This window comes from Aulonocara sp. 'chitande type north' Nkhata Bay, linkage group LG3 (assembly GCF_057382095.1).
Source record: "Aulonocara sp. 'chitande type north' Nkhata Bay isolate Kocher_YH1m ecotype deep benthic linkage group LG3, A_spYH_male_GT1.1, whole genome shotgun sequence".
NCBI lineage: Eukaryota > Metazoa > Chordata > Actinopteri > Cichliformes > Cichlidae > Aulonocara > Aulonocara sp. 'chitande type north' Nkhata Bay.
In genome coordinates, this window is record NC_141346.1 from 11,870,210 (window position 1) to 11,926,434 (window position 56,225).

General features: G+C 40.2%; 2 protein-coding genes across 2 annotated transcripts; both read right to left on the bottom strand.

The window, feature by feature from the left end:
- Positions 1–16,009: 16,009 nt before the first annotated feature.
- On the bottom strand, positions 16,010–17,432 carry LOC147333974 (uncharacterized). The gene is made up of 4 exons (XM_086286800.1): positions 17,377–17,432; positions 17,155–17,298; positions 16,810–16,920; positions 16,010–16,700 (listed from the first exon to the last, which is right to left on the bottom strand). Exons 1-4 carry the CDS (start codon positions 17,378–17,380, stop codon positions 16,498–16,500), a joined length of 462 nt encoding a protein of 153 aa, XP_086142926.1. The 5' UTR covers positions 17,381–17,432; the 3' UTR covers positions 16,010–16,497.
- A 9,804-nt stretch (positions 17,433–27,236) lies between these two features.
- LOC147333975 (junctional adhesion molecule-like) lies at positions 27,237–50,031 on the bottom strand. Its single transcript, XM_086286738.1, has 4 exons — positions 49,893–50,031; positions 47,894–48,229; positions 28,001–28,014; positions 27,237–27,425 (listed from the first exon to the last, which is right to left on the bottom strand). Exons 1-4 carry the CDS (start codon positions 50,029–50,031, stop codon positions 27,237–27,239), a joined length of 678 nt encoding a protein of 225 aa, XP_086142864.1.
- Between the last annotated feature and the right edge of the window lie 6,194 nt (positions 50,032–56,225).

Sequence of the window (56,225 nt, forward strand, 5' to 3'; positions counted from 1 at the left end):
TGAGACGTGCAGATAAACAGTCGGAGCTTTGTGTCGGCCCCTAAGGGCTCAAGGCCGACCTGTAGTCATGCTATCAAGTGCATGACGGCTCTCTGCAGACACTTTGATCCCTTATTCACATTTTCTATAAGTCTGCATAGAGACGATGTAGATTTGGATTTCTTCCCCTTAATAACAAACACCTCTATTGAGAAACTGCATTTGGGGTTTTTCCTTGTTTAACATTTAAATGTGTTTGATCTGAAACATTTAAGTGTGACAACATTAAAAAAATAGGAAACCAGGAAGGGGACAAACATTGTTTCACACCTCTGTATGTTTTTGTTTCCTTTCCATCTTATGTCCTTATATGTTGTTTGTTTGAAACTTATGATTTGTACTTTAAAGTTCTTAGACTGAGCTCAAACACATAAACTACTAACTGTTCAGACATTAGAAATGAATTGTTCCTCTGAGTATTTTAAGCTGCTGTTGTGTTGCTTTAGTGTGCTGGTGTCACTGATGGCTGCTGCTGTGACAAAAAAGACACAAACAATTTGATTTAATCAAAAATCACTCTGGAAATGCTCAGAAAAAAGACAGTTCATGGTTTAAAGTAGATTTACTTTAATACTCCAACACTGTTATTAAGTTGTACAGCATGGCTATTCAACTACGAAGTTAGTTGGGCCAGATTTTCAATCCGAGGAATTTATCTGGGCCAGATATTTGTTTTGAAGCCAGTAAGCAGCAGATCATGATCAATTTCAAACCCACACAACTGTATTGAAAAACAAGTAATTTTTTTATTCCTATTCCCCTGTAAATCTGGTGACCTCACAAATGCACACCAAAAGGTCCATTTAAAAAAAAAGGGAGCTATAACTAAACTATTTTTTGCACATTTGAAATAATAATAATATTAACAAAAAAACATTTTGATAATTCCCTTTCAAATTAAAATAAATATTTCGCTGACCACTCACTTTTCCTGCCATGGATGGAGCCCCATCCGTCACAAGTATACAGACACGCTTCATATCCAGACCATTTTCCTCAAAAAGAGTTGAAATCTTCTCAAACATCATTTCGCCAGCTGTGTGTCCCTCTAACGGTAGTAAGCCGAGCAATTTCCCATCCAAGAAACGGACATATACGCACAACTGTGCATTATCAGTTCTGTCAGTGATCTCCTGCTATAGACATTACATCAGTTTTCTTCAGGTCATCTAACAGCATTTCAAACTCATCTGACGCCAGAACTTCAACTCTACGAATATTTGAACTGTCTGACAGGGGTACGTTTTTAATAGCAGATGTCACACTTACTTTAATTTTTTCATCACTTTTCACCGCATCCACCACGGCCAGCATGCAGTATTTCGCTGTTTCAGAATCTGTGAAAGGCCTTTTCTTCTTCGCCAAGAAGCAAACACGAAGGGAAGCTGCTGCAGCTCTCTCTTGGGCTGTACAGGACCCTCACCATGGTAGTACAACTCCGGTTGTAAGATTATTAAACTCGGTAAAATGAATAAGTATTTGTCAGTCCAGGCAGGGTTAAACCGACAGTTTTCATTGTCAATTTTGCGCTTTAGGAGTGAGAAAGACATGCTGTTGTCGCATCATATATTACGATGATTGTTTAATATGTTTACATCACGGTGCATTGTGGGTTAAATATTGCTAGGCTACTAGGAGTGTTGCATTCACAGTCTACACTACGCTGTAGGAATTTTTAATTTTTTTAAAATTAATTAATGAATTAATTTTTTGCGTTTTCTCTGTGTTTCTGCCAGGACCACAGGCAGGGCCACTCGCAGGTTGCTTCTGGGCCGCATTTGGCCCGCGGGCCGCCATTTGAATAGGCTTGTTGTCCAGTCTGTGTATAACAGCACTGCCTGCATGAGGTCAAACTGGATCATTGAACATAATGTTTCTTGATGCGTGCCACTAAAAGAACAGTGCGCTGGTTTCAGTTATTGTGCAAATGTAAAGTCCAGATGAACAGAATCTACTTTTTTGGTATTGCACATAACAATTTTCATCCAGAAGACTTCATTAGACCTTCACACATGTCTGACCCTGATTTATTCCAAATTTTAGAAACTTCAGAGCGTTTCCAAAGTCTGCTTCCTGTTTAATGATTATTATTATTGTTATCACTATTATTTATTTATTTTATTTTGATGTTTCATTAAGTTTTATTTTTAGTTGTTCAAAGTGTTTTTTCTTTGTCTCTGTGCTTTATGAAGTTATCAGGGATGAAAAATGCTGTAGAAATGAATGAAAAGCCCAAACATGGACTCACCTCTCAGTACTAAAAACACTATGTACAGGACTTTGTTTGGATTTTGCATAGATGAAAAAGATGCAAACTGCTGACCTGTTGAACTGGCGACTCAGCCTTTTGTCTGAGCTGGAGTCAGTCACACAAACAGGTTGAACAGGGTGTGTTCTGTGCAGCACCTGCATGTAAAACAGAAGCAAAGCTGTTCCTGTGAAATGAAACTGAAAGCCTCTCTGAGCATCTCCCTGTAAAAAATGGAGGCTGAGGTCAGTCAGAGCTCACAGACAGCCATGAATGAAGGTGTTCTCTAACTATTTTTACCATTTCTTTTTGGAGCAACTGTAACGCACATAATTTCCTTAGGGATTAATAAAGTATTCTGATTCTGATCGTTTCAGGATGACCTGTTATTATCCAATCACACATCTGCTTACCTGCATCTTTTGCTCGTTTCTCCTCCTCTTCTTTTCAATTTTTTCTAAACTGAGCACCTGATGGCTTTGAACTTTTCTTGTCCATCTTCCATTGGTTTTAATTTTGCACTCCAGTATGAACATAAATCCCTCAACCCGAGGATCACCACAACATGATCTAATAGACCTACACCTTAGTTCAAAGATTTGCTTTGTCTAAGGTTTATTTCTGGGATTTCACACAACCCAGGATTCAAGTCATGAATAGATAATGGGCTCGTATTTACAACATTATAAATGAAATGTGCTCTATTTGGAAGCAGCTGCCCCCCTCCCCTTTTGACGGGTTGTGTGTGAGACTTTAAATCATCAAACTGTAAATTATAAATTTTAAATTGTTATTGATCCCTTTACCCCGAGTCCTAAAGTGTATATTTATTTCCGACTCTTCTTATATTTATTGTTTGGTTTTTTTGCACTGATGTAACTGGAGCCTCTTCGTCTCATCTCTCTGTACTGTGTATAGCAGAGATGACAATAAAGTTTACTTTGACTTGACTGCCACCATGTGGCGCAGGAATACTGTATATTAAACAAGTGTTTAAGGTGGAGTGATTATTTCCAGTTTTCTTGGTGATAGGCTCAGCTTAAACAGTTTTCTGAGTGAGGTGTGTCCTATTAGCTGTTTTATACTGTTTATACCTGTACTTTTATACTTGTAAGTTTGCATTATTTGTCATTTCGAACATATTGTTACAGATTTCTGTCCAGAAGTCAGAGATAGGGTACAGCCTTTTTCCCACTTTTCTATCTGTAGTTTTGTTATTATTATATTATTTAAATGAACTTATAAAGTTTAGAGGTTATTTTTCTGGCACGTGTGGTTTTCATTATTTCAGCTAATCTAGAGGAAGGCAGTGGACTGTTATTATGTTGATCTTTGATCTAATTATAGACTTTAATTATTGTTGCTGGAGGAACTGTTCTTCCCCAAACTCACACTGTCCTCCTGGACTACAGGACATAAATTCTCTTGATTCCTATCTGTTCCCACCAGTGGCGATTTTAGCCCATTTTTTGGGGGTGCTGAAGCACTCTGCTCTGGCTCTAGCGCCGTTGCTGCCAGAGCGATAGTGGCTGAGACGCAGCGGAGCGGCTTAAAACAGGACCTATTAGCTGCATTTAACCTTCAGTTACTCTTTCTATAGTTAGGTAGGACTCAGACCATGTTTCTTTTTAGATGAAAAACATTACACCAGGTAACCTGCAGTGTTGGAAACATGTTTTCCCACCATGTTTGCTACCCTACAATCCGTCCTGCTCTGTAGTAAATTCAGCGACATTTGGCCGTCCTGTTGCTCCCATTGAAATGTATACAGCCTATTTAAAATCTGTCTGTAGCCTGCTGTTGTTACCGCTGTCCTGTTTTTGTTTTGTCCTGTTTGAAATGTAATGAGAGAAGTTGGTTATTTTGTCATATGTGCATGTGCCAAGATTAAACCCAGGAACAACATTCAGGTAAAAGTGTAAGATCAACTGATCTGTCAATAAAGGATAATGTTGGATCAGTGTTTCAATATTTATAGCTTACATGTGGTTTGGTTATTTGCCTTTTGGTTGAAAGTACACTGAGAGAGGACTTTTTGTTAGTGATCTTAATAGCATTTGTTTTTTCATATTAATGTAATTTTTTCATCTAATTGAATCTATTTGTGTATGATTGTCAGTCCAAAGAGGGAGAGAGGAAAGGAACCTGAGGAGGAAGTACAAGGTCAGGAAGAACCAGATAAGAAAACAGACAGGTAATAGTGACAGGCACAACAGAAATCCACTCCACCTTGCCTGGATGGGCAGCTCTCTGAGTGCTCAGCGCCCCCAAAGCTCTGATCCTAGAATCGCCCCTGGTTCCCACTGAACCCACAGGCTTATTGTACATTTTGAATTCTGGGTTATGCAAAACTGGTCATCATCACCCTTTTCTTTACATGGTGATTTTTTTTTCTTTGCTTTCCACCACTGTCACACTGTCAGAGTTTTGCAATAGGAATGGTTTTATTTCCAAAGAAAAGAATGTCCACATTCTCACTGCTAACACAAATTCAAACACACCTGTTAAAATGAAGAAAAGGGATTGAAGCACAAATACAAACTGGAAGGTGGGACTAAGGTTTCAGCAGTTGTAATGAATAAGGTTTATTGACATTATTAACATATTAGGAGAAGATTTGATAAACTAAGAAAGAAAAATACCACTGTTGATCACAGGTGGATTTACTCTATTGTGTGTTTTGTCTGGGCTTTTTTTCGTGAATGAACTGAAAGAATTATGGAGGTGAAGAGGAAGCTCTCTGTACAAAAAGAACAATGACAGTTTTTACAGGATGTTGTGTTTGTTCTAAACATTTCATTTTGCTGTTTCATTGTGAAATAATTTAACTTTCATAGCAGCAGTAAATAGACGTCATTCATGACATTGAGATCTGTGAGCTCAGCAGAGTAAACTCAGATTTTCAAATTAAAATATTCTTTTAAAAATGAGCAAAAAAAAAAAAAACAGAGAGACTTGCTCTCAGTCCAGGATGTCCTTTATTGCGTCCATCCTTCTCTTGTCCTCCTGTCTGACCTGCAGGTGAGAAACAGGTGTGAGGTGTCAGGTAGGTGATGAGTGAAGAACAGAACAGAATCCATTTGCTCTTCAAACTGCTGTCAGACATTATCTACTGCACTCTGATCACATCACTCAGACCAGCTGCTTTTACAAAGTCTCATTGATGGGTCTGTCTAGCAGACCACACCAGATACAGAGTAGGTGTCCGCCACTCCCCTGCACCTGTGTCAGTTTCCCAGGTAAGGGGGGCTGGGGCCCAGTTGGTCCCTGCTTCAGTTTCCGGGGCCGGCTGGTCCCTGCACCCGTATCAGCTCCTCGGGTGTGGACAGCAGCTGTCCAGTCGCTGCCAAAATCTGCACCGACCCCCGAGGTGAGGTCCGCCAGGACAACGCTAACCTCCGCACCTGTACCCACTCCTCAGGTGGGAGTGGACCAACTTCACAATCTCTTTTGCAGCCCATAGCTCAGCCATTAGCCCCGCTACCTGTAGCAGTTGAGCCTGCTGTGCAGTCGCCCTCAGTTCAGCCCATTTACAACATGATCCAAAGATCCGTTGTATATGAGCAGGAATAGTTTAAAGTTATGGCTGAACTGTCCCAGGCATCTTCTGTTGCCCAACTACAAATGGGCAACGGAAAGCCACGTGACCGTGAGAGTTCCTTATATCACAGTGCAGTGGTAGATACAAAGCCCTGTACTGCCCTATATTGCACCTTAATTTGTTTTTATATAATTGCGTGGAATGAGTCTTGAGTTGAATTTTTTAATAGGCAAAAAATATTTAATATATTTAAATAAGTTAATAAGTAAATGTTAAAATTTTCTTTTTTTCTTTTTTCGCTGATCCGAAAATTGATCCGATCCGTGACTTAAAACCGTGATCCGATCTGAACCGTGAGATGTTTGATCCGTTGCACCACTACACACAAGTGTAATGTTTTTGACTCATCTAGCTGATTTTTGTCCACATTCAATCATGCCTCACCTCACAAAGGCCTATTCTGTGTTTTTGAGTTAATACACAAGTTCCTTAAGATTTAACTCGATATCACTGCAAAGTGTGTAATAGACAGTCCACCAGCATTCAGAAGTTGCAGGAAGCTGCAGTGACAGTAGAGAGATTTTCCTGTGTCCTGGGCCCCTTGGCTCATGCTGGACTGCCAGTTGCCTCTGTTTCTCTGGCACCCCTGCTCTTTTGCTGGGGTAGTTCCATCCATTGAATGTGTTTTGTTACAAATGTAGAACTTGGAGACCCAGCATCTCTGTTGGCTTCATCCCCTCTTTTTATGCTTTCTTTTTGTCTCACTTCTTTTTTAAATTTTCCTCCTGATTTTTGCAGGCCTGGTATTCATCCACATAGATGATAATATGATGAGTAATAAAATAAACTAAATAAAACAAAAAGAGACTGCTCCTTCTGGGAAACAAAATGTGTCAGCAGAATTCACACCATCTTCTTTCTGCCAGTTCTTTTACTTCCTCTAAAAGAACAAAACCTGTTTTGCCATTTCATTTCCTCTATGATTGTTTGTGTTTAAAAAAATTGAGGGTGAGATACAAGATACTGGCCATTTCCCAAAAAACTTACTTGTGTGTACTTGCATCACCGTGGACTTGGATTACGTCATCAGTCTCAAACCAAAAACTGTTCCAATGCAAAGTATGCATCAAGCCAAGTATTCTCAAAATTCCCAGATGTTTTCTTGATCATTCATTCATTCTTTCAAGCATGCATCAAATGATCCTCAGCACTGTGTTATTGCCCTTCCATATGGGCTCAAATTGTGGTCATGGATATTTTGTACTTGTAATCAGTTTTGTGCCTGTAAATCAGGATTTATATGCGTAAAAAGAATTTGTGTGTGGACTTAGCCAAAAAATACGTGTGAAACTCTGCACTCAAGCTTCAAGTTACAAGTACGAACTTTGACCCTATTTTTCTTCCTTTCATCTGATTGGCCAATCTCATGTCAATCACAAATTTAACTATCCAATCAGAGAACAGATGGGTTTGGCTATTGGCGGGGTGCTTTATGGAGCTTCAGGCCACGGGCAGCGTGGACAACTGAAGAACAAAGTAATGTAGGATTGTCAAATTCATCCCACAGGTGCAGCTACTAAAAAGATTTTTAATCTTGGTGACCTTGACCTCTCAAGGTGAAAATGATCTAAGATTTTCAAAATTGTGCCACAGGTGTATCTGGTGTATCTGGTGACTGGGGGAAACCACTGGCAGCCCCCAGTGTGTATGTTTTTTTTTATTCTAAAATGAATAGACATAACTGAAAATGATTAGACTATTTAGCTATGACATCCTATTTTATCTACATGCTGACATGCCACACTTTCACTTTTTAATGGACACATTTAATAAATATTGGGGCCACCTTATTTATTAGACAATATACTGTATGGCCTGGAAGAGTTTATAAAAAAATATTCATGAAATGCTTGGATCCAGCTAACGTCCTGGTTTTGGATCATAGTTTAGCACAGTTCAGATGCTAGTATGTCAACGGTTATTGCTTTTGACAAAATTAGCATAATAACCAAAAACCAGACTAAATCGACAAGCTTGTTTTGCGTCAGTCATTACTTTGTAAAAATGCTGCTTTATTCAGCGTCCTTTCTAAACCATGGCAAAATGTAGTTATCTACTAATAAATGGGTTGAACGTCACCTTAACCAAGGGAGAAAGAGATACAGAGACATGTCTATATGGGTTAGAGAAGATGTTATGTTTAGGTGTTTTACTTTTTTTTCCTTCTACATGCATTACGACCATGTGTTGAGGTCATAGTTGAACACCTCTTCATTCTCTGACAGTATTCTGCTTCTTTGCAATGACCAGTGTTCTGTTGAATTTCATTTTGGGAATGTGTATTTTCCAGGCCACAGATGAAGGAGTTATCCAACAATCTATTGAGGAAACAACCATGGGAATCTACATCATAAAGTCAAGAGATGCCAGTGACAGCCCTGAGGACATCGGGATAGTCCTTGAAGGCCAGAGAGTCTTGCAGGATTTAGATAACTGTGCCCTAGCAGCTGCTATGCTATTTGGATTAATGCACACTTTGAACCTGGCCTACCCATCAGAACTGAAGTATACCTTCGAGATATTACAGAAAGTGGTTATGGAGCTCGAAGGGAACAGCCTTTCAAAGAAGGTTCTCAAGAACAGACTGTACGAGTGAGCAGTTATGACATGGAAACAATATGTCTGCCTCTCTGAATATGTTGCATTGTTTCTATTACAGTATATAGTGAAACTGATTTTTCTCACAATTTTATAGGTTTTTACTGGTAGGAGCAACTTTCACTTTTAACTTTGGGGCCATCATTACTATAGCATTTAATGTTCATTTTAAAGCTTTGGCTCTTTTGAGGAATAGTTTGTACTGTAGTGTTTTTTTCTTGTATTTGTTTGTTTGTTTTTCTCGTCACATTGAGGCTGAGTGTGCCACACTTTCTGCTTCTGCACAAACATTTTCAATCAAGGTGTATTGCCACTGACATTGCATGTAATTGCCAACTCAGTCCCATTCAATTGTAAAATGGTCGTTGCATCATTGCCGTCACAAAAGTCATTTTGAAGCTGGTAACTGCTCTCAGGTCAAAAGGCTGAAGTAATTGAAGCAGCTGTTTAGAAGGCAGACAGTTTTTAAGTTCATTGGACATGGTTACAGTAATTTTGGTTACGTTGTGATGTCCAGCCACTGTTTTGTTTGTTAGTATAAGTTATTGTGATGTTTTAGTTATAGCAGCAAGTCAAAACTAATCACATGTTAGGGCTCTTGGTTTTGTGCTTGTGGGTGAAAATGTTATTTTCAAGCTTTTCTTCGTCACATTTTAATATTTGCATTCCTGTTGCCATAGTGCCTGAAGGCTCTTACAATTTAAAAAGAAAAAGAAAAGATTTTACCGGAGGAATTCTCACCTTTTACCTTTGGGCCAGTGTTCGTAGAACATTCAGTGTTAACCTGTTCATAGGCCCTAGAATGTTGAATTCAGGATCCAGCAGATGTTTGTGAGGTACATTTTGGAAGAGCTGGATAAACATCGTCTAACTTTTCTTTGCTCTCCAGTATCATTGCAGGAAAATGCAGGTTTTATTAAAACTGACAATTTAACACTCAATCCCAAAAACAGACTTGACATGTTTCCATGAAGACTGCTTCATAAATCAACAGCTCTGAAAATCCATTAAAAACAGTAATATAGAAAATGATCGCTCTCACTCTGTGTCTCTAAAAAACCCAGCAAACTGGTGATCACTTCAACAAAATGAGCATAGTTTATGGCTTTATCAGCTGCAACACCATGTGGCACCTGGATCCCCACCCTGCAGGCCCTATAGGTGTCTGACCTCCAAGCCTTGTTGCCATATGTCCCTCTGAGGTCCTTGTGCAGTAGCAGTAGCTGTACTAGTAGAACAAGAAGTAGTAGCAGTAAGAGTATTAGTATTGTGCAACAACCAGGCTTCAAGAGCAGTCACTCTTCTGGCTTACAAATGGTGAAAACATGTCATGTGCACATGCCACACTCTTAACTGTAAATCAGAAATTTTGAGAGGCGAATTGGAAAAGCAGTTTTAAATTCTGGTTTGGCATAGCCACAGACTTTAGTAATCCCACACTGGGGAAATTCACATGTTACAGCAGCACAAGGGTCAGCAAGAAAAGGTGAAACAGAGATTTATTAGAAAAATACACAAATAAATAAGTAGTGGAAAAATTTAAAACAAGGAAAAACCTACGCAAGAGTAATTACTACTGATCTGCAAACTGCTAACTGGTTGTTAGAGACAGCAAATACACTCAGAGAATATCAGCATGTCAGTATAAAGCTGACTGTAGTTCCTGGTCAGGCTGGCTGCACTTCAGTTAACTTCAGTTTTTTTTTATAATTTAAAATTTCATATCAGGTTTAAGTTTCAAGTTTTATTGTCATGTACAGATAAAAAGCGTAGTCACATTTACCCATTATGAAATTCTTTGGCTCGTGCTCCTAATAAATGTGTTTATTTATTAGATCTACTGATACAGCCAAAACATATAGTCACGTCTGATGAGGCAGACGGCACGGCGTGAGGAGATTCTGGACCCAAATGCAGGCACAGCAGCAAGGGCAGATGAATAACAAATGGGAAGCCTTTATTTTGAAGGCTTAACAAAACATAAATAGAAGGCAAGGAACAGGAAGGAACTAACAAAACATAAACTGGGAAAGCTAAACTAAAGAACATGAGGAATATGTAAAACAAATTCAAATTGAAATTCAGATTTTATTTGTCACATACACAGTCATACACAGTACGATATGCAGTGAAATGCTTACACGACTGCTCGTGACCTAAAGAAAAAAAAGGCTATGAATAAGATAGGAAATAAATATGAAAATTAAAAAGGGTCAAGATAAAAAATATAAATTAAAGTTGAAAATAAAATAACTGTACAACAAAATACACAATATAGAAATATATAAGAATGTATGAAGAAATATAAATATATATGTACAATAACAGCAGCTGTACAGTATTAAGTGGAAATGAAGAAATATAATGTCCAGTGTTGTGGGGTCATTACACACAGGCTAGAAGTGCAAGTCACTCTTTACTGACACATTGTAAATACGTTTAATGCTGGATTGTTGAAGTTTTTGTACAATGGTTTAGCCACAAGCATAATTTCCACTTCTGGATAAAGATCACTTGATCTTCATGCTTCTTAACAAATTAAGAGTGTAATATCTTTATTAAGTTGTTATTTATTAATGCATATGTAACACACGATACTTTACCACTACTGAATGTAGAGAAAGTTAGGATCTTAGGCTTATGGCCTCTAGGAATCGACTAAGGAGCGAATGACACACAGCTAAAAGAACAGTCAACATTTATTCAAAACAAAACCAAAAACAGTCATTCAACAGTTCACAACAGTTCCAATTGTCCATATTTGTCAGTCTGTGTATTCAGTTTTAGAGTTCAGAGTTCAGAGTTCTTTTCAGTCTTTTCAGTTCAGGTGTGTGAGTGTGTGTGTATAGTGTTAATGTTAGTAGTACTACCCGGGTAGTGTATTGTTCTGAGATCTCATAAGCTTATCTGTCAAGAAGTAACGCAGTTGTCACTTCTAAGTAGGCTGGAAATCTTTCCTGCATCGCAGCTGGGGATCCGGAATCCTGGCTCGCAACTTTAGACTCCAACAAAAAAACCAACCGGAAATGAACAAAAAACACAAAAACAGAGGTACATCAACATCAACAAAAAGTGTCCGCGTTTCCCAACAAGCGGAAAAGTAAAATCCAATTTGTGTCTTCACACACAATCCTTGTTCAAGAAAAAGGTTAAGGAAAAACTCTGTGAGTAGCTCCGACCAGCATACGTAGCCTTAGCGCTATTCTCCTTCTCTATAGTTCTCAACTCAAGTTCACAAGCACTAAACAATCTCATAGTGCCACCTACTGACATTCTTGGGGAACAGCAGTTCATTTTCATGAGGCAGATTTTAGGTGGGTTACACATACATAATAATGTGCTCAGTGACATCAAGGTCCCCTTTCAAGAGTTTGTGTGCTGCGTAGTTTTTTTCTTTGTTTTAGTTGTTTTGTTTTTCCATCTTCTATTCACAACCCAGTGTTTAAAATGTTTAAAAGGTTAAATAATATGCTTATTTAATAATGTTCTACAAAGAGGTCAATGTGTTTGGGATCTTATTAGATCTCTCAGAAAAGCTGTCAGAGCAAAACGTTTTTTCTTTCATAATAACATCTTAATGTTAAACCGCTGAGTCCATCTAAAACATGTTTGTGCATCAGGACCAACCTGATACATAGAGTTCTGCTGGAGGATGTTGCTTAGTGGCAAAACATTGGTCTGATTGAGCTTTTTGGTTGTTCAGAACTCACTCAGTCTTTGGAGTTAGTTTTTAGGACATCCTGATAATAATGAATTACATTAGTCCAGCCTAGAAGCAATAATAATATTACTTTAAGATAATAATAACAATAATATTTCAGGTGAATACCTCATGAAGTTCCTCAACAGAGTGCCAAGAGTGTGCAAAGCAGTAATCAAAGCAAAGGTCGACTATTTTAAAAAATATAACATAAACATAACAAACATATTTGAGTTATTTCATTCTTTTTTCTTTACTACAAAATTACACATGTGTTCATTTAGAGTTTTGGTGCCTTCAGTGACAATCTACAAAATAAAGAAGAACCATAAAATGAAAAGCTGTGTCCAAACTGTTTGTGTGTATTATGTAGAAACGTCTCCACTAGTTTCACATAAGCATGATCTCACAAAATTATTTTTAATCCAACAGACCTGACGTTATTTTGTCCCTCCAAAGCGTAAAACACAACAAAATCATCCTGATTCCTCACAGGATTGTGGCATAATATTACACAGAATCTGACACCTCAGCTCTATAGAAGATGGATGGACTAAGCAAATTTAGTCCATCCATCTTCCTCTGCTTATCCAGGGACTGTCACTAACCAAAGTTTTAAGCAGGAGAAAAAATACTTGTAAGGACATGAAAAGCTTTATTGACAAAAACAAGAAACGCTGCCCCTGTAATCTTTTATTTACAATATTGTATTTGGTTAAAATGTTCTGATGGTTCAAATATTTTCTTTTCTTTAGTTGTTGCAAAATAATGTGTGTGCCAGTCTCCAATGAGACATTTACAAGTGTGTAACAATATACTATGTCTATATATTTGCAGGTAAAGAGATAAAAACAGTAAATAGTTTGACCTTGGTCTAAAGATAAGTCCACACGGTTGCAGGGAATGTGTGAAAGTTGGCTGTTAATTCCCATTATGTGTGGTTACTGTATATTACTGGTAGTGATGTAGATTAGCCATGATGCTACCGATTAGCAGCTGGAGCTAATTTGCCCGTTCGTGTGGAAACCTCGTGGCGCTGTGGTGGATCTCCACCTGTACTGGGCTGTAATCACAGTGGATTCAGACCTGGGAATCACATCTTCTGTTTATGTTTATTTCATCTATGCTACTGTAAGAAGTATCGGTGTTTCGAGTTTGAAACAAGCCAGGCCACTCACCATAATGCAGTGCGCCTAAGAAACTGTGTACAAGTGTATAAAAGTGTTTTTATATATTGCAGAAGATACAGTAAAGGCAGACTCACAAAGCTGCCTAATTCTTTTTAATCAAAGTGTGTAACATATGACATTTTAAAGAATTCTTCATGTGGACATTATCCATGTTTTATTTGTGTAACACAAAGTCACTCATAATGTGACCTCTGTGTTAAATGTAGCAGTGTAGTTTTCATCTCAGAAATCTCCACAATTAAAGAAGAATAACAACCGTGTTGCATTATTCTTTTAATCCTGATCTTGCTGAGCGATTCTGTTAAAACTTCTTTAAAGAACTGAATTGTTGTCTTATTAATTGCGTTCATTTGATTGATATTTCAGCTTCATTAAAATTTCTCTCTTGGCAGAGGTGGAAACGTCTTTTTTCCCTCTCTCTCTATGTTTCCCTGCTTGGCTTGTACTGTACGTATAATTATGTACACATGTTGTGCAACTGGAACCAGATGATGTTTGAAGATTTGGAATTATCTCGCTGATATTTTGCAGAATTGAATGATTGTACAACATATATCTTTAGATTCTTTTTTTTTTTTTTTTTTTTTTTTTTTTTTCTCAAATGACATCAGAAACAGCAGTATGCGACATTACGTGATGGCAGAGCTTCAGTTCATCCTTTGTCATTTTTTTTTTTTTTTTTTTTTTTTTTTTTTTTTTTTTTAAATAAATAGGACAGGGGGAATGAATGAGAGAGAGAGGGGGAGAGAAAGAAAGAGAACCAAAGGGGAGAAGAGACGGTGAGAAGGGGGGGGAAGAGAGAGAAAAAAAAAAAAAAAAACTCCTGGGTCACCTGTATGGAGAAAAAACAAACAAACAAACAAACAAAAACAAACAGAGGAGACAGCAAACAACAAAGAGCAACATAATAATAGAGAAAACAAAGCACCATCACAATAAACTAGCTAGTCATAGATATCAGTATTTACTAAGTAATAAACGATATTGTGCAGCACGCAAGATAGACAGCGTACAGTGTGCTTTGAGGCAGCAGCCAAGAAAGCTTTAGTCCGCGTCTGTGAATACCCATGTGTGCATACCTGTGTGGATCAGCATGCTTGCATTCCAAAGGTTTCTCCATGTAATGATCTGCTAGGGAGTGTGGGGGGGCCACAGCCCCGTCCTCCAGGGTGTGAAGCGGGTATGGAGGAGATCAAAACTCCAGACATCCAGAGGCCCCCAGAACACAAGAGACCATGGAAGACCAACAGAGGGGCAGCCGCGCCACTGTCCCAGTAAGAGCTGAGGAGAGTCCCAGATGAGGGCTCGCCCAGCAGCCGCGGAGCAGAAGTCAGGGGGAGTTGCAGTGACGCGCCCGTGAGCTCCGCCGGCCCCCAGCTGCGCCTGAGTGACCGAGCCCTAGGCCGAGAGGCCGGGGGCACCCCACCTCCAAAGGGGCCCGAGCGAGCCCCAGGCCCCAGGCCCCGACAAGCGGCCGCCAAGGAGTGAGCCGGTGTGTACCCGGACGCCCACCCCCAGACACAAAGAACCACCAACACACCGACACCTGAGGGAGTCCGCCACCGGCAGGGGAAGTGGTGGTGGGTGGAGATAGGCCTCCAAACCTTGGAGGGCCTGAGGTGTCCCCAGAGAGGTGGCGTCTGATACCCAACCTGACATATAGACACAGACATACAGGCACACACAGACACAAACATCCATTCCCACCCTCATGCTCTCATATGCACTCACTCCACACTCAACCAACGTGGAGACAGACATAAAGAGACGTTGTACACACGATCACACTCCCCAAGCGTACTCTACAAACCGGGTCTAGGTACCCCTGCCCCTGGAGGGGGGAATTGCACCCAGACCCAGGTGGTGTTACCCTTTTCCCTGCGGTGGGGAGAGGCAGACCACCCCGACTCCGCAGCAGCAGGGAGGCCCCACACCCCAGACCGCAGTCGGACGGCCAACTCCTCCTACTAGCCCTCCCGCTCCAGCAGGCCGCAGAGAATGGGGGTGAGAGAAGACTCCAAACCTCCCTCCACCCGCTCATTGTAGTGTTGATGCATGTGTGTTCTAAGGTGCAATTAAAACCCAGGAGGGCATGGAGCTACCTGCCAAGGAGCAGCAGGTAAGCGCATAGTCCCTCCTGCTAACCCTCAATGACTAAGTGTATTTAAAATTGAGAGGTGGGCAACGACGTCAGGGGTGAGGTATACACCCTGATGGTGATTTGGACTCCGTGATTGTGCCCACCCCCAAGATCCTATATGTATGTGTAATGAGAGTGTGAGTAATGTGAATGTCTAAGTTGTGGGATAAAATTGAGGCAGAGGCAGCCAGAAGGGGACGGGGGGGGGGGGGGGGGGGGGGGGGGGTAGCCTCCTCTGCACCCTGGTGACATACCCCCACTCCAAGGCCCTGCATGTGTGGGTGGTTGTGGAGGAGCGGGAAGAGGGAGGCAGCTGGAGATGGGGAGGGAAGGAAGGGGGGGGGCAGGTAACCCCTCCCTGGGGCCAGCTCCCCCGCTGACCCCAGTAGGCACTCCCACCCTCCGCGACCCGCCAGGGAAGGGGGGCCAGAATTGAATGATTGTACAACATATATCTTTAGATTCTTAAAAGAACAAGACTTGGGTGCACAGGTATACATTTATTTGAGATTTTCTCTAATCCACAAGGCACAAAAATTCTTCAGGCTTAAATATCTACATAGACTCACTTAAATCTTTTAAGAAGTGGTGCTAAAGCTTCTACAGAGCCAAGATCAGCTAAAACAGTTGTGTGTCAGTACAGGTTAATCTGATGTGTCACCAAGACTGAAGCTGTCACATTCAAATGAACATTGACTCTACATCTACATCATCAGCGTGCGTGTCATTCATAGAAGCTGCTGGGAGAGTTCAAGTAACATAATAATGAGTATACACACTTTGTACGTCAAAATGTTTTAGAAATGTTAAAGAAAACAGTATAAATGTATAAAGGACTTAAAGAAATTAAAGGAGCAAATTTTAAAATATTTGAGGAAGGATAAAAAGTAAAGACTGTTATTCATGAAACTCTATTTTCATCCAACTCTTGGTAAATAAGTGGTTTAAAGAAAAGTGGACTGTGATCTTTTTCCCTGTCAGCTAAGAGAAAAAGACCAAAGAGATCAGCGGGGACACAAAAAGCAGGAGGTGGGCTGTTGTACTGCTGGCTCTGTTGCAGAGGTCACCCTGGCAGCAGCTGATTTTTCCTCCAATGTCTGCTGAGAGCTGTTCAGTTTGTGAATGTGAACAAATCGTCTTGGAGGCACAGCCCTTTACTTTAGTAGTTGTCACTCCTGCATTCACTGAGAAAACAAAAATTATTCAACTACAAGTTTGAAAAAAGAATCACTGAATGTTCCTCTAAGCAGAAAAGAAGAAACATGCAGAAACGTAATGCTGTAGGCCCATTACCTGCTGCTGAGATGCAGTAGTCCTCATTTTCATTGCAGCTGAGAGTTTTGGTGCAGTCCTTTTCATCACACTGGAAGCACTTTTTCCCATTTGGAGAGGAGATGCTCCAATCTATGAAGCACAAAAATATATGTCATATTTCTTTCATTGATTATTCCATCAAGTGCCAAAAAACTTCAGATACGCAAATACTGGATTCTTTCTCATCAAGTGAACTTGGTGAGTGAAAAAATAAACAGTCTTAAACCTCATTTTGTAACTTTTTTCACATAATTAATAAAATCTAGTTATTTATCACAACAGGAAATACTATTCCACAATACCAAGAAACATGGTGTGAATTACCAGGGACATCTTGAGAGTTGCAAAGATCAGAGGTGCAACACATGGTGTTAATTACAGCTTGGGAAAATCCGAGATTGAGTGAGCCATTGAAGCACTGATCAGGTGTAAAACAGGTTCTCAACACACGTTTAGTTTCCAAACCACCTGAAACCAAAGAGGAACCACTGTCAGCTCAGTAAGGTCAAAAAAGAATAGAAGAAGAACTATAAAATAAAATCTTACCCATTTTTGAATTAATTCTGGCTGAACCACAGCGAGTATAGGACGAAGGACAATCTATTTTTGTCTCAGTGCAGCCTCCAGATGTTCCAGGTATGCAATCATAGCATTTCAATGGGCAGGCTGAAAAACCACAAAATATTTTATAAAAAGAGAGTTAAATCATGTTTTCTTGCATTAACTGTGTGGATAAATTGTGAAACACTGACTAAAATAGATTCAAACAAAGAACAAAAAAAATCCTTTACAGGAAGTAGACACATTGCTGGGTTGTACATGTTGTAAAAGCAATTTAAAAAAGTTTCATTGAATATTAGAGTACACACTTCCTTTAAAAGAACAGATAACTGAACAAAAACTTGCCTTTAGGGAGCAGCACAATCCCAAGGATCAGCACAAGGATCTGCATCGTGAGATGATCAGACAGAAGTGAATTTTAGTTTAGTTTCTGTTCAGGTTATAAGTAATTCTTATTGGGGGAGTGGTCTCCTCTCTCTGACCACTCCTTAACTCTTCCTTTGACAGTGAAGGAGCCTGACTATCACAAATGTTTATTTGCACAGCAAATATCAGCCTTTCTTCAATTTGTAAATTAACAATCATACTGGCAAACACGTTATTTGAAAAGATCTTTGAACTTTTAGATGCTTCTGAGATCCTATGAAAGCTCGTAAATAATCAGTTCAAAGAAAAGGCTAGTTCAACATTAGCACCTTGAATAATTTGAAAATGATTTGGTTAACTTCAATCGGTGACTAGCTTTGGGAAAAGCCACTAATGAAATGTAATCACTTAAAATCCAGACAAATACAAAACTCTTGTGGAAAAATACTGTACAAATATTACTAGTTTACTAGTGGACTAGTTGCATCAAAGGTCGCACTTCCTGCTGTCGCTGCTGTATTGTCAGGGGTTGACATTTGTTCTATCACAAATAAGAGAAATAAGACACTGCAGACCAACTCAGAGAGTTTTTAAACGTGCGCACGGGTGGGTGCCTCTGAGAAGACACACACACCGATTGCAGGCTTGCTTGCTTTATTTATAGGGCAAAGCAGGTTACATAGTACTTCCTCTTCTGCGAGAAGTCGGGGAGAGTTTAGGCATTAGCTCAGCTTATCTGACCTTACACACACTGGAGTAAAGAATACAGAAGTATATCATGCTTTATCTGACATCACAGACACTGAAGTAAAGAATGCATCATGTTCTCTTTAACAATAGGCTCGGTTATGTGAAAATATATGAACACTTGAATATAAGGCACACTTGATTATATTGTATTTCATAAAAATCCTCTTACATGTATAAAAGTAAATGGGAGGAGAGAGACCACTTCCTCTACACTGAAAATGTTGCACTTGTTCCACAGTGTTACGACCGGGCTCAAAAGCCACAAAATAAACATGGAAACTAACACTGGAATTTGACAGGGAAGAGGGTGCAACACACGGGGATTAGCAATGGTTTATGTGGGAAGTCAGTGTTTAAAGACGTTCATGATGTCTTTGTAAGCAAACCTATTTAAAAGGTAAACATGAAAGAACGTCTTTCTACATTCATGTTGGTGGTCCTGTTTTTTTTAATTCATGGATTTTTAATGGTAGCAAATGAATAAAATGGCCTAATCAGTTATTCTAAATGTGAATAGAAGTTTATAATGTTTACCAGTTTTTCTCAGTGAGAATAGTGTGTGACAGCTGACAGCGGCATGGTCAGTATTCGGCTGGAGCTTTGAAACCATGGTGGAGGATGCAGGGTTTCCTCTATAGCCCGGGAGCAGAGAGAACAGTGGGTATGCTCCTGACCCAACATGCAAAAATAATTGCATGTTATTATTATTATGTTATACTTATTATTATTGCATGCAATAATAATAAGTTTCTGAGAAAAAAACACGTGTTATAGAATAAGAAAAGGTGTGGCCTGCACCTCAGACGTGCTGCTTTGTTTACAGCAGTGGTCTTCAAACTTTTCACAATAAGTACCACCTTATAAAATATATGGCTCTTAAAGTACCACCTTATGACCGACATTATAGTAGTATTTAACACCATATACAGTTTACATGAGAAATTTTATTTCTTATACTAATTATATTTTATTTAACTGTCATAAACAGGATGTGACACGTGATAATAATAACAACTGTACTGCATTAAAACATTCACAGCAGGTTGGAAATCCAGTCATTAAGTCATGAACCCTCCGTCCAGGTCCAAACTACTCTGTGTTTATCAAGGCTGTTGTGTTTTTAACATGTTTAAATTCTTTGTATCTTGCTCTTTTTAATCTGAACAGGCCCCTAAAACGAGGCAGTGATCACTGTCAGACTCTCTTGGTCTTTGTTTCCATCGTTCGTTTTAAAGCTCAGTTTTTAAAACCTTATGATGTAACTACAACCAACACATACAGCAGTAAATTAAAGACTAGACTCGTCGTATTGTGGCTGGATTATCTCAGTTGTTCTCGTGACTGAAGTTTGGTCCATTTACAGCACCTGCCATGTGATTGCATTTGTCCCTGACCATCGGGAACCCTCATGTTAACTTGCAAAGGAAGATGTTTGGAGGGGGTGAGTGCAGGTCTGTGTCAGTGTACATGCCTATGTTTGTGTGTGTGTGTGTGTGTGTGTGTGTGTGTGTGTGTGTGTGTGTGTGTGTGTGTGTGTTGTGTGCAGTGTTGGGACTAATGCGTTACAGTAACTACGTTATTATTGTGGTAACGAGCACGGTAACTAGTTATTATACCAAAATCAGGAACGCGTTAATCATTACTGGGATTTAGATAGGCTCGTTATTCGTTCGTACTTTTCTAAGTAGCTGACAGCTGGTAACTGTGCAGGGGCGGGTCTAGCAAAGTGTTGCCAGGGGGCCAGGTAGGGCATTAACAGGGAAAGGGGGGCACAAAGAAATACTTTTCTTTCTTATTCTCATTTAAAATATCTAGCATTAAAAAAAATAATTATCTGAATCTTACAACAAACGATTGATAGATTGATACATATATACCATCAGAACAGTGTACATCACTGTCACAACAGTGTTTGTTTTCATTCAAAGGCTTTATGATTTTTCCTATAATGGTGGGCCGGTCTCTAGTCTAAATGCCCGGGCTGATTTTTTTTGTCGCAGTCCAGCTCTGTATGCAGCTGATCTGCAGTCTGGTGTTACCTACATCTTCCTATTCAGAAGCAGAATTTCCGAGTTCTGAGTACAATCAAAGCACCACGACTGCAGTTTTTGTGTTGGTTGTAAAAAGCAGGCTAGAATCATGGCGGCGGTCAACAACGGTCCAGGCGTGGGATTTCTCTCGTGGAAATGTGCACATTATTTTTTCCTTTCTATTGGTAGGTGGCACAGTGCACTTGTGGCAAGTAAGCAAGTTAGAAGACTGGCAGTCTGGCTGGTATTCAGTTACGGAAGCAACACATTAACAAGAGAATTCTGAGTAAAACCAAAGTTACATTCCCTAGTAACTAGGTACTTTGAAAGTAATGAGTAACTTGAAGTAACTGAGTTACTTTTGATAGAAGTAACTAGTAATGTAACTAAGTTACTAATTTAAAGTAACTTACCAAACACTGGTTGTGTGTGTTCTGTGCACAATCACGAGAAAGTGTCCCTTCACCCAGTTAAGCAAAAGTCAACAATCTTTGATCAACGCGGCCTTGAATGAGGGGAAAGAGAGTCACAACAAACAGTCTTATTATCTAAAGCACGTGATAGCAGAGCTGTACTCAATCAGAGCATTGTATATTATTTAATCGAAAAGGTTAAAAACCCACATATATTTGCATATATTATAGAGGCCAACAATAGTACTGAACGATGACCGTAGAAAACATGGACGACCTAACAGATGTAGCAGCTGCAGTCACGGAGAAACTTTATCTCTAAAATGGCCACAACAGTTCCTATTTTCATGGCCTGACAGTGTGAAGCCTCCACCTACATCACTGAACTGCTCCACCCTGTTCGACTTCTGTACTCTTCACTCTGTGACCTTCTTTAAACAGCTTGGTTCATGTGTTGCCTTCATCAACACTGTGTTTGTATGTCTGTAAATAAGAGTTTTGGTTGTTGTTGTTTATTTAAATGAAAGAAACAATGATAATGAGTGAATTCCTTCTGTGAATGAATGAAACATGAGCAGTATGTAAGTTTTAATAAAGATTTGCATGTAAATGCTCTTTACTCTGAGGATCCTCAGCCATCACTGTGACACGTGCCTGTATGTGCACATCTTTACTTTTAATAAGATGTTTCAACATGCAGACGTTAATCTAACACAGTAACAGCTGCCTTTGTTTCAGATCCAGCTCATTCCAGTTCACTGACAGAGACAAAGTTTTGGTGCTGCGATAACGACTCTGAGCCGATGAAGCTCTGATAACTCTGATAACATCTCCCTCCCAGTAATAAACTCCCAGCAGCAACTGCCACAGGCAAATGGGCATGAGGCAGGGTAGTTTCACTTCCTGTGTGGTGGATCATAAATTTGATTAGTTTTGAAGTTGTACATCTCTGTTCCTTACATTTCATGTCATGCCTTTATTAATGTTTTATTTGTTGCTTTGACTGTTTTCGAATAGAATATGCAGTGGGAATATAGAGGGAGATAAGTAGTGAAAGTTTTGCCTGGGTTGATTGTGCGTCGATCCATTGTTAATGCCTCAGGGCTCCAGTAGGTGGGTTCGCGCGCTTCCTCCTTCACTCAATACAGACGAGTGAGAGTGAGAGCTGCGTGTCTGTGCCGCTCTTTCACCTCTCCTCACTATTTCCCCTGTTTAAGGTAACTGTCATGCACAAATCTGTATAAATGTGTGTTACTGTTGATTATTACATTGTTATCATTGTTCATTGTAGCGGAAGATGTGAATTGCGGACTATTTTGCTGAGAAGTTCCAGTTAATCTCTGTTGCTGCGTATGCTAGTTTTTGCTATTGCTCCGCCATATTGTGTGAAGATTTTTCTGTTACTATCTGTATAAGTTAACTACTGAAAGACATGCAGTACTTAAAGTATTATTTCATTGCTGTGGAAAGTTAGTGACTGTGTCAGCTAACATGTGCGAGTTAAAAAGATGTTTTTGTCTAATGCTACAGTTCATGTTATCTAAAGTATTCTCATCAGCTAATGCAGCGAACAATAGTGACTTAGTTTGGATACAGTTGTCCTGAGACTGAGTGCATCCATAAGAATATTGTTTTGGTTGTATTGCTTCTGAAACTCAATACAGACGAGTGAGAGTGAGAGCTGCGCGTCTGTGCCGCTCTTTCACCTCTCCTCACTATTTCCCCTGTTTAAGGGCACAACACCTGCAGTTACAGTAAAACAGTCTTTGTAATTCACATCTGTGTGACTCGTTTAAGTTTTTTGTCCTGACAGTGAAACTCTTACAGATACAGATGTGACGAGGCTGCTGCACATGTTAGTAAATCTGTCTCTAAATCTGCTTTATAATTTCAGCCTTTGTTGTGAACACGTATTTTTCAAACAGCAGGGTCAGACACACTGTGGAAAAGTAAGATGCACGTTTTGTAGTCCATCTTCTGGTAATTGTAGTTTTAACCCTGTGGACATCCAGCATCACGTTGTTAATGAAAGAGTGTGTAAGGTCATTCTCAGCACATGGCTCTGTTATTTCCTAACTCCTTATCAGTTCTCCTAGTGACCTTTCCTTGACCTCAGTGGAGTTTTCACTGAGGTCAAGCTTGAGCATGAAGGTGTGTGAAAATTTCAAAAAATTGTCGAAATTTCCTTCACCTCATTGGTGTTTTAGGACTTTCAGACTGTTTATTAAAAAAGGTTGATGGTTTGCTGTTCAAACTGATTTCCTGTTCCTTGTATATTTGTCACACTTACATGTTTCAGATCAGGAAGATGTAGCTTTGGATTTGTTCCCTTAATAACAAACGCCTCCATTTACAATCTTTATTTTGTATTTTCCTTGTTTAATATTTTAATGTGTTTGATCTGAAACATTTAAGTGTGACAAACATACAAAAACCGGGAAACCAGGAAGGAAACAAACACAGTTTCACTCTGTCTGTGTTTGTTTCCAACGTATGTTATGGTAAATGGCCTGTATTTATATAGCGCTTTTCTAGTCCCTAAGGACCCCAAAGCGCTTTACACAACCTGTCATCCACCCATTCACACACACATTCACACACTGGTGATGGCAGCTACATTGTAGCCACAGCCACCCTGGGGCGCACTGACAGAGGCGAGGCTGTCGGACACTGGCGCCACCGGGCCCTCTGACCACCACCAGTAGGCAACGGGTGAAGTGTCTTGCCCAAGGACACAACGACCAAGACTGCTTGAGCCGGCAACCTTCTGATTACAAGGCGAACTCCCAACTCTTGAGCCACGATCGCCCAGATGTTCTTATGTGTTGTTTGTTTGAAACTTGTGATCAGTATTTTAAAGTTTTTAAACTGAACTCAAACACAAACTACAAACTGGTCAGACATTGAAATGAATTGTTCCTCTGAGTATCTGAACCTGCTGTTGTGTTGCTTTTGTGTGCTGCTGTCACTGATGGCTGCTGCTGTGACAACAGACACACAAACAGTTTGATGTCATCAGAAATCCCTCTGCATACACTGAGAGAAAAGCTGCTTTACTTTCACACTCCAACACTGTTGTCATGTCCTGCAGTCTGAGTGTAAAACAACACTGCCCCCGTGAGGTCAAACTGGAGCATTGCACATGATAATTCGCATCCAGCAAACGTCTTGGACCTTCACACACATCTGACCCTGATTTAGTGGAGACTTTAGAAATTTCAGTGTTTCTAAAGTCTATTTCCTTTCTTATGATAATTTTAATTACTATTATTTGTTTTTGTTATTTTATGTGTCATAATCTTTTATTTTGTAGTTGTTTCAAAATGTTTTATTCTTTGTATCTGTACTTTATGAACTAATGAGGGATCAAAAATGCTGTAAAAATGAATTTTTTGTATGCTTGCTCTGCATATACTGCAGAAGCTGGGTCTTCCTTCTGAAAGGCACAAGTTGTTCATCCACTGTAACACAATCACTGAGAATCACTAACAATCACCCTCGACTCCCGTGACGTGTCCTCTTCTCTGCTCCTGTGCCTACACACACCCCGTGTGTCCTGCAGTCCTGTGTTCCGCTGTCCTCCTGAGGAAAAACAACAGACACAGCCGTCATGGCACCAACTCCAGGAGGTATACACTGAACAGCACTTTAAACACTGACATGGAGTCTAACTCAACGATCCTGCGCCGGAGGAAGCTCCATCACTCTGTGGAGACGAGCCTGATCAGACTCTGTGAACACTGAGTTTTCAAGCTTTTCTAATCCTGTGTGTGTAGCAGGAAAATACAGTCAGAGTTCAAAGGCCAAACATTCAAAACCAGCAGCTACACTTTTTAAACAAAACTCAGTCGAGGAAATAACTGATCACTGATGTGAAGTCAGGGAGTACCGAGGTAAACTTTTCTTATCTTTGAGAGCTATTAAAACAACTACCAATGACATTAAATCGTTCTGCTGAGTGACAAAAATACCAGTAGTTAATACATTAGATGGTTACCTAGGCAACTAGGAATCTGTCAGCTACAAATTGATGCATGAACGATGGGATCAGTTTATACTTGCATGTAATTTTACTGAAACAGCTGATTGAGGATTAGTGTTGTTGAAGTTTTTTGGTCCAAAGCTCAAACTCACATAATGAGGTCAAATTTGATCTTATAAACAAAAACACTGATCCCAGTAACAGTGTTCATGGATACTGAGGGTAAGCAAACCATACAGCTGACAAAGATAAAGAGAAAACTGAAATCAGATTTTGATAAATGAAACATTCAGGTGTGAAAATAATATAAATATGTAATCTGAGCTCAAAATGATGTAACTACAGTCAGTGGAAACAAAACCATCAAAGTGAAAAATGTTCAAGTGTTGCCTTCATTTGTTTAAAGACATAAAAGTTATTTTTGCTGACTGCAGTTGCAGAGAGCTGTCTCTGACTGCAGTTTCAGGTTTAGTTGAGCCAGCTAACTGTCACGGCTGGGGCGGCAGTCGTGTGGAGGGTGAGAAAGGAGGATCCAATAGCAGACAATGGCAGAGGTGCAAGTGGGTTTTATTTACAGTGCACAAAACCAAGGTGTGGGCAGAACCGAACATAAACCTAAACTGGGAAACCTAATGCAAAAATGGAGGACATGAAGCGAGGAGCAGAGAGACATGAAGAAACATGGAACAGTGCAGACTACACGGGAGGTTCACAGAGAAATACAGACGACGCCACGAGAAGCAGACACCAACTATAAATACACACACCAGGTAATCAGGCAATGGCACACAGGAGGGGACACAGCTGGAACTAATGGACATAACGAGACAGGGGAGAGGTAAAACTGAACACACTGACATGAGACATGAACTTTCAGAATAAAACAGGAAACAGACACAGAACCAGACAGGACACTGAACTTGACAGGCAGACTCATGAGCAGACACAATAACACCATGGACAGACAGAGGGAACACAGAGAAGGGGGAGCAGGCAGGCAAAGAACAGAAACCTAACAAATGGCAAAATCACAACAGAATACACACTCTGAATGAACAAAAGCATAAGGAAACAAAACACTGAGTCCTCAGACTCAGGACTAGGGATGGGTATCGTTTAGGTTTTATCCGATACCGGTGCCAAATCGGTACTTTTGAAACGGTGCCGGTGCTTAAACGGTGCTCAAACCGGTGCTTAAAGAATGGAGAACACAAAATTGGTCCAAAAACCTCTCATTTTCAGCTGGTTTTATGTAAAAAGATAACAATGTTAGCCTTTTCTGCAGCTATGGGGCATATATGGTATCACTCTTGGCTGGAAGCAGTGCTTAAACAATGGAAAAAAAACACAAACTTTGTCCAAAAACCTCTCATGTTTAACTGTTTTCCACTTTTTCTTTGGTCATTTTAGCCTTTTTGGCCAGGGTGAAGGGAGTATCTGCCATCAAACAAGAAGACAGCCGCATGTAGCTATGATGATGTTTGCTAGTTCACCTTACATGCATTAATGTAATAACGTGGTTAGCCTACTCAACGTAAATTACACATGAACAACATTAAGCTACTCACGCAGAGAAGAACGGCTGCTGCTGCTGCTGTCATCATCCTCATCATTTCTGCTACACTGGCAGGGCTAGGGGCCAGGACTCTCCTCTTCGTGTTTTTGGGGGATGTTGCTCCGGGTCCGATAACAGGCACCACTCCCGCAGTAGATGTGCTCGGTGTGAGGTCTCGCAGCAAGCTATCATACGGCGCATTTCTGGGCTTTAAAAAAAAAACGCTATGCGTTCGCCTTGGGCATTTTTAATCTGTAGCTCTGCTCTAAAAGAACGTACGTACCTGACCCCGCCTACTATCCTCGGAAACGTAAAATGATTGGCTAGAAGTGTATCACAGCTCAGGAAAAAAAAGCACCGAAATAAAGCACCGAAATGTGCACTGCTTTTCGGTCTGGTTACTACCGTTTATGTCAGAACTGGTGCCATCATGGCACCGGACACCAGTACCCATCCCTACTCAGGACCATGACACTAACACAAAGAAAGTCTGACTGTGTTGAACTTGATTTGTAGTCACAGCCCTCTGGATGTTCCAGTGAACTACAGAGCTGAAATGTAAAGACTTGTTTTAAAGATGAAGCTCGTCCACTGAGATGAGCTGTCAGCAAAAACAGAAGCAGCCATTAAAGATAGAAACTGCTGTCTGTGCTCAGTTCATCTGTTTCTGCAGGATTTTGAACACTGACAACACCCAGAACTCTGAACAGCAGCAGCAGACTCAATGCCGGAAAAACCTCTGAGACATTTTAAACCTGCTGCAGTTCAATAGGAGGCTGGTTTGTTTCCTCACTCTGCTTTTGTCTACATTTGTAGATCAAAAAAACAACAACAGCAACAACAACAAGCACAGCAGGAGCTGACAGACCAACTTTCAGTCCAACAGATCCATCTTCCTCCTCTTTGTCTTCCTTTCCTCCATCTTTGTTGTCTTCATCCTCTGTGTGTCCTCTGTTACGGATTCAAATATTGGGGATGGAGACAAGAGGAAAAACCACAATAACAACACTGGTCCGGCCGGGTTGAGTCAAACGATGATTTTAATGATCACACGCGTGGGAGATGGACACCGTACGCAGACAGCATCAGATCTCAAAATGGTGGAGCATTGATCAAACTCTTATAGCCTCTGGTGCCTCCACCTAATCATAAAAAGCCTAAACATTCACATGCTTTCTCTCACACGGCGCCTAAGCTACGACCTTGGCTCCCTGTTTATCTGCTCCTGCTGAGATGGGGCAGAAAACTCCAGCATGTTCTGTTCTCTTCTAATCAGACAAATAAGGCAATGACTTTCTGCAAACAGTATTTAACTCAGCAGTATAATGCATCATAAAACAATATCATTCATTCACAATAAATCAGCAGGCTAATGTAATGCAAATCAGTTTAACAAATGCAACAGTTATCAGCTTCTTCTAATTCAGGAGAATAATGCAAACTAAAACTACATAATAATTCACAGTCTTTAATTAGGGGTCTAACATGGCATAAAATAATATTATAATCCCACACCTCCTGTCTGACCTGCAGGTGAGAAACAGGTGTGAGGTGTCAGCTGTCAGGTAGGTGATGAGTGAAGAACAGAACAGAATCCATTTCCTCTTCAAACTTCTGTCAGACATTATCTACTGCACTCTGATCACATCACTCAGACCAGCTGCTTTCTACAAAGTCTCATCAGCAACATCTTTAGAAACAAACATCAACAACCAGGAAGCAGCTTCACCTCTGATCACACACACTCAACTCTACTCACTCACCTGGAGGATCAACATGAAGGTTGGTGGTGTTGATGACCTTCAAATACTTTGTTCCTATCAGGACGACACCACACCTGTAGGTTCCAGCATCATTAATCGTCACATCCTTCAGAATCAAAGACACGTCTCCATCCTTCATCTGTCTGTCCTGCAGATCCACCCGGTTCATAAAAGATGGATGCTGGTTTTCTAAAAGAAAGTGACCATCCCGGTACAAAAGCACACATAGACAACCGTAGCTTGCCTCCACCAGTGTGTGAATGCGAGAGTGAATGAATAGTGGTATTGTAAAGCGCTTTGGGCGCCTTGAAAAACGCTATATAAATCCAATCCATTATTATTATTATTATTATTATTATTATTATTATTATTATTATTATTATTATTAATAGACGTAGGCTGCCGGGGATTCCCATGATGCATTGAGTTTTTCCTTTCCAGTCACCTTTCTCACTCACTATGTGTTAATAGACCTCTCTGCATTGAATCATATCTGTTATTAATCTCTGTCTCTCTTCCACAGCATGTCTTTATCCTCTTTTCCTTCGCTCATTCCAACCGGTCGCAGCAGATGGCCGCTCCTCCCTGAGCCTGGTTCTGCCAGAGGTTTCTTCCTGTTAAAAGGGAGTTTTTCCTTCCCACTGTCGCCAAAGTGCTTGCTCACAGGGGGTCATTAGATTGTTGGGTTTTTCTCTGTAGGCTATCTATTACTGAACGATATACTGTACAATGTAAACCACCTTGAGGCGACTTGTTGTGATTTGGCGCTATGTAAACAAAATTGAAATGAAATGAATTGAGGGAGCAGGAACACAAGGAGGAACAGGAGGTTGCTCAGAAAAGAGTCATGATGTGTTTTCTTTCTTTCTTTCTTTGTGGTTTCTTTCGCATAGCTTAGCATGATGGCTGTAATCAGGGTGAGCAGCTAGCTTGTCTCTGTTCACAGTCAAAGAGAAAGAGCAGCTGCATTATGATGGTTGTTTGTCCATAACTGACGTCTTCAGTTCTCACTGCTGAGACCATCCACCTCAAATTCTTAAGAGAAGACTTTTTCCTCATATCTCTTAGTGTCTTAATTTAACAGTCTAAATCCAAAACTATTCTAGAAATGATTTCTAACAGTTGAACAGTTTCTGAAAGTTATAATAATGTAAAGAAAAGAAAGCAACCAAACTCCTGGGAAATCAGCAGATGAGCGATTACAGATATTCCTTGTTGTACTTTAGACTAAATAAAAATAGCTTAAGTTTGCTGCTTTAGGTCATGAGTGGAAGGGAGTGCAGTCCTATACCAGTCCTGTGCCTGGTATATTCAATTAAAAAAAGATCAGACCCAAACATGTCTCATCGCATGCATTTTCCACATTTTCCATTTTCCACATATTTCTACTAATATTGTAGTTTGATTCCAAAAATCAAAGAAAAGGCTGTAAAAGTTTTTTTTTTAACTGTTCACATTAATATATATTTTCTAAAATGCATTCATATACATTTTCATATGAAGGATATATTTGTGGGTCACATTTGGAGGACCCTTTGTTTCCTTGCGATGATAAAATTGGTCTCCAAATAAAATGCTTTTCAGTTTAATTAATATCGGGCCAAATGACAACAACATATTGTCTCAAAGCACTTTCTTATTGTAAGGTAAATACTCTACAATAACAAAAAGAAAACAAAGAAAACTCATCAATCATATGACTCCCTATGACCCTGTGGGGACTTTGGAGACAGTTGGGATGGAGAAACTCCATTTCAACAGGAAGAAAACTCCAACAGAACATGCTCAGGATGACCGAATAGAGAGAGGACAGTATTAGCTGGTACTCTCTCACACATGAGCACCTCCAGAGACCTAATCCAGGGCAGGTATGGAGTTATTGGAGAGACAAAGTGGCTGATGTAATCTGCAAAAGCCAGATCTGTTGCATTGGAGAGACCCTGGAGGGAGTCCTTATGGCGATGCTGAAGAGAGGGAGGCTTCACTGAAATCCCTTCCTGCTATTACGGGGCGATTGTGGCTCAAGAGTTGGCAGTTCATCTTGTAATCGGAAGGTTGCCGGTACGAGCCTCTGACGGTCTTGGTCGTTGTGTCCTTGGGCAAGACACTTCACCTGTTGCCTACTGGTGGTGGTCAGAGGGCCCGGTGGCGCCAGTGTCCAGCAGCCTCGTCTCTGTCAGTGCGCCCCAGGGCGGCTGTCGCTACAATGTAGCTGCCATCACCAGTGTGTGAATGTGTGGATGACTGAATGTAGTGTAAAGTGCTTTGGGGTCCTTAGGGACTAAGTAATGCGCTATAGAAATACAGGCCATTTAAGGAGAAACAATCTGCGACTTCTGATGCATGTGAGACTAAACAGTCTGCTGAAAAAGATGTAACAGCATTGAAATTTCCTGCTCTCACTGCTGCTGCTGAGTAAGAAAGCTTCTGTAAAAGGAAGAAACATCTGGCTGAAACAGGAAAAAACACCATTAAAATCCCCTTCTGCTAGGGCAACACCCAAGTAAAAAAAACACAATATGTGGGGCCCATCTGGCTTCCCTAAGAAGCCTAAGAAATAACAGTTTCAGAAGTGTGGTCATTATAAAAGTGTTTGTGGATATGAGAGCTTATCTACAGATTAAAAGGCTGGGCGTGATGAATAAGATCGTATGTGCCTGTGAGCCTGTGGATGTTATTATATTTACTCCTCACCCCAGGGCACTCTATGTGGTCCACATTATTGATGTCCAACCATGACCCAACTTTTACTTCACATGACGTTCAGCATTTGGATGGGGTAATTTATTGGACGCCATGTTGATGTCTATGACAGGTGATGGAAATTTACATGATTAATAAATGTCATAGCGTGTATCCACCAAGAAACGTCCCTCCGGGACAATCCGGCTCTCCTGATAAAAGGGTGTCAACTGCATTGAGGGACCGGTTGATCGAATCCATATCTGACTTGGGTTGTTTCCAGTGGGAAGATTACTTTTAAAATGTATTCCACTACAGATTACATGCCCCAAGATAAGTTACTCAATGAGAGTAACATATTCTGAATACTTTTGATTACTTAATATATTGTTATGGTTTTTACAACTACACGAATGTACTATTGCTGTGTGATTTACTATTTTACTATTACTGAAGGTTACTCCCCATACCAATGCCAACTACATCTTTACATTTTGATATAAAATGAGTAACAGTAGGGTGGGCATTATGTAAGGCTGCACTTTTTCTAGTGACCTCATATAGAAAACTATTTCTGCATCAGTAATGTGTTTTCTTCTTGTCTGTTAATAATCACAAGGAACTGCACATGCTTATTTGCAGCTAGCAGGTTGTTAATGCTATCCATCAAGTCTAAAATAAAAAGCATGTTAATACGTGGAGATCCTGAAGGCTGCTTCAAAAATGATCAGATTATATTTTAAATATTTGTTCAATTCTCTTCCAAACCCTAGGCTTCTGTTGTAAGTTTTGAGTGTCGACTAAAATAAAACTGTTCTAACATCTCACCTGTTTGGTTTTATTACAATTGGTTTTCATGTAGTGAACTTAACTTACTTAACTTAACTGTATAAGGCTGATTAGACATTATAAAACAGATGATATGTAAAACCTAATTTTGCCAAAGTGCTTAAGATACCTTTTTTAAATTATTTTTTTTTCTTAAAGAAATCATACATCATGTGCAATTTTATATGCCATGTGTAATTACCATTGCAAATATTCTAAAAAGCTTGGACAGAAAAGCATCGGGACTTCTTTAAGTTACTTGAAGACGCTTCACCTCTCGCCCGAGAAGCTTCTTCAGTTCTAGGATCAAATGGTGGAGAGTCCCAGGTTTAAGCCATGTGGGAGTGTCCCCCAAAAAGGGACAGTGGACCCCTTAATAATCTTTAAACCATCTGTCTTCTCTGTCCTTCTATCTCCATCCATGTCCACTGTGAACAACCATCTTTGAACAGAGCTGGTGGTTTACGACACCAACTGTCTGCCATCTATAATCCCGTTCTGAGATCCCTTCCCAAATAAATGTAAATAAATATAAATAAATGCAAATAAATGTAAATGAGACGTTGAGTCTCAATGGGAATACAGTTGTTCTTCGCTATAATGCAGTTCCCCTTTCGCTGCCTCGCTGTTTGGCTGATTTTTTTTTTTTTTTGTGTGTGTGTGCAACTTTGCATGCTTTTTTTTTTTACAGCACATTGTGTTCTGCATCCTGATTGGCTGTAGAGCATTGTCAATCAATCAAAAACCGTGTCTTCTGTTCAGTACAGAATGCTTTCAGCTTGTCAAATTTACATAAATCTTCGATCGCTAGCAGTGTGACTCTGAAGTTCTGTACTGTATGTTTGTAAGTTTTCTCCCCAACAAAAACAATGTCTCCTGATTACGGTAGCTTTAATGTTCTGACAATCCATCAAGTGTAGGGATGGGTATTGATATTTCGATACCCATCCCTAATCAAGTGTTGCGACTTCATAGCTTAATAAAGTCGTACTAAAACTTCTGACAGATTTTTGAGTGCTGTTTACTATATAAAATCAGTTTGAGGTCAGTAAGCACAACCAGAATTCATACCTTTAATTTGAGAAAAATTAAAAGGATTTTAAGTGCGTCTTATAGTCCAAAAACCATGTTACATGACTATAGGGCACCATTAATAGTAATTATTATTACTATTCAATTATAATAATTAATAATAAGAATTTGTTAGTTCGATCTTTATTATTTATAGGAAAACATTTATATTTTTATTTCTCTAACTAATATTTGGACTTGAAAACAGGGTTTGTTATTAATAATGGATTGCATTTATATAGTGCTTTTTGAGACCCTCAAAGCACTTTACAATTCCACTATTCATTCACACACTGGTGGAGGCAGCTACAGTTGTAGCCACAGCTGCCCTGGGGCAGACTGACAGATGCGAGGCTGCCATATCGCGCCATCGGCCCCTGTGGCCATCACCAGTAGGCAACGGGTGAAGTGTTTTGGATAAGGACACAACGACCGAGACTGTCCGAGCCGGGGCTCAAACCAGCAACCTTCCGATTACAAGACGAAGGGCCAACTCTTGAGCCACAATCGCTCCTAAAATTATATTTGGCTTCATTCTATAATACTGGACTTATTTTTCTTCAAAGGTTTGAACTTTGGGAGTGTTTAAACAAGAGAGAAAAGTGTGAAAAGGTTAATGCCTGTCTGAGAAAAGTGTATAAAGTGTGTAGTGATGGGTTTCACAGCCTTAAATCATCTATAATAATTGTAAAAAATAAAGCGGACTTTGCGGGGGTTTTTTGGAATGTAACTTCCGCGATAAACAAACAACAAACAACACTTTACCAGTATGGATAAAGGTTAAATTAAAAAGTACTTTTTGTGCTATTTTACCTTGAAGAGTATTTAACCTTTGGAATAATCTCTTACAGACATATGTTCATAAGATTTCTTTTTTTTAAAGAAATAATTGTCTGAATCTTACATACAGATATAACAGAATAGCTTTAGTGTTTTGAGTATGAGTACTTGAGTATGAACATATACAAAATGCAGCAAGATATTTGTAAAAGAAAAACCCAAAACAGTTTTATTGATTATAAAATGAGTTATATCGGATTCATATCAGCATTGGCAGATATCCAAAGTTTTGATATCAGTATCTGACATTAAAAAGTGGTGTTGTGCCATCTCTAAAACATAATATATGAGAGAAAGCATGTCACCGAATCTGGCAGACTGTGTGGAGTTTCATGAATGAACCCAAAGCAGAAGCTTGGAAATCAAAGCTTAATGTAATAAGTAATGTAGTAAGAGTGAGCCATTTATTTAGGCTGAAAGGGATACAAAGAAAAGGCCTGAGGAAACTAAGGCAAAACTGACTGGGAAAACTAAACTAACAGTAAACATATGTATACCTGAACATGATGCACGAAGAACAGAAACATGAAAAACTGAGCAGACGTCCTGACAATGAAACGATTAATACAAAAGAGAGTAATTAGGAAGAGTGAAAACATCTGGGAAAACAGCTTTGATGAACAGACATAAAGACCCAGAGAAAGAAACACTAAACACAGTACTCGACACTGTCAAAGTAGAAGAGGAAACAACTTGTCACAGAAGCTGGGAGGGAGGAATGCTCAGGGAAACTAGATGTACACAACAGCAGGAGACATAAATAGAAGAAACTTGGAAACAGTTACGGGAAAAACCAGAACTAACCCAAATAATAGAAAACTAAAACATTCCAACACAAAGAAATCAGAAAAACACCATGAACTCAAAATGCTGGATCAAATGACAAAGAACTACAAAATAGCAGGCCTCTCGTTATCAGACACTCAGTCTCTGCATGCTGCATTTGCTTTCACTTTTTATTGAGATTAAACAGATAACAGTCCAGACGGAAATCTAATTAGTCCACCCTTCATTTCCCAACATCTGTTCTCTAAATCTCACACGAGCATTGTTAAACAGAGAGCCAAACAGAGAGCCCTACTTGAAAACTGGTCCCAGAGTCTTTGACACAGGGTTTTCATTTTTTTGGTCTTTTTTTCTCTAGTTTTGTACTTTCGATCAACCTTTGAATATGGCTTTATATTTTGTTTTGATTTTCTATTTTCTGTTATTTCTTAACATTTTTGTGTCTTTCTCTCCACCGAAGGACCTCGGCTGGTCCCTCAACACCAGCTCCCTGCACAAGAAAGCCCAACAGCGTCTCTTCTTTCTGAGAAGACTGAGAAAGGCCCGGCTTCCACCACCGATCCTGACCACCTTCTATAGAGGAACTATCGAGAGCATCCTGAGCGGCTGCATCACTGTCTGGTTTGGGAACTGTGCCATATCGGACCGCAAGACCTTACAGCGGATAGTGGGAACAGCAGAGAAGATCATCGGGGTCTCTCTCCCCTCTATTGAGGACATCTACACCACACGATGCATTCGCAAAGCCACCAGCATTGTGACACCCCTCTCACACACTCTTCACACTCCTGCCATCTGGAAAAAGGTACCGAAGCATTTGGGCACACACATCCAGACTGTGCAACAGTTTTTTTCCACAAGCCATCCGTCTCCTCAGCAAAAAGGGACCGACTGATAAACACACACACACACACATTGTCACTCAGCTTAACTCAACTACCTCAAAACATTGAGACTGGACTGACTAATCAACACAAGCGCAAACACACTGACCTACACCACCAAACCATCGCACACACCAACCTGTAAATGCTCTTTGCACAATATTATTACTGGACTTTTTGCACTAAGTTCTGCACTTCCTAATTTTTGCTGCTACACTAAGGAATGTTTACTGTTCCTCCACTACCTCAACTCATCATCACAAAACCTTATTATTATGTTACGTTGTGTTTTTCTATCATTCTGTCACTTTGCTGCTCTTGTTTGCACATTTGCACGTGCACTTTGTTGTCTGCTGTCTGATAACAAAAAAAAAGTCTTCCTTAGATAGTTAGATAGTTTTTTTGTTAATTTATGTTGTAATTTATGTCAGTCTGTCAGTCTGTCTTGTCTCTGCAAACTAGCTAACTAGGCCTCTTAGTTAGCTAGTTTAGTGTTATCTGTTAATTTATGTTGTAAATTTATGTTAAATGTAGCACCTTGGTTCCTGGAGGAATGTTGTTTCGCCTCACTGTGTACTGTTTAACTGTATATGGTTGAAGTGACAATAAAGCCAACTTGACTTGACTTGACTTGACACTTTATTTTCTTTATTTTCTTATTCCTTATGCAAGTTCCTTTCATTGTTCCTTTAGCTCTGTGCTCTGTGCTCCTGTTTCAATGTTATTTAAGTTTATTCTGTTTTTGTTTGTTCATGACTTAATTTTAGTTTTAAAATGGGATTTATTGTCAAATCTAACTTTTTCCTTATTCCTTATTTACAGCCTGTAAGATTTTCTGTTATCTTTAACTAAAAAATACTGCTGTTGACCATTACTACCCATCTGCCTCCTGGTAAATAACTCAAAATGTTAGAAATATTCCAGTGTTAGAAAATCAGCACTGCTCAGTGTTAGCCATTGTTAATCTTCAAAACTGACTAGGTTACTTTTAAACATATAACACTGTCAAAAGTGTTAATTTAACACTGTCAGAAGCCATAAGAAGATCATTTGTAACCTTCACTAAAGCTGTTTCTGTGCTGTGATGAGCTCTGAAACCTGACTGAAACTCTTCAAATAAACCATTCCTCTGCAGATGATCTGTTAGCTGTTTGACAACTACTCTTTCAAGGATTTTTGATATGAAAGGAAGGTTGGAGATTGGCCTATAATTAGCTAAGACTGCTGGGTCTAGAGATGGCTTTTTGAGTAAAGCCAGTACAGTACAGCCAGCTTGAAGGCCTGTGGTACATAGCCGATTATTAGAGATAGGTTGATCATATTTAAGATCGAAGAATTAATTAATGGCAGGACTTCTTTGAGCAGTTTTGTAGGAATGGGGTCTAAAAGACACGTTGATGGTTTGGAGGAAGTAATTATTGACGTTAACTCAGAAAGATCAATTGGAGAAAAAGAGTCTAACTTAACATCAATGGTACTAAGAGTAACTGTAGATAATATTACATCTGTGGGATGATTATTGGTAATTTTTTCTCTAATGATAAAAATTTTATTTGTGAAGAAGTTCATGAAGTCATTACTAGTTAACGTTAAAGGGATGGTTGGCTCAACAGAGCTCTGACTTTTTGTCAGCCTGGCTACAGTGCTGAAGAGAAACCTGGGGTTGTTCTTATTTTCTTCAATCAGTGATGAATAGTAAGATGTTCTGGCTTTGCGGAGGGCTTTCTTATAAAGCAGCAAACTATTTCTCCAGGCTAAATGATGATCCTCTAGATTTGTGACACGCCATTTCCTCTCCAGATTACGAGTCATCTGCTTTAGGGTACGTGTTTGAGAATTATACCACGGAGTCAGGTACTTCTGATTTGAGGCCTTAGTTTTCACCGGAGCTACAGTATCCAGAGTCGTACGTAGTGAGGAGGTGAAATTATTAACAAGATAATCGACCTCTGTTGGAGTAGTATTCAGATAGCTGCTCTGCTCTATGTTGGTACAGGGCATTGGAGATGATAACAGTGGGTGGATTATATTCTTAAACTTTCAGAAAGACATCTACTGTGATAAAATCTACTCTCCTCTGCTGTATAATCAATTATTGTAAATGTTATCAGGAAATGATCAGACAGGAGAGGGTTTTCAGGAAACACTGTTAAATGTTCAGTTTCTATGCCATATGTTAAAACAAGATCTAGAGTGTGATTAAAGTGGTGGGTGGGTTCTTTTACATTTTGAGAGAAACAAATTGAGTCTAATAACAGACTAAATGCCATGTTGAGGCTGTCATTTTTAGCATCTACATGGATGTTAAAATCACCCACAATAATTATTTTATCTGAGCTCAGAACTAAATTAGATATAAAGTCTGAGAAATCAGACAGAAACTCTGTGTAAGGCCCAGGTGGACGATAGATGATAACAAGCAAGACTGGTTTCTGAGTTTCACAGCTGGGGTGGACAATGTTAAGCATCAGGCTATCAAATGAATTAAAAGTCTGTCTTGGTCTTTCATTAATTAATAGGCTGGTGTGAAAAATTGCTGCCACACCGCCCCCTCGGCCTGTGCTTCGAGATTTCTGGTAGTTAGAATGACTCGGGGGTGTTGATTCATTTAAACTAACATAATCATCCTGCTGCAACCAGGTTTCTGTAAGGCAGAGTAAATCAATTTGTTGATCAATTATTAAGTCATGTACTAACAGAGACTTGGAGGATAGAGACCTGATATTTAATAATCCAAATTTCACTGTTTTACTCTTTGGTTCAGATGTGGATACTGTATTGTTCTTTCTTTGTGATTGTTTATGTTTAAGTTGTTTGTTGCTGGTTTTTAGTTTGTTTTTTGTCTTTTTGGAAGCTGACACAGTCTCTATGGAGATGGGTTTTTGGGGGGGTAGCAGGAGGAGAGAAGCTGCAGAGGTGTGTAAGACTGCAACTCTGCTTCCTGGTCCCAACTCTGGATAGTCATATTTTGGGGGGTTTAATAAATTTGTCCATATTTCTAGAAATGAGAGCTGCTCCATCCAAAGTGGGATGGATGCCGTCTCTCCTAACAAGACCAGGTTTCCTCCAGAAGGTTTGCCAATTATCTATGAAGACCACATCGTTTCTGGGACACCACTCAGACAGGGACAAAAGGACCCCCTGATGATCCTCTAATCGCCTGAGCCAAGGTGTGAAACTGGGTGTGGGCCCCAATCAGCCAGAGTTTCGGGTGTGTTCATTGTGAAACCTGGCCCCACCTTATCATGCGAATTCCTGAGGTCAGATGGCCCAGGATGTGAGTGGGCGTTAAGGCGTCTGGGAAGGGATCTCAAAACTGGATTATAGATGGCAGAGAGTTGGTGTCGTAAACCCCCGCCTCTGTTCAAAGATGGTCGCTCACAGTGGACATAGATGCTTCTTTCACTCCTCTCTCAAACCATCTGTCCTCTCTGTCCAAAATGTGAACATTGGCATCCTCGAAAGAGTGTCCTTTATCCTTAAGATGCAGATGGACTGCTGAGTCTTGTCCTGTGGAGGTGGCTCTTCTGTGTTGTGCCATGCGCTTGTGAAGTGGCTGTTTGGTCTCTCCAATGTAGAGGTCTGGGCATTCCTCGCTGCACTGTACAGCATACACCACGTTGTTAAGTCTGTGTTTTGGCGTTTTGTCTTTCGGGTGAACCAGTTTTTGTCTGAGCGTGTTGCTGGGTCTGAAATGCACCGGGATGTCATGCTTGGAGAAAACTCTCCTGAGTTTTCTGATATGTCACGGGGTGGAAAGGGACAAGTTATTTAATTGTTTGCATGTTTTGTTGTGTTTTACCTTTTTAATATTTTAATATGAAGTGTATTTACTTAGTTTTTATATTGCATGTATTGGTCATGTTTTGTGCAGTAGTTATGTTGTTGCATGTTTTCGTTATACCATCAAATTGTCCTGGAAAGACTCCGCCCCTACCTGATAGTAAACTGATCACACCTGCGAGAGATCCCAGAGAGGCCAATAAGAGGGCCTGGCAGATCAAAGGAAGGGGGTTCGACCGAGAGGCAAGAGAGGACCGAAGCATGAAGGCACCCATGAGTGTCACGGGAACCCACGAGAGCCTGGAGTGACACGGAGGCTTAAGAGATGGGGCCTGAGAGGCCTGACGTGAGGCTTTTAGATAATTTACAGACACCAGCGCGGAGAGGACCAGCGCGCAGAGACCCCAGCGCGGAGAGGCACCAGCGCGCAGAGAGCGACAGTACCAGCGAAGACAGCACCAGCGGAAGCCACGAGACGGCTGTGCCGATTTCCAGTTTTAAAGAAGTGGCGGAGTTGAGAGCTCTGCCCACCCGGGGTAAGTCTTCGACTTATCCCCTTTTTATGAAGTAAACCTGTCTGGAAAGAATAGTGACTGCCGCTTCCTCTCCTTCTTCAGCATATCAGGGCGTGAGTGCGAGAGGGAGGCGAGGACTCCGCTGGTTCCTTTGGTTATACCACTTGCTGGATTTCTTAGCTCCCTGGGACTTTTAGGTCGTGGCGCAGGCCACTGGACTTTTAATGTTGTGCTTTATTGATTTTTATTGTGTTACCCCTTGGCCAAGGTTGTTTTAATTTATTTTACATTCTTAACTATTTAAATATAATAAATTATATTTTTAATCATACAGTTTTAATGTGTGCTTTCCCTTGGCGGCTCCACTGCTCTGCCCGTTTTGAGGAAGGTTTCCTTCCTTTAAAAAAACACAAAACACTGTGGAAATAAAATCAGCCTCCCGCATCCGTTACAGATACACCGGCTACATAGGGGATGACAATGTTGTTGCGTCTGTCCTTCTTATCCTCCCTCGCTGGTGTCTGGTCTTCTTTTCTGTGCCTCTTTGCTGACTTTAAGAACGCCCATTTAGGATAGCCGCACGTTTTGAGTGCTTCCTTTAGATGTGTGTGTTCCTTCTTTTTTCCTTCAGGCTTACAGGGAACATGTTTGAACAGAGGCGGGGGTTTACGACACTAACTCTCTGCCATCTATAGGGGTTTGGAGAGTGATGTCACGGGGGTCGGCGTGGAAAGGATTTTGGCCCGATCCGCCATTTTGGGGGTCTAGCGCAAGTGAAAAGGGAGCGAAGTCACACACAACAGCCATGGTTGGTATTTGCTGTGTGGTCGGCTGCAATGTTCGATCACACAACCGGCAAGAGAATAAGGTTGAAAATGGTTTATCTTTTCATTCTTTCCCAACCTGGAAGCAACATGAGCAGCTCGTGTATCGATGTTACCAAACGAAGGCGTCTAGTCTGGATAGCAGCTGTGAGACGAGCTGACTTGCAGTTCTCTTCCATCTCCAAATATCTGTTGGTGCTCCAGACATTTTCATTCCGGTAAGTTCTAAATGTGTTCATATCACTCTTTATAGCCTATTAGTTTTATTTTCTATGCGCTCTGAGCTCATAGCAAGTTAGAACAAACATCCTACTGAGTGATTTTGCAGAACTACCGTCTATTTATAGAGTTGCTAATTATTTGGCATTATTGCAGCAAACCAGTCTATGACATGGATGAAACACATCGTGACTGAGTTCCAGCGCTACACAAGGGACCTGCTTCAAACATACCACCATGCCAATCAGATTACTTCTTCCAAGTGAGGGTGAAGAGGTGACCCTTCAGGATAAGATGGTGAAGGTTTGCTGCGTTTGGTGAACAGTGTGATAATAAAACCAGGGAAAATGAAACCTGCTCCTGTTAAATGTTCTTAAGTATTGTGCTGTTAAAATTGCTGTATTTTTTCAAAAGATACAGTAAATAAAGTAATGTTAGTAGTGGGTGATATCATGTAAACACTCATGATTTGGTGTAAACATTTTGTCATTTGTAAACTATAAAGGACATGGATTCTACACTGTAACTGATGTGATGTTATATAAGGTGGTTTTAATAAAAAAAAAAAAAGAGGCAAAAATTAGTTTGTTTCTTTATTCAACTTTTGAACAGTGGGACTCAGTCAGTACATATTCAGTAAATGCAAATTATTTACATGGCAGTGCACTACAGGCATAAATCTAGACCCCTAGATAAAACATGATGGGTCATTCCCACAACCCACAGCTTTACTGTGTTCCAGCAAAGTATCCAATAGCAGTGACAACTCCTCCACAGTAGCAGGTGGGATTTTTCTGTTTTGAGGACGGCTCCTTTTACCTGTCACTACAGATGGTCTGTTTATGTTTTGATCAAGAGCCTTTTTTTGGGCAGCTGAAGAGGAGAAGTCCATCTTATGGCCAACCTCTGACTGTATCTTGGTCACATTACCCAGCAAAACCCAGTATGCAGGTTCATCTGTAACAGTCCTTGTGCCACAGATCAACACTGCTGCTTCTACATTAAACAGTTGAGCAGTGACGTGGCTGCAGGTCTCTGTGACTCCGGCCATACAGCTGCAGTGGACGGCTTCAACCTTCCCTGTGATGCTCACAGTGACCCATGGCTGCGATGCTGGTTCATTCAGTCTTTGAGAGTGCAGGACCTGAAGCACACACAGACAAAGTTCATTTAAAGACAAGAACTAATGAGCCAAGGCCGACGTAAATGTGTTTAATCTACTTTATCATAAATGTAACAAAGTGTTTAGAAAGTTACCGCATACATGTAAGTTTTCATTTCTTTATGTGTCCATCTATAGAATGCTGCATGTTATATTCTAAATCTGCCTGTTCTCTGTCAGAAACCTGCCTGCAGAAAATGAACCTAAAGTATGTAATGCAAGGATGTCATCACTTTAGAGATGGAGAAAGCATAAAGTGACAATTATGAATCACTTAATATAATAAGGAGATTCTGCAGGTTATTAATCAAAGTATAAAACTAAAATAAAATTTATTTTTAGTGACACAGGATACAAACATGGAAGCAAGATCTGTAATTAGGATTTTTTATAATAAATATGAATAAGTTAGTGCAATTTCTTTAACCATAAAGAATAACAATCCTTCAGGACAATGTCACATCAATGCACTGAACTCACTATGTTATCCATCTAACAGCCTCCACATGTTCTCACTGTAATTTCCCCTCATGAATGAATTTATGCTGCACTAATCTGAATGTTTGCAGGGAAATCAAACGCGTTTCACTCGCAGTACTCGAGCTGACTTACCTTTGTTTGAATGACCACTTGTACGCGCTGACTCCACAGACAAGGTACGAAAATATGTCAGGCTACGTCAGTAGCGCTAGGTGTTCGGGGTTTCTACTCCACGGCCGTATGTCATACGGGTCCACATTTCCAATGCACGCTATTTTCTGCAAGTACCGCTGCTTCGCCTCTGGATGCAATCGGTCTCTATACAGTCAATTCTCTTTTGAGCTGCTTTTAAGCATCTTTCTTGTAGTCGTCGTTCCAACACAGTGTGTTTGTTTTGATTCGTAGACCCCGAAAATGGCGCTGCGCTCCCACAATGCATTGCGGCGTGACGTCAACTCCAAAGCCCTATAATCTAGTTTTGAGATCCCTTCCCAGACGCCTTAACGCCCACTCACATCCTGGGCCATCTGATCTCAGGAATTCGCATGACAAGGTGGGGCCAGGTTTCACAATGAACTCACCCGAAACTCTGGCTGATTGGGACCCACACCCAGTTTCACACCTTGGCTCAGGTGATTAGACGATCATCAGGGGGTCCTTTTGTCCCTCTGTGGGGGGTACTCCCACTAGGTTTATATCTGGGACTCTCCACCATTTGACCTTAGAACTGAAGAAGCTTCTCGGATGAGAGGTGAAACGTCTTCAAGTAACTTAAATAAGTCCAGACGCTTTTCTTTGCAAGCTCCTTTGACTACGATGACCTGGATGACTGAGAACCTTCACAGACAAGACAACACATTAACTACACACTCCAAACACGCTAAATGTCACAAGTCTCTCACACCTCAAAACTCGCTCTCTCTCTTTCTGCTGTCTCTCTCTCTCACTCTCTCCGTCACTCCTAAAACTTCCCCCGTTTTTTTTTTTTTTTTGTCATAAGCAGAGAGTGCTTGCTAGCGCTGTCCTTAGACAGTAAACGTGACGGAACTATTGCGAAAAAACGCTGCGTATATATTGTTTATCATTACTCTGGTTTTACGTGGCCTATCAACACAGTTTAAAAACTGGTATATATCACCTTGTTGTTTTGTCTTTAAGTGGTCATGTGATTGACTTACCACGACTACAGAGTGCGGCTGGGTGACGATGAGGAGGAAGCATAGTCCTAAACAGAAGCGGGTGTGTCGCCAAGCATAAAATACCAGGAATGTGCATCAGGAATAAGAAAATAAAGACCCATAAACACTAAGAAATAACAGAAAGCAAAATATGAATAAAGAATTAAAAAACAAAAAATAATCCAAGCTACAAAGGCAGGAGTTTCCTGGAACACTTAGTGTAAGTATCAGTTCTGAGGAAGGGAAATGCTGCTGGAATGTTTTATTTATATGATGTTTATCTGCGGATGGGTGGGACCTTAATTAAGGTCTTTAGGCAAATTTAGGGGATTTTCTTTTTCTAGCTGTTGTGGTGACTGATAGACAGCTGTGATGATTTGGAAGTTTTTTGTTTTGCAGTTTGACCACAGAGTACTGTGCAAAAGACTTGAACCACCCCTAACTTCTTTGTCTCCTTAGAATGGAAACAAAGACTTTTTTCACATATGAAATCTTACGAAACAGGAGCAGCTTTCTGAAGCTTCTCTTTGGACACTGGCTGCTTTTTCACTCATTTTCAGTCTTTGTAGCTCACAGACTATTTTGTTTATATAGGACTAATAATGACTCTTTCAAGCAAAAAATAATTTCTAAAAAATGTCAAAGATAACAAAACTTGAAAGACAGAATAGATTTTTACTGAAATGACTCCTAAACAGCTTTCAGCTGAAAACAAAAACAATCAAGACGTCTATTAAGTTGCTTAAAGGCATTTCAGAAACAGTTTTGTCTGTAAAAGAGAGCATTCAACAGGTATATATGTAACTCTTTATTAACACTTACATAATGATAATATAATTGTCTTTAAAAAATCTTTTTTTATTAAAAATATTTATATATATATATGAAAAAATCTTTTTTAAAGTGTTTATAAAGGCACAGTGGACACATGAACCAAGCAAAAAAAAACAAAAACAAACCCAGTGTTTAACCCTTGGATGCACAACCTACCAGTACCTACACTCTTCCACGAGTGGAGTCAAAAATGACCCCATATAGAAACAATGCGTTTTGCTATAAACTCGGTTGTTATTCTTCAAAATCTTTAAAACGAAGAGTTGTAATATTTTCATATTTGAGGTATTCCTCATAAAACATGATTGTGACATGAGGCCCGTTTCATTTTTATTTATTTTTTCATTAATTTTAAGAAATTGGAGTTTTTGTATCACTTCTATCACTTTTGTATGCTTGCTCGGCATATACTGCAGAAGCTGGGTCTTCCCTCTGAAAGGCACAAGTTGTTCATCCGCTGTAACACAATCATTGAGGATGAATTTCTGCCTGCAGTTGACCAGGAACAGGCCCCATATGTAGCAGAAAGCTGCCATGTGGTTTGTTTTCAGTCGGTAGGCTCTGGTCCTCTTGTCATCAAAGTGCAAGAAACGGCAAATAGCTTGTTATCTTTGAATTGACATAGTGGCCTTGTACAATGGGTTATGCAGAGGACTCCCCAAAAACACACCGACTGGTACATCCCAGTTCTTCTCACTTCCTGCAAGAACGGTCAATCAAATGAAGGCTTGGAGCTTATGTTTGATTATATTTTTCCACTCTTTTCCCCTTAGACGGATGGGTTCTTCATCCCATCCGTCCTGGATCATTTGTAGGGCAAGGTCCACAGGGATCCTAGCTGGCCTCATAGCAGCCATGTTACTTTAAATATAAAAAAATATATATCAGAAAGGACAATGTTTGAAATGCATAGGAAACTATAAACAGGGCTGCACATTAATGGTCCGCAGGTGCACAATAAAAATAAAAGACACATACCAGATAAGAAGTTGGAACGCTCGTTTGCGTACATTAGACGTTCTGGAGGAGGACAGACATTTGTTCAGAACTCTTAAAGATGTCGAAGAAGCAAGCTCTGTAAGCAATTACTTTGGTGTTCCTCCACTGCAAAAGAGCCGCGTATTCTCTGAATTTCCTGGGATACTTTTATTTTGACAGTGAATGTGCACCTGCGGACCACTTATGTGCAGCCCTGACTATAAATCATGTACGTTACTGTGTAAAAATTAATTCTTGATCCATCAGAAGTGTAAGTGGGTCAGTCAGAGTTGCTAAGAATGAAAGTTTCATAGAGGATTCAATAGGAACTGCATGGGGTCATTTCTGACCCCACTTGTGGAAGAGTGGGGTAGTGATACAAAAACAGCATTTTCTTTAAATTAATGAAAAAATAAATAAAAATAGAAATGGCCTCATGTTACAAACATATTTTATGAGGAATACCTGGAATATGAATATATTACAACTTTGCATTTTAAAGATTTTGAAGAAAAACAACCCGTGGGGTCATCTAAGGGTTAAAGAAGGCCACAGGGTGAAGACGCCAAAGTTGAGTAGCAACGTCTTCCAACATTTTGGAGGTAAAGTTCGGTTTTTAAGGCGGAAACCCTCTTACTTTGGTACAAAATCAAAATCAGGAGTGGAGCACTTCATTAATATAGGTGGGGGCCTCACTCCAAAAGGCCACAGTAACAAGAACAACGATTTTAAACACAGTCACAGCAGACGCTTTAACGGTGAACATGATGATAATCAGACCTCTATAGCAGTCTGCTGGATGTTCAGGAGAGTTCATTTATGTCCTCACATCATCTAACTCACAGTTTAGTTGTGGAGATTGAAGATGAAGCTCAACATCATCACTTTCTTTCTCTCTTTGATCATCTGTCTTCTTTATCGATAACAATGACTCAGTCATGAACTGGCTGTGTGGAGGCAGATGAGGACCCAAACGCAAAACTCACAGAGGCAGGAACTGAACTCAAAATCACTGCTTTATTGCAAGTTTCACAAAGGAACAGAACTAAACTGGGAATATTAACAGAAGACCGTGGGAACACAGAAAGACACACAGGTTCAGGGAAGAGACATTGACGACGCGACACTGACCTGATGGAGACATGCACATAAATACACAGTGGGTTAACGAGGGAAGTGGGAGCACACGGGGAACACAGCTGACACAGATAGTCATAACGAGACAGGGCAGGAGTGAACACAACATGACGCACACTGACGAGAGACTGTCAAAGTAAAACAGGAAGTACACAGAGGTTCAGACAGGAGGAGAGAGAGCACGGGGAGAACACAGACCTAACAGGCTGGGGAAAACATGGAATAAAACACAAGGCGAGACGAGGGCTCACAAATACACAGGGGCACACAGGAGGTAACCAAATAAGGACCATCTTAACTAAATAACCTAGGAACCAAGGCATAAATAGGGAACAAAATACAAAAACACACAAAAACTAAGAATACTGGGCCAACATGGCCCAGGACCATGACAGACTCATTCAAACAGCAGCAGGAATGATAATAGCTTCTTAGTTTTTTAGTTGTTTTTTATGTATATACAACAAGCAATAAGAAGCACAAGAATAATAACCAAAACAACTAACAGAACTATCCAGGCAGGATGTCCTCCTGGTGGACCTGCAGGTGAGAAACAGGTGTCAGCTGTCAGGTAGGTGATGAGTGAAGAACAGAACAGAATCCATTTCCTCTTTTAGTTAAATAGATCAGGTTATTAAAAATAAGTTCTATTATTTATAAAGTAAGAAAATGTTCATATAGGTGGATTTTTGTGTGCTTTTTCATTCAAGAACAGGAAACATGTGACCTGACCAAAATAGCAGCCAACATCTTGTTTTGGAAAATGGCTGCCACGAAAAATAGAAAAACAATCATAAAACTAGAAAATACAATTTAACATGCCTGTGAGAGGTTATTCAGGGTCAGATGTCATGTTGGTGCTTTGTTTGTATTGTTGTGCAGCCCAAATGAAAAGCTTGATTTTATTATTATTCTACAGTCTCTGTATACTGAATTTGGATCCACACTCTCACCCCTTCACGCCGTATAACATTAAAAACGTTACAAAAATGATTTGTGCACAACAACAAAAATGGGACCTCTCTCTCTCATGTGGACATTTTTCTGACACACTTTGAAGCTGATGGACGTTTTGTGTCTGCACTAAGTACGTTTTCACCAGCTATGGCACCGGCAGGATTCACTTTCACAGACTCACAACCACCAGCTTCACCCCTCCCCTCCCCCTCCAGCTGTAGGCTCTAACATTGAGTTTCCCCACACATGTTTACAGACGAGTTAGAGAGCAAGAGAAGACGAGACGGATTCATAAATGTCTTTGTTTCTGCTCTAACCAAACAATGCTGCTCTACAACTCTAGACTACCAGCCACAAAGACAACAGCTGGAGAAACATCTGTCTACCTCTGACATCCACCAGCTCATCCATACAACAAACACACAGCAACAACTAGGAAGCAGCTTCACCTCTGATCACACACACACTCAACTCTACTCACTCACCTGGAGGATCAACAATCAGGTGGAGGATGATGCTGTTCTTCCATGAGCGTGTTTCTTTAATGAAAACATGGCACTCGTATGTTCCACTATCAGCAGTGTTCACATCCTTCAGAATCAAAGACACATCTCCATCCTTCATCTGTCTGTCCTGCAGATCCACCCGCTTCTTAAAAGATGGATGCTGGTTGTCTGGAACATTGTGACCATCAAGGTACAAAAGCACATATTTATCTCCCAGGTCAGCTCTGCTCCACTTTACGACTAAGATCTTGTTGTTTGGAGCTCGACATGTCAGAGTGACGTTCTGTCCAGACTCAGCTGTGATGTTTTTCTGGTCTGAAAGAGGAAACAACACAGAGCAGAGAGGTTAAAGGTCAAAGTACAATTATGATCAGAATGATTGACTTTAAATATTTTGTTTATTTCCTTTGACATTTGAGTTTTTAGTCATGTTGGATTTAATGAACCTCTGAACATCCAGCAGGTCACCAGTGACCCACTGAGGGGGAATTTTAGCCTCATGCTAAACATGCAAAGAAACTACAAGATGTTAGCTTCCACAGAACAACAACATGTGCTGATAATAAGTGAACATAATGTGTGAGAGAAAGCAGCCTCTCATTATAAGACACTGTGAGTCTCATTCCTCAAACTATGCATATCACACTGACACACACATAGACCTCTTTGTCTCTGTCACAGCTGGATTACAGATATTTAATCCACACAGTCTCCATTTAGCCTTGTATCACTTTCACACAGATTATTATTGACATGTTAACAGGCTGATACTCTTCACTCATCGTCAGTTTCTAAAACTAAATCTCACCTGCAGAGACAAACACAAAGAAGGTCAAGGTAACTTTATTTATACCCATAGGCAAGGTAAATTTGCTTTACAGAAAAAATGACAGCATTTGGCATCCCTTTAAAAACACACATACCTAGTAAAGCTTAAAAACAGGAAATAAAAACTGGCTAAATTATTACTTAATTATATTTAATATTTAAAGAGGAATATTCTTTCGTTTGTGTCACAAATTATAGCAACAAATATTATTAAAAAAGGACAATTTCAGGTCATCCCAGCATAAGTTAAATCAATTAAATGATGACAACTGACATGTGTTTTTTATCATCAATGTTAGATGATTTTACTGTTGAAGTTGTTTTTCTTTGTTTAAACTCTCTTAGATAAAATCTCTGTTTCTCACCTCTGATTGGAACAGAAAACTGTGATCAGACTGTGAATACAGTCCAGTGATTGAACCCTGAGGGATCAGTGCTGTCCTGCTGTCACATAGAAAGTCAAGACAGATTTTTTGAAGTTTTTAAGGACACTTTCTGTAAGTCAGCATTTCAGGCCTGAAACATAATGCAGGCAGCAGCATCTTCGATTCAATTCAATTCAATTCAATTCAATTCAATTTTATTTATAAAGTGCCAAATCACAACAAAAGTCGCCTCAAGGCGCTTCATAGATACAGAGAAAAACCCAACAATCATATGACCCCCTATGAGCAAGCACTTTGGCAACAGTGGGAAGGAAAAACTCCCTTTTAACAGGAAGAAACCTCCGGCAGAACCAGGCTCAGGGAGGGGCGGGGCCACCTGCTGCGACCGGTTGGGGTGAGAGAAGGAAGACAGGATAAAGACATGATGTTGAAGAGAGAAAGAGTTTAATGGCAAGTACGATTCAATGCAGAGAGGTGACTGAAAAGCAAAAATGCAATGGACTCGTGCATTGAGTTTCCCCACACATGTTTACAGACAAACTGCAGATCATGAGAAAAAGAGACAGATTCATAAATGTCTTTGTTTCTGCTCTAACCAAACAATGCTGCTCTACAACTCTAGACTACCAGCCACAAAGACAACAGCTGGAGAAACATCTGTCTACCTCTGACATCCACCAGCTCATCCATACAACAAACAAACATCAACAACCAGGAAGCAGCTTCACCTCTGATCACACACACACTCAACTCTACTCACTCACCTGGAGGATCAACAATCAGGTGGAGGATGATGCTGTTCTTCCATGAGCGTGTTTCTTTAATGAAAACACGGCACTCGTATGTTCCACTATCAGCAGTGTTCACATCCTTCAGAATCAAAGACACGTCTCCATCCTTCATCTGTCTGTCCTGCAGATCCACCCGGTTCTTAAAAGATGGATGCTGGTTGTCTGGATAGAAGCGACTATGCTGGTACAAAAGCACATATTCATCTTCCAGGTCAGCTCTGCTCCACTTTACGACTAAGGTCTTGTTGTTTGGAGCTCGACATGTCAGAGTGACGTCCTGTCCAGACTCAGCTGTGATGTTTTTCTGGTCTGAAAGAGGAAACAACACAGAGCAGAGAGGTTAAAGGTCAAAGTACAATTATGATCAGAATGATTGACTTTAAATATTTTGTTTATTTCCTTTGACATTTGAGTTTTTAGTCATGTTGGATTTAATGAACCTCTGAACATCCAGCAGGTCACCAGTGACCCACTGAGGGGGAATTTTAGCCTCATGCTAAACATGCAAAGTGTCAGAAACTACAAGATGTTAGCTTCCACAGAACAACAACATGTGCTGATAATAAGTGAACATAATGTGTGAGAGAAAGCAGCCTCTCATTATAAGACACTGTGAGTCTCTTATTGGCAGATTTAGATACATTTTCTTCAAGAACACATGTGATTCAAATGTAGTAAGTATACACATGTTTTGCATAAATATGTCACAATCAGCGGGGCTGACTGTGTGTAGAGTAAAGGTGGACCCAAATGCAGACGAAACAAAACATGAAATGTGACTTGAATCACCAAACACGAGCCGTTTATTGTGGCTGACAAATTAACTGCAAACAAAAGGCAAAACTAACAATACACTAAACTGGTTGAGCTAAATTAAATAAAAACCTAGAACAGGAACATGGACCAGACATAAGAAAACTTGACATGAACTCTTGGCCTAGAAACAAAGCAGATGATCTGACAATGACACACTGAAAACAAAGGACTTAAATACACAGGAGGTGACACATGGGGGAACAGCTGACTGACATGAGGCTAATGACAGGACAGGGGAAGTTAAACTAAGGCTACGTCCACACGTACACGGGTATTTTTGACTGAGATTTTTCGTTTTAAAAAATAATCCCGTCCACACGTAAAGGCAGAATTGAAGGAAAACGCTGCTATGAACATGTCAAAGCAACAGGTGGCGATATATTCCTAACTGTGCAGAAATGTTGGCCAATCAGAAGTCTAGAAGCCTCAGTGAGAAATAGTAAACAAAGCTGGGGCATAGAAGCAGAACAGAGTCGTATGTGTGGAGGGACAGTAACTGTGTGTGTATATGTAAGCATTTAAACACTGCAGAAAGTAGAATTAACAGTAACAGTATTGTAGAAATTCATTTCACCGAACTAATAACGTGGCGCACAGTGTGATGTCAAAAAATGCGCACACCTTTGACGCTGCGTTTTCTCCGTTTTTCTCGTCCACATGTAAATGCAAAAACGGAGTTTTAGAAAATATCCACCCTGGCCGGAGATTTTAGAAATCTTCGTTTTCAGTGACCGAAAACGCCGTTTACGTGTGGACGAAAGGTGCAAACGCATAGAAAAATCTGCGTTTTCAAAAATACCCGGGTACGTGTGGACGTAGCCTAAATACAATGAACAAAAAACACACAACTCCCTCAAAATAAAACAGGAAACACGAGACACAGACATGACGATACAAACTTGATAACATAAGACATGCAGCATGAAACACAAAGGGTGAGGGCATACAGGGGCAGAAAACACAAGGAGTCTAATAACCAAGTGAACTTTGCTAATCTAACGAACTTAAACATAAACAACATCCAAATAAACTAAAACTTAAAACGCTGGGTCAACAGAAACGGGAACCTGACAAAATATAGTCTATAATTTTTTTTTTTTTTTCTGTACCCCACATAATTAAACATTCAAGTTGAAACTTGAATGGTGAAATGTGAAACTGCTATCAAATAAGGGGTGCTATGTTAATATGTAACTTGACCTGTTAAGGTGTTTTTTGATGGAAATAGCTTTTGATTTCAGCAAAAATTGATCTATTAATACTGCAAATTAAACAAATGACCATTTTCAATTCTCTACAACCTATAAAATGTTTTGAAACTCTGTGCTTATTAATTTGGAGCAGTGCATACTAAGGTTTTTTTTTTTTTTTTGAACTGTTTTTATTGTGCGGTTTGTTCAGTAACATTTAAATTATACTCGAATGGTTGATGACTCAAAAATTATGCTGACTGAATCGACTTTTTAGGAAAATCACATTTGCATAATAATTTGGAACACAGAGTAGATTTTTGCTTTGTATGTCTAACCAGACCTTAACAAAAAAATATTTGTAACTTGTGTAAATAATTGTTTTGTTTTTTTTACAAACACGCAAATTCTAGTCTACAGATGCACAAGCATAACATTTTCAGATATTTTGGTTTACAAGGTTACAAAACTCAGTTCACAACTTTACAAGTACAAAATGTTCATGAGCACAGTTTGAGCCCATCCACACATTACACTTTTTTGTCACAGCTGGATTGCAGATGTGTTGGGGGAAAACTCTGTAAAAGACCCAGGAGAAATAAAGACACAATGAGACAAAGTTACTTTCTTTATCAAACGTGTACACGGGTGAGCTGCTAAGAACAACTCACACCATGCACAGTGGCTTGGTAATTTTTATAGGAAAGACAGTGAGAACAGGATAAGAAAATACAAAACAAATAAAATAAACAACTCCATATGTGGCGCTAGTCTCGTCAGCAGAGAGCTGGGAGAAGGCTGTGAGAGATAAAACAATCTACCCAAAACAGTATGTCTTTGCTGAGAAAGTCTAAAAAGATAATTCTAAACTAATCTAACCATAGGCAAAGGGCAGACAAAAGGCATCTTTGTACATTTAAAAGAAGGTAAAGAAACATAGAATCATTTTTCCTGTAACATTCCCTCCTGTTTAACTTATTTTAAATGTATACAACAATTGTCTATGAAAATTATTTATTAAGTATCTTAGGCAATTTTTAATTTCCAAAATTTTCAAAATGTCAGCATAGCAGAAATGGCAGTCATTTGGTCTAAAGAATAAAACAAAAGAAAATAATAAAAAGAAAAACATAGTAAATGAAAATCAGAGTAAATGAAATAACAAGTGGAATAAACAAGAAAAAATAATAAAACTACAAAAAATAAAGGATAAAAAGTAAAATGAAAACTTTATATTTAAAAATGATGAAAACCTAATATGTAAAATGAAAACTTCAAAAAATACAAGGATGAAAACCTTATATTTAAAATGATGCAAACCTTAAATTGAAAACTTTATATGTAAAAGAATGAAAACTTCATATTTAAAATGAAAACTTTATGTTTAAAACTGAAGACTTCAAAAAAATAAGAGTATGAAAACGTTATAAAAATGAAAAACTTCATGTTTAAAAGTCAAGACTTCAAAAAAATAAAAGCATGAAAACTTGCATAACCTACTAATGTTTTAATCAGTGCATGATCACTTGACAAGTCATTTTTAATCACCACGTCATTTATTAGCAGCTAGTACAAGTTCTCTTCTAATAGAATTGCAACGGGATGTTGTTCTTCTTGAGGCACGGCAACATAAGCAGTCATTGTAGTTGTTATCATCTTTGAAATCATTACTCTTAGGCATGGCAACACACACAACACTAATATGAGCAGTGCTATCATGATGAGACCTAGAAGAAAAAATGGCTTTGCTACAGTAGCCAGCCATGAACCGCTGAACAGCCAGTCAAACCAGCCTTGTGCTGTAGCTGCTCCAGGTGTGTGGTCAGTGACATATTTTTGCAGAGCGGTCAAATTCTGCAAAGCTTCATAAATGTCTCCTCCAGTTTCGTATCCATCAGGGATAAAAGTGCAACATGTTTCCCCGATCAGCTTGCAAACTCCTCCTTGTGATGCTGTTAGCAGGTCTAGTGTCAGTCTGTTCTGCAGCACCATCGTTCTGATGGCCTGCTGTTCTCCTGCTAAGGCAGTTCCCAGGGTCTTAGTCAAGTTGATGTGTCGTAGCAGAGCATATCGGTTGATCTCCACGTGATCCCGCACCTCGGCAACTCCAATGCCGGGGATCAAGCTCTGTAAGAATTTCACTCCTCCTCAGATGCGAAACTCTGGTTCCTTTACTGCTTGGTGCCGTCCGTGCACATCCTGTCTGGTACTGAGTCTTTGTTTGTAGTATCATCCAGTAGATAGGTGAGTAGGCAGCTCCCCCACTGCCCGCGATCCATTGTTCATCACACATACTGGCAGTTGCGCTGCGTTCAGCTTGTTCAGTAGAATTACATCAGGCAGTTGGTCTGAGACTTGGGGCCAGGTCAGTAGGTATGTCTGTCCGGAACAGTTCACGTTTGTGAGTGATGATGACCTCCAGGTTGCTTTCGCTGGGATGCTGTAGTTGGCTTTGGACCAAAGAGTACCGTAGCCTGGATGTGTTGCCAGGCCCAACAGGCACCAACTGCGATCTTCAGGTATGCTGTACGGCCACAGGCCAGACGTCTGTGAGGATAGGGGCATATGGGTACATGCATAGCAGTCAGTTTTGTTATTCAAGTGAGCTGTAGTGTTCATAAACTGCCACCAGAAGTTAGTGGCGTAGCCATGGGGAAACTTGGTGTACTTTCCTTTGTCATACAGTGTCTGCCTTTTCTCCATATAGCGTGACTTGTTGTCCCTCATGGAAGCAAAGGTGAGGAGCCCGGCCATGGTCAGGGCCGCTGCAGTTGATAAGAGCCACCACCTCATGACGACGGAACACACCCTCCTGTCGCGAGTAGACCCCCCGGCCAGGAAAGCTGACCCCTCCACCGGGCGAGATCACAACAAGCGGGCAAGCCTGCCGTCAGCTGTGTTTCGATGGCTTCACTGACTCGCCTGCAGTGACTCTGATGGATCCAGCATGGTCGTTCCGCAATTTTGCAAGCGGTCGGTGTAGTGAGGAGGACTTGGTATGGCCCCTCCCACCTGGGTGTGCTCCAGTTTTTCCTTTGGAGCACCTTGATCAGAACCCAGTCACCGGGCTTTAGTCTGCAAGACACTGGAGAAACATCATCAGGTTGTTGATTATGTACAATGATCTCTTTGTTTTCTAACAGCTTAGACATCCATTCTGCTAATGTGTTTTCTCTGATTGCTTTGTCTATTGGTTGACTGGTAATAGGCAGTGGAAACGGCCTGCCATGAATGATTTCAAATGGAGTTAGTTTATGGGAGCCTTGTGTTAAGCGCATCCACATTTTCACTAAACCCAAACATTCAGGCCACGGCCTTCCTGTTTCTGCCATGCATTTCCTGAGCCTTTGTTTTATAGTGCCGTTAGTTCTCTCTACAAGGCCTGCGCTCTGAGGGTGATAAGCACAGTGGTGTTTTATGCTGAAACCGAGTGCTTCAGAGACCTTAGTGATGACATCATTTACAAAATGAGTGCCGTTGTCTGACCGTATCAAAGCTGGGATGCCATATGTGGGTATGAAGTGATTGCACAGGCACTTTGCTACTGAAATTGCATCTGCCTTTTTCACTGGATAGATTTCCGGCCACTTTGAGAACACGTCTATAACCACTAGGGCGTATTTTGACCCTTGACATTCGCTTAGTTCAATAAAATCCATATGAATTGTGTGAAAAGGATGAGGCGGAGTTGGAAAACGGCCTCTTTGTGGTCGCAGGTTACCCTGAGCATTATATTTTTGACACGTCATGCACGTTCTGACAAATTGTTTTGCTGAAGTTTCAAAATTTACAGTGTAAAAATGAGAGTTGACAATACAGGTCATTCCCCCCGATGACAAATGCGTACAGCCATGAGTCACTAATGCCGCCATTTTGTGGAGCGATTTTGGCAACACTGGCTTGCCATAACACATCATTAAATCGTTTGTCAGAACTGCACCGTGTTTTAGCCATTTTGCCTGCTCTGCTGTGCTCGCTGCTTTTTGTTCACTTTGCAACACATCCAGTGGAATCTGATGTGTGTTTACTGCCATCAATGTCATGTTTGTTTTTTGTGCCGCCTGTTTTGCGGCTCTGTCAGCAAAATTGTTGCCTGTAGTAATAAAAGAGCCATCAGTTTTGTGTGCTGCACATTTACACAATGCGAGTTGTTGTGGTAAATTTATTACAGTCAGCAGGCGTTGTAAGAGGCTTGCATGCTGGACTGGTTTACCGGTTGATGTAATCATTCCTCTGTTTTGCCAGAGCTTTGCGAAATGATGCACAGCAGAGAAAACATACTGGCTGTCTGTATGTATGT

Coding starts and splice junctions, on each gene's coding strand:
- LOC147333974 (XM_086286800.1), bottom strand. Junction 16,921..17,154: donor CAACTCTCAAGATGTCCCTG/GTAATTCACACC, acceptor TGTGCTTCATAG/ATTGGAGCATCTCCTCTCCA. Junction 16,701..16,809: donor CTACTGCATCTCAGCAGCAG/GTAATGGGCCTA, acceptor TTGTTTTCTCAG/TGAATGCAGGAGTGACAACT.
- LOC147333975 (XM_086286738.1), bottom strand. CDS start 50,031: ATGAAGGATGGAGACGTGTCTTTGATTCTGAAGGATGTGAACACTGCT. Junction 48,230..49,892: donor CCTGATTGTTGATCCTCCAG/GTGAGTGAGTAG, acceptor TTCCTCTTTCAG/ACCAGAAAAACATCACAGCT.